The sequence below is a fragment of the Pogonomyrmex barbatus genome, unplaced genomic scaffold (genome assembly GCF_055798465.1).
Source record: "Pogonomyrmex barbatus isolate J1 unplaced genomic scaffold, ASM5579846v1 scaffold1, whole genome shotgun sequence".
Lineage (NCBI taxonomy): Eukaryota > Metazoa > Arthropoda > Insecta > Hymenoptera > Formicidae > Pogonomyrmex > Pogonomyrmex barbatus.
In genome coordinates, this window is record NW_028297098.1 from 10,161,939 (window position 1) to 10,234,027 (window position 72,089).

At 38.7% G+C, this 72,089-nt stretch overlaps 1 protein-coding gene and 5 pseudogenes across 1 annotated transcript; 4 read left to right on the forward strand and 2 right to left on the reverse strand.

Moving 5' to 3' along the window:
* The first annotated feature begins 4,264 nt into the window (after positions 1-4,264).
* LOC148938087 (uncharacterized) lies at positions 4,265-8,263 on the forward strand (annotated as a pseudogene).
* A 575-nt stretch (positions 8,264-8,838) lies between these two features.
* LOC148938088 (uncharacterized) lies at positions 8,839-9,680 on the reverse strand (annotated as a pseudogene).
* A 9,511-nt stretch (positions 9,681-19,191) lies between these two features.
* LOC148938089 (uncharacterized) lies at positions 19,192-20,240 on the forward strand (annotated as a pseudogene).
* An 11,446-nt stretch (positions 20,241-31,686) lies between these two features.
* LOC148938090 (uncharacterized) lies at positions 31,687-32,779 on the reverse strand. Its single transcript, XM_089085226.1, has 2 exons — positions 32,102-32,779; positions 31,687-31,995 (listed from the first exon to the last, which is right to left on the reverse strand). Exons 1-2 carry the CDS (start codon positions 32,515-32,517, stop codon positions 31,728-31,730), a joined length of 684 nt encoding a protein of 227 aa, XP_088941352.1. The 5' UTR covers positions 32,518-32,779; the 3' UTR covers positions 31,687-31,727.
* Positions 32,780-35,648: 2,869 nt separating this feature from the next.
* Positions 35,649-41,377, forward strand: LOC105431883 (uncharacterized; annotated as a pseudogene).
* Positions 41,378-47,725: 6,348 nt separating this feature from the next.
* LOC148938091 (uncharacterized) lies at positions 47,726-49,427 on the forward strand (annotated as a pseudogene).
* Positions 49,428-72,089: the final 22,662 nt, after the last annotated feature.

The window sequence follows — 72,089 nt, forward strand, 5'->3', positions numbered from 1 at the left end:
TTGCATCAAGCATGGCCCGAACCCCCGAATAAGAAGGGAGGATGTGCGTCATGTAGAGCATTGTCACCGTAAATTTTACGCAACTTTTCACAAGCTTGACGCGCGTTAGTAGCTATAAGGCCGGTTCTAACTCGGGAGCTCCAAGGGGGATAGAGGGGCAGACGGGGGTTCCGCGACGGGGCACTCCATAAGATGGATGCGTGGTCCGCGGAGCAAGGGAGGGGGGAAGTGTGTCACTAGGCGCGGGGTCCGCGGGATGAGGAGGTGGAAGTCCGCGGGGCGAGGAGGTGGAATATGACGCGGGGTCCGCGAAGCGAGGGGTAACGTTGCAGGGTCCGCCGCCGTCGCTGCCGCCGCCGCTGTTATCATGTTCTCTCTCTTACCATTTTTTCTTCTCTCTTCCTTCCTCTTCTCTCTTCCTTCCTCTTTTCTTAAGTTCTCTCTCTTTCCACCAAGGTATCTCGTTTTGTCTTGATATTTTTTTGTAATTTTAATTTTTTAAATTAATTATTTTATTTAAAATTAATTTATTAATTAATTATTTATTTATTTAATTATATTTATTTATTTATTAATTAATTAATTATTTATTTAAAATTAATTATTTTTTTAAAGGAGATTTTTTAAATATTACTAATTTAAATATTACTAATATTAATAATTTAAATTTATTATTATGAGTGATATTATTATTCGCGACAAGATGCGTCGACACGCGATTCGTTATCGCAGCGCAACCTGAAACCGCTGAATTGAAAGGAAGAATGGAGAATAAACCGAGTAATATTTATCATAATATACAAGTAGATATACTACACCGACTCTAACTCAGAAGCGTTGAGGGAGGTGCGGGTGTGCGGGGGGAACGGCGCGCAACCGATGAGCTCCGGGTAAGGGGGAGGGGGGGACGGCGCGTGTTGGGCGACCCAGTGCCATTGAACGTAAACAGCGTGCGATTGAATCGACGATTGATGCCTTCAACACCGTGATAAATAATTACGAAAAGATAAATAACGAAGATGATATAAAAAATTGGACAGGGCGCGTGGACATGATGTCGGGGGAAGGGGTCACCGCCGCCATCGCCACCGCGCCCGCCGCCGCCGCCACCGCCACCGAGTAAAAAATAAATATCTCTCTCTCGTATATCTATTATCTCTTCCGTTGCTTTCTCTCTCTTATGGCGAATGTTATTTTTCTAATTATTTTATGCTGGGGAAGAAAGAAATAAAAGAAATACATGTTTTTTGCATATTATATATGTTTATATTTTTAAACAAATTGAATACATTTTTAAGTGTGAAATTTTTTTATTCACATGTTTTTTTCTTATACACTAAAAACTAAAGCTAACAGCTCGCAACCGACGAGTTAACGTCTATCGAAGATATCGTAATCGCGTATCGCATTCGGCATTTCCTCGGGATCTGTTACAACAGACGCGATGTTGGAGAATCGCGTATACTTGATCTATCGATCGTATCGACGAATCTGACGAGTCGATCGAATGTCACATCGATACATTCGTTCAGAGCAAACATTCGACGTAACGTCGATTCGATCATCGTTACGCGTATGTTCAAAGATTCAAGATGTACGAGTGTAAAAGTCGTTCATCAGACAAATTCTGACAGTTAACAGTCCGACGCTTATAAAATTGTCTTTGTAATCATTTAGCAGCAATTTATAGATATTCCATCGCTGCTCGTAGAGTCACTTCCACGTTTCGAAAGACAATATCAATTCCCCGATGATCTCCCAGAGCGATCTCCACGTAACTCGGTGGACCAACGTTGATTCCAATTTCCAAATATTTGTAACCCGTGGCCGTCAGAGTGTAACGTCTGCTCAGTAAGCGCACCGCGCGACGCTCCACCGAAATACTGTGGAAATTAAATATATAATATTGCACAATATTGGAAAAAAGAGAAAAAAATAAAAAAATGCAGTTGAAACTTACGCGTTACATTCCTTCTTTTATTTTTCGCCATTGTACGGTGCGCTGCTTCCTTTGGCGGAATACATTGCGTGTTGTTCGAATGATAGAGGAGCGGAGTACCTTTTTTGTCGTGCAGATCGTTCGATGGAGGACTGATCGCGTAAATTTTTGACATGGCAAACCGTTACCCCCCTTCCTCCCCCCTTTTTCTAGGAATTTCATTGTTGCAATCAAACATGTAACAACATGTTCGCAAAGGAGCGCGATGACGTTCAAATTTTTTTCTAGGAAGAGCCCGCGAAAAGATAACTCTTCATAGAAATCGACGTACGTGTCGCGGCGTGTTAAGAGAAGCGCCGATACTCCGGTTACTATAAACAAATCAGGGAGACTTATGATGGCTTTTTTCGCGGAAATCGGCGTACGTGTCGCGGCGTGTCAAGAGAAGCGCCGATACTCCGGCTGCTATAAACAAATTGGGGAGACCTATGATGATGCTCCGACAAAGGGACAAAGAGGTTGTCGATGATATATAATGGGTCATGGGGTGTGCAGGATCACAGTAGATGGAAATCTAATGTGTGTGAAAAAAATAGTTGACGGTGAAAATGGATAATGTGTTAAATATAGAATATGTGTTTAATATGGATGAGAAAGACTTTGTAAATATAGTGGACGAAGTGTTTGAAAATGAAGAAGAAATGGAGATTGACAATATTGACAATATTGACATTGATATTGAAGACGAAGAGCACGCATTGTCTGACGATAGCAATTACGTAAGTGATCAAAGTGATGACCTTACGGATTACGCAGAAAAAATTGTTACCCGTTCGGAACTCCTTGCATTGAATAATAATAAAAAGTATTGTTCAATACAATTTTATTATTCAACGAGTGATGCACTAACTCTGTGTGCCGAATGTATGGTTCGTCTGGCGGACACTGACATTGGAGTATTGTATGCCATTAGGAAGCACGAGATGGATACTCTCAATGCGCTAAACAGCCGATTTTGTTCCAATTGCCAACAGTCCGTCTGTGTGATAATGCCATGCAACATGTGGCCAATTTGCACAAATTGAAAAAAGACAACTGTGAACAAGTCATATGCTCCATGGAAGAGTGTGATGTGATATAAAAACAATATGGAAAGGTCATTGAAAGAATTAACAAGTTCTCCGTTATGGGATTCAATCTCTCATCTATCAGTGAACGTGGCGGTGTATTTTATAAAGAGACTATACCCCAATTCCCCATTTCCCGATTCCTCGTCCAAAAGTTAAGGGACGCTACAATTCGACTCTCTGCTTCTCCGCTCCTTCTGAGAGAGCGGAAATAATTCTGGAAGCGTGCACATATTATCATTATAGAAGACACGCATACAATATATTATTACCTCTCTCGCCGCAAAAAGTAGCAGAGATAATTCCAAGAAGCGAGGATAATCATATATGGTTGTTCTATTCGCATCAATCTCTGGACATGTCGAAAATACAACGCTTTATATACTGGCTTCGAGTTAAAGCAACTATAGAGAAAAGAAAAAAAGAAAGTAAAAAAATGTAAAATTGTTTTGATAAGACAGTACAACAATTTAAAAGAATCAAGATTTTGCAATATGGAACACCTAGAGCAAGCTGCTGGAATAATGCAGCCAAGTCGCTATCTTGGTGTGGAGTGTTTCGCGTGGTTGCAACGATGTGAGGAGTGCATCGAACAACTCGAGGAACTTAGCCGTGTTAAGCGTCCTCGACTCACCGTTGCAAATAGACAATCTGCGGTGGCGAGGATCGCGCGACTCGCGAATGCAAAAATACAACTAGAAAGACGTTTCGTGCACATTGGTGGTGAGTACGCGAGTAGAGACACTGGATCTCTCGTTTGGCGAGAGATTGATACAGCATTTGAAAACCATATATTGACTGGTGTGGTGATCAATGTGGATTAAAGTCGAGCCGCGACAATTTTTAGAAGACGCTGGTGTAGTGCTCGAGCGAGTGCGAGATATTCTACAAAGACATGATAGTGTGAAAGTGAACACTGCATTTAACGGCGAGTTTGTGACGGGCGATAAACGCGCGAACAAAAGTATAAACACTAAAAATAGTGAACTCTTTCGAGTGTCAAATTTGGACGAGTGGTACGAGCAGTACGTTATCGAACCCACGTTGGTGTCGCTGGAAGAATTCCAAGAACGCGACAGTGGATGGTCGTTGTCGCGAATTCTAAATTTGACTGTAAACGTGAACAAATATAATCCAATGCACGCGGGATGTTACATCGAATTACCGCGGGAAATTATATTAAAGCGAGCGGTGATCAATGTCCAAGGACAATGCATGGTCGGTGATCGCGGCTCTGCATCCGGCTGAAAGGAATACAAATCGAGAATTGTCGTACCGCATTATACGACAGCGTTAAATTTGCAAGACATTGCGTTTCCGATGACGTTGAATCAAATTAACAAGTTCGAACATCTCAACGACATCTCAATCAACGTCTACGGTATCAAGGAAAAGGAGATTCTCCCGATATGGCTGACATCAAGGAAGATGGAGAAGCACGCAAATCTATTGTACATGCAGGATCCGCGCGACGACAACGCGGGGCACTTCGCGTACATCAAAGATCTGTCCCGTCTTGTGAGCTCGCAACTGAATAAATACGGACATAAGAAATACTTTTGCGACCGGTATGTATTTTAATAAATTTTATTATTTCTCTTATAAAATTGTTTATTAAAAAATCATATTTTCCGTTTGCAGATACCTACATTACTTCAATTCGTCTGAAAGATTGTAATCACATACAACGGACTGCGAAAAAATGAACGATTGCGCCATCCGACTGCCGAGCGAGGACGACAAGTGGCTCGAATTCAAGAACCACACGAATAAGGAACCACTTCCATTCATCGTTTACGCGGACTTTGAGTGCGTACTACGGCGAATGGAACCGGCAGAGAGGGAAGACGCATCGTACACTTACCAGCAGCACGAGGTATTTAACATCGGATACTACGCGCGATGTTCGTACGACGACGCGTTATCGATGTATCGATTTCGTCGCGGCGAAGACTGCGTTGCATGGTTCGTTTGACAAACTCCAACTCGAAGACTTGGCGCATCAAGTAAAAATTCTGTTATCCGCGAATGTCCCCATGGAAACGTTGTCGAGAGAGCAGTGGGAGGCATATCGTAGCGCGACGCGTTGTCACATTTGCGAGAAACCATTTGCGTCGGATGACACGCGGGTACGCGATCATTGCCATTTTACCGGTCGTTACCGTGGTCCCGCGCACTCAAATTGTAATCTAAATTATAAAGGTTCATATTGCATTTCCATAATATTTCATAACTTATCCGGTTATGACGCGCACTTTATCATCACAGAAATAGCTACGGCGTTCGAAGGCAGGATCGACATGCTGCCAATAACAAAAGAAAAATATATTTCGTTTACAAAATGTTCAAGATACCACCGAGAGATCAGATTTGCGAAATTGTGTACGCCTGCGATTCATAGATTCGTTTAACAAATTTTTAAATATCAGCCTTGATAAATTAGCATCTTTTCTAACGAAAGAAAAATTAAAAATTTTACATTCCGAATTTTCCACGGTATCAAACGAACATTTTGACTTGTTAACGCGCAAAGGTGTCTTTCCGTACGAATACGTGGATCGCGCGGACAAGCTGCAGGACACGCACTTATCACAGCGCGAATCGTTCTATAGCTCGTTGACCGGTGACACGGTGTCGGAGAACGATTACGCGCACGCCGCGAATGTCTGGCAGCCGTTCTCCATCCGAACGCTCGGCGAATACAGCAATCTATATCTCAAGACCAATGTCTTGTTATTGGCTGACGTTTTCGAAAATTTCCGCGAAAGTTGCGTCGCGAGTTATGGACTCGATCCCGGGCATTACTACACATTGCCAGATTTCACGTGGGACGCCATGTTGAAACATACGCGCGTAAAAAAAAATTTGAGTTGCTCACCGTCATCGATATGGTTATGTTTATCGAACGCGGTATACGCGGCGGTCTCAATCAATGTTCCGGCAGATACGCGCAGGCCAATAACAAGTACATGCGTTCGTACGACCCGTCGAAACCGTCATCATACCTTATGTACTTTGACGTAAATAATCTGTACGGATGGGCGATGTGTCAACCGCTGCCCTATGCCGAATTTCGATGGATGGAAGACATTGAGAACTTTGACGCGAGCGCGATCGCTCCGGATTCGTCTACGGGTTATATTCTCGAGGTCGATCTCGAGTATCCGCATCATTTGCATGATCGACACACTGACCTACCTTTCTGTCCGACGCGCGATAAACCACCCGGCACGCGGCAGGATAAACTTCTCGCGACGTTATACGATAGATAAGAAACGGTACGTCATCCATTATCGCAACCTGCAGCAATGTACGCGCCATGGTCTTCGTATCGCAAAGATACATCGCATACTACAATTTGCTCAATCCGCCTGGCTCCGCGATTACATCGAACTCAATACACACTTTAGAACGTGTACGAAAAACGATTTCGAAAAAAATTTGTACAAATTAATGAACAACGCGGTATTCGATAAAACAATGGAAAATGTGCGCAATCACGTCGATGTTTTGACCAAATGGGACGGACGGTATGGCGCGGAGGCAATGATCGCGAAACCAAATTTCCATAGCCGCAACGTTTTTGCGGAAAACTTAATCGCCGTCAAACTGCGTAAACTCGAGGTGAAATTCAACAAGCCGATTTACGTGGATATGTGTATATTCGACATATCAAAAATCTACTTGTACGAATTTCACCACGAATACATGTCACCGCTGTATCGCGAGAAATGTAAAGTAATGTACACCGATACGGACAGTATATCACATCGTATGTGACGATGTGTACGAGACGATGAAATGCGATATCGCTAGATTTGATACGAATGATTATCCACCGGACAACGCGTATGGGATACCTCTCGTGAATAAAAAAGTACCCGGTCTAATGAAGGATGAGAATAACGGTGCGATAATGACGGAATTCGTCGGACTCAGAGCGAAGATATACGCGGTGAGAGTGGACGGCAGAAAAGATATTAAAAAGGCGAAAGGTGTAAAGAATAACGTCGTAACGCGAACAATAACGTTCGACGATTATACGCGGTGCTTGAATGAAGAGATCGAAATGACTCGTCGCCAGTCATGTATAAGATCCAAGCTACACTAAGTATATACGGTGTCCGAGTCGAAAATCGCTTTGAGTCCGTACGACGACAAACGATACATCGTACCGGATTCGACGAAGACGTTACCGTGGGGACATTTGGCGGATTCCATTGTAATATATACATATATATATATATATATATATATACATACATGTTTATACAATGTACATATATTTTTATATTTTTTATATAGTTTATATGTATGCATATATGCACGTATGTATGTACCTATGTATCATATCTATGTATCTATGTATGTATGTATGAACATATGTATTCTTGTAGTTTTATACGATATTTTTATACTGTTATATATGTAGTATAGATGTATTTTTTGTAGTTTTTATATGTAGTTTTATAATAAAATTTAGCTGTTCAAATTTATTTTATATATAAAATTTATAATAGCAACCAAGATCCTGCTTGCTGAGGAATTAGCTTTAATTCTCTCTTCGATTTATTTAATGTATACTCGGCTTAATACTAATATATATTGTTTACAATACATGTAGTTTTACATGTGTTCTCGTAAATTGCATACACGTATAGTTTAAAAAATGTAATGGAAGAAAAAAATAATAAAAACTCTTTGCATACATGTATACAGTGTATATTTATTTTTTTTAATACATTATAAAAATAAAAAAAATGAATTAAATCACACTGCTTTTGTTTATCCATGAGTTATGCAATCTATCCCAGCCACTTGACGTAAATCTTGTCTCCCTTCCTGCGTAGTACTTTCTCCAGAGATACACGTCCGGATGAGTCGCGCGATGCAATTCGTGCTCGTAGAACGCGCCCGCGACCGATTTTCCGCGATAGTCCTCGAGCAGAGTTACGAGGACTAGTACGCTACATAAGTTACGGGATTAGTACGCTGCACTTTAACGATCTTAAACATCTCGGTGGTCCAATTTGGCGTGTAACCTTTTTCGAAAATTGTCTTGTACTTGCTCACGCGTACCGATTCGTCTACTTTGAATGTTGCTGGACCTGCGATCTTTATCGCACTGTATACTGTATCCAAGAGTCTTTCAGCGATCGCGGGAGTTACGTCAACGGGTGGCATGCCGATAGTGTGATGCTTGCGCGCGTTGTAATCTAACACGTGACAGCGCGTCGACTTGTAAGTGCCGTTGAGCGTAAACATCTTCCACATGTTGTTCTTAAGCGTGCGATTGAATCGCTCAACGATCGATGCCTTCAACACCGTATATGTGGAATAATGATTAACGTTGTGTTTTTTCAAGAGTTTTTGCACATAGGCATTGTAAAATTCCTTTCCTATATCCGTTTGCAAATTTCTCGGGCATCTTCCGCTCTCTCGAATTATCTTAGCGATAGCGTTAGCCGTTTCGCTTCCGATCTTACTCTTGAGCGGTACGGCCCAGGCTTGCAGTACTTGCTCAACGCATCGATGACGGTAGGTATGTAGTGATGATCTCTGTTGAAACTCGAGTACGGACGCATCTCGACGAGGTCAGCCTGCCACAGATCGTCGTATCCCCGAATTATGACACGTCTTCGCGGAAAATTTCTCCTCGCCGGATGTAATTCCTCAACGAGTCGTCGCCTCTCGGAGCTAACATTTTTTTCACGTCTATCGGATCGCATGTTTCGACGATGTTTAATAGTAAATAAGATATACAATTTAAAATTGTTTTTTTCCTCACTAACGTTAATCAACTGGCTTGTTTCGTTGATACGCGATTAATTTATAATAATGCCGGCTTTGCGAAGTTCCTCGATGATCGACAGCATCTCGTTGTCGTGAGCGTTGTTACCAGCTCGGTGCGAAGCGTCGAGCAATTGGAGTCGATTCAGTTCGTTGGGATTGTCCCAATGTACGTAATCGATCTTATTGTCGTTTAACTGTATGACAGTTGGTATATTGCTCACGCCTGCACCCTTTTTACGCCCGCTACTTTCATATATAGATACGAGCGGAGCGATGATGTTAATATACTTGGATCCCCTATTGCCCTTGATGGGATTATGGGCGCTGTGACCATCTCTATGGGCATTTGTCATTAACAATATACTTTTATACGTTTGTTTGTCATCCTCGGTAAAAACCGCGTCATCGGGAAGTCCCTTGAAGATCAATTCGTACAATCCTGGTGTACCATTGTATCTCACATTGTCTATGATTATGGAATCATTTTTGTTAACGTCAAATTTCTTGTCACCAAGCATCGCACCACTGTTTTTATCGAAATAAACACCGTATACGCGATCAAATGTATCGTTTTTTCCATTATCATCGAGGAGAGGGTTTACTTACTTTTGCCCTAATGGTCCCAGCTGATTATGAAACGCCTCTCGACCTTGTTGCGTTTGCAGACTCTGTTTGATGGTTGTTTCGAATGACGGTTCACTAACGTCTTTTATTTCGAAAACATCTTCCTTTTGCAGGAACAGCGGTGGTTCTTTCGATGAGTCTTTCGATGGTTGTAGACTCGAAACGAGTGAATCTGACGCAGCTTTCAATTCTTTCATTGTACGTCGTTTTTTAGACTGCATTGTTAATTTCAACCATTCAACATCCGTCCAATATGAATCCTTGTCAATAGTAGTAATATCGTTATCGTTGTCGTCATCGCTGTCTTCACGTTTTTGTTTTTTCTTAATATCGAGATCCTTTGCTTCTTTTTCAATCGATTGAGATTCCTCGGTTTTTTCAACAATCTGTTTTAGAGGTTCGACGATGGGCTTAAAGCGTTTCTCCAACGCTGTATCTTCAGCTATTTTACCAATTTTTAAAGCGCGATATTTTTTGCGAATCGAATCGCTCGTTTTCGCAATCTGTTTCGTTATTTTCTCGCGATCTTTGGTGTTATCCATGTTGCCTGCTTGACGTATTGACATCGATTAATCACGTTACAGTGCGAACGTATTAAATTCCTTTCTGTATCGCCCATGATAAGCGGACTGTCCTTATCTATCACTAGAAATCCATACTCGCGCTGCCAACAATCGCGGCATAACGTACAGAATTCATCGTATGACATGTCGGTATTCACATGATCGTTGTAAACATGTTTCAAGTTGGTATCATCCTGTTTGAACAGAATCAGCAGGTTCGCATTGTCACGTATCAGATGTTTAGGTATCCTCGCGTACGTCTGACAGAGATAGAAGCAATCGACGTTCGAGTGGCGGCCCATCGAAAAGTATTCTCTTGCTTATCGCACGCAACGTCGTCGAAGACGAAGATCGAATTGGGACGTACCTCGCTCAGTGGAATGACGTCACTGTTGTTGGAGAACGTAAAGTAGCCGATTTCTTCTATCGATGTTAGTAAATTTTCCAAGTATCGATATTTCGGTTGTTGCAGTGATTTTGAGTATACGTACACGTTCTCGAAACGTACATCGTGCGGACTCTCGAGCAAGCTTATGAGAATGTTGGTTTTATCACAATTCGATGGCTCGCAAATGATGGCGCGTATAGTACTCGGTAACATTTCACCGTGCTTGCGCTCCGTCACGATGTCTCCCATCATTCGCGCTCTCTCGTCACAGTTCGCGACGCGTATCGTCAGCGGCTGCCGTTACAAATTTCAAGTTCACACTGCGTTATCTAGGCTTTGCTCGAACGCCTATTTATAGGCGCGCGAAACCACGAATCACTCAGTAGCAAAAATGTATCTCGCGCTGTCCCATCCCTCCGATATTCGGGATTTGAGCACTGAACAGTTGCAATATATACGAAGGTCGTACTGTTACGCGTGTGCGGTAATTATATCGATCACGTGTGGGACAAGCTTCCGGAGTATATAAAGGCGGATTTGGAGGTTCAAACCTATCGTCGCTGTGTCGAGCATTATAATCAATCGTGAGATCGAGATCATATAGACGGTCCTGCACCGAAGATAAAGGATTGTGGCCTATGCCAGCAGCGTCAAACGAAGGCTACATTGGAGGTCTGCTCAATCGAGCGATAAACGCGCTTCCTTTCGAACTACATATCCCCGGCTATCAGTTTTGCGGTCCGGGTACTCGGCTGAAAAAGCGATTAGCCAGAGATGAAACGGGCATAAATCCACTGGACGCGGCGTGCCGTGAACACGACATTGCGTATTCTCAGAGCAACGATCTCACCGACAGACACGCGGCGGACAAGATATTCGCCGATAAAGCCTTAGGACGCGTCATCGCGAGAGATTCGACTCTGAGCGAGAAAGCTGCAGCTGCAGCCATTTGGGCAGCGATGAAAGCCAAGACTAAGCTCGGCATGGGGTATGAAGGCGAAGAAAAAAGCCGACAAAAAAAAGAAACGAATACTTCCAACGGAAGTATTCACGAAACGAGGTGGTGTGTTATCGATTTTGCCAATTTTGGGCGCTCTCGGGTTCTTAATCGGCGGAGCGGCCAGCGTGGCGAAAGCGGTAAACGACAGGAAAGTCGCGCAACTCGAGAAATAGCAACGTCGCGCGGACAGGGTCTGTATCTCGCTCCGTACAAATACGGACGAGGACTGTATCTCGCCCCGTACAAAGGCGGACGAGGCGTAACAGCGAAAAAAAGAAAAAAAAGAAAAAAAAAACGCCAAAGAGACAATAAAAATACCTACGGGTGTAATCACCAACGTACAATTGGACCAGGTGGCGAAGCGTATGCGCGTACTTTAGAGGTGTTTTCATGCGTGACGCATTACCGATTAGCGGCACGCGTCGAAATGAAAATAGTATCGTAAATCTGGACGACACGACGAGTCCCGGTACTCATTGGGTAGCGTACGCAAAGAGAAACAATCGCATTGTGTACTTTGACAGTTTTGATAATCTTCGACCGCCCAAGGAACTGATACGATATTTCGGAGACGATGCTACGATAGAGTACAATCGAACGTCCTATCAGACGTACGATCAGAGCGTCTGCGGACAGCTGTGCTTGTGGTTTCTTCTCCAAAACGGTCGACGCGCGTGAATTTATAAAGACCGACAAAATGTCGCGACGTCTCAGTATTCATCGAACGCTTTTTTCAACATGTCGCTGACGCTTACGCTGAGCGGGAAGAGCAGCGTTCTTGCGACAAATTACTTTCCAGCCATAGATTTGAGCGACGATGACAAGCTTGGTCTAACAATTTTGGAGACTTATTACACGATACCGAATGTAAACGCTTCGAACAATACATTTTATTTTGGCAAAGACGATGCAGAAATTACGATTCCCGAGGGGTCGTATGAACTGCATGCCATAAATGAATTTTTGAAACGTGTGATTTTACGGAAACGTCCGCGACGCGACGCGCCCGAGGGTAACGCTGGTGACACCGCGCGCGGCGATGACGAGATTGGAGAATACCCAATAGTGCTCCGTGCAAATTACAACACGATGAGATTAAATGTGCCTACAAAATAAACTTTAACAAGTCTCATAACATTGGATCGCTGCTGGGTTTCTCGAGGCGTATACTGCAACCGCGAAGATGGCATGATCGGACGTGTCGATCAACATAATGAACGTAAACATTATCCGTGTAGAGTGCAACGTGACCACGGGCGCATACAGCAAAGACAAAAGTGTGCACACAATATACGAATTTTCGCCGAGCGTGCCGCTAGAATATAAGATATCGGAAAGGCCGATGCAGATCATTTACCTGCCAGTCATCGTACGGAGTATTACGGAGCTAACGATACGCATTGTTGACCAAAACGGATGATTGCTCGATTTCAGAGAAGAAAAACTCACCGTCAGATTATACGTATGACGGTGACAGCGATAACGCGAGCGTGACATTTGAGATGCTCGTGTTGAACGAAGCGAAGCATACACAGAGAGATAACACATCTTTTACAAAGAAAACACCGATCGACTATTCGCTCATCCGGCTGCGTCAAGAAGAGGAAGAAACTTAACGCGTCGAACGTTAAATTTTTACAAACTTTAGGATTCGCGGTGCGCAACTTGTGAAATGATTGATATCCTAAACATCGAAGACGAGCCAATTTTCGACGATCGCATCGTTAAAATTGAGATTTATGCGTACAATCCGTTCGCCAATACGACGTTCGGGTACAGCGATGAGATAAGAATACTTATACAGCAACAGGATCTGTACACATTGCCGTACGAAAGCTTTCTATATATCGAGGGAAAACTAACGAAGAACAGAGTTGTCGAGGGATCTGATGTGGTGTTAGGAAATAATTTTGTCGCGTTCCTGTTCGATGAGATTCGATACGAGCGTGATGGTGTGGAGATTGATCGTGGGCGTAACTAGCACGCTCAAACATTACGTAACATCATCCAACAGAAGCGTGATTCTGAGGAATGCCGATTGGGATGCGCATACTAGCGCGGATGGATATTGTAACTTTTGCGTACTTCTCTACGCACTGTTGGGATTTTGCGAGGATTACAGACGCGTGATAATCAACGCTCGTCACGAGTTGATCTTGATACAATCGCGTAACGACAACAATTGCCTGATGGGAAATTCGGCGTTGGATCCCGTGGTCGACTTATTCAAGATACAATGGCGAATGCCGCACGTGTTATTCAGCGAGATAAAAAAACTATCGATGCCGCGCACTTTGGAGAGCGGACGATACTTGAGCATGGCTTTTCGCTCGTGGGATCTGTACGAGTTTCCGCTGTTACAGCGTACAACCAAGCATTCGTGAGCCATTAAGACCGCTACTCAGCTCGAGAAGCCGCGATACGTCATCTTCGCTCTGCAAGCAGGTCACAAAAATGTCATGGCTGAGGACACGAGCCGATTCGACGACTGCAACTTAACCAACGTGAAACTCTATCTGAATTCGGAATGTTATCCGTACGACGATATGAATCTTGATTTCGACAAAAACAGATGGTCCGTGTTGTATGAAACGTACGCGCGTTTCTGCTAGGGTTACTATGGATACGAATATCTCGAGCCGAGTCTCACCGTCACGTCTTTTCTACATAACGGTCCATTCGTAATCATCGATTGTTCTCGACAAAACGAATCGGTTAAGAGCGCAACCGTGGACGTGAGATTGGAATTTGAGACTAAGAAGAACGTACCGATGAATACAACCGCGTACTGTCTCATTATACACGATCGCGTAGTTCACTAGAATCCGTTGACTAATGTTGTACGCAAGATCACCTAAGAGCATCGCTGGCACATGAGAGAGAAAGACAATAAAATCTACGATACATCGAAATCAATCGCAGTCTCGAAAATTGCTCGTCATGGTCGTGCCAACGTTCGTAGATCTGCAAGGTTTTCTCGTTGGAGGACAGTTTGTTGTAAAGGAGTTTGCCGCTCTCAGAAAACGGACCGTTCTCTCTCACTACATTTTCGCAAGCCCTATACCATGGCATTTCCTCGCAAGTGCCGATAAGTCTCGCGCACGCTGATACGTCATCACCATAGACTGCGATGGGACGACGGAACGATTTCATACAGCAAAGCTAAGAGTTTGATTACAAAGGCTGTGCATGGAACGGAAGACGACGACGATGACAGCGATGCTGTCGTATATGTCAAGGGACATGAAAAACGACAATGGCTGTGGAATTTGCTTCTGGATGATGAGCGCGTGTACATCGAGACTCTGGATGCTGATTACGAAGACGTAGATTCTCTAAACAATCTGGACGCTGATAATACTATGCGATGCGGATATCACTATACTAATTGCGCATTACAAAATGTATTCAAATTATTTAATTGGTGGTCATGGTATTCATGGTAGATAACCATGAATAAAATAAATATGATATACGAATTATGTTTTTTATTTCTTTCCCATGCGTTGATAATTCTAACGATCGACGTACCGCTTCTTATCATATAATATAATTATCATATATAACGCCGAGAAGTTTATCTTGCCGGGGTGACTCGCGCGCGTCGAGCAGGAATGTAGGTCAGTGTATCGGTCATCGTTCTTTACAATCAAATTCTATTCGTACATCTACAGTAGCGCTCTTGATGGACTCGTTTTGTCGCGAGCAGTCAAGGACCACAATAGGTCCTTTTGTCAAAAATGTTCCTACGGTGAAAAGCGTTTCGTAACAATCGTATCCGTAATATAATTTACGAAAACGTGCATATATGTCAAATAGGATGGCGTATCTATTTTTGTTAAAATCTAGATTTAAGTACGGATAAAATTCGGAATTTAAATAAAGTTTCACATTGGTCAATTTACAGTCATCGAATATCGTAACATCTTCAGACATGTTATTCTTTTGGCCCGTCTGCAGAGCAAAAATAACATACCGCGGTTTCTCTAGCTGAGTCGACGTTTTTACAGTTCACGAATGTTTGGTTGTATTTTGTAATAAAGGATACTCATATAAATCCCACGAGCGAAAACTCATGCTCATATATCGCCTACTTTCCAAAGCTCGCAACAAAGATAGTTTATTGATTTCATTCAACATTACATGAGGCATTCGCCACTGTGAATAATTCTATTTCCGGTTCCATCGTCGAAACTCCCACCATACAGTTGTTGTCGCTGCGCGCTCGTATCAGTATCAATTCGTGACGAGCATTAACAACCACACGTTTGTAATTTTCGCAAAAGCCAAACAACAGATTGAGTGGTACGCAAAAATTAAAGTATCCTTCCGATATGGTCGATGAAATGTCCCATCCTCCGTTTCGCAAAATTAGCGCCTTGTCGTACGTCAGCGATACATAATTCTTGATTGTACTGATTATTCCAACGTTTTTGTTGCGATCAATCTCCACACCATTGAGTTCGTATCGAATTTCATCAAACATAAATGCTACACAATTGTTTCTAAGAGTTGTCACTGATTCATTATTTTTCTTCTTTATCGTCAATTTTCCTTCGACATAGAAAAAGTTTTCGCATGGCAAGATATATAAATCTTGCTGTTGTATAGGTATTCTTGTTTCATCGTTATGTCCAAACGTCGTGTTTGCGGATTGTACGTGTGAGTCTCAATCTTGATGATCGTCAAAGACCGGCTCACTTCTAATATTTAAGATATCAATCATTTCGAACGATGAATCCTAATGATCTTAAAAATTTAACGTTGGATATGTTGAGTTTCTTTTTACCGTATGATTTAGTACTCTTAGTTGTCGCCTGAAAAATTGTGTCCTTTATTTGTTTCAACACTAGCATTTCATTCAACACTCTTGTTATCGCTGTCATCTGCGTATATGCAATCTAACGGTGATTTCCTCTCCGTGAAAATCGAGCAATCGGCTGTCTTGATCCACAATGTGTATCGTTAAATCTGTAATGCTCCGTGCGATGATAGAAAGGTAAATGATTTGCGTCGGCGTTTCAGATATTTTATATCCGGCGGCACGCTCGGTGAAAACTCATGTATCGTATGTACGCACTTGTCGTTGCTGTACGCACCAGCGGTCATATTGCATTCTATGCGAATAATATTTACGTTGACGATATTTATCAGTACGTCTGATTTGTGCCATTGTTGCGGCTCTAGCATACAATTCGACGAAAATTCAAGCAGCGGTCCAATGTTGTCAGGTTTGACGAAATTTATTTGATAAGCGCACTTGATCTCGCTCTTCATAGTATTGTTATTAGCTCGAATAATCAGTGAATACTCGTTCCCTTCATCTTCTCTTTCGAGCATCTTCTTTTTCACAACATCATTGAGAGGATATTGTTGTAATATTGCACGTTTTAAATATCTGCTTATGTCATGCAGTTCGTACGATCCTTCGGGAATGATAATTTTTTTGTCGTCTTGGTCAAAATAAAATTTGTTATTAGACAATGTTACATTCGGTATCGCGTGGTACGTTTCAAAATCTGCCAGACCGAGTTCGTAATCACCATCGCTCAAATCTATGGCTGGAAAGTAGCTTACCGAGAGCAGACTACTCTTACCGGTCAACGTAAACGTTAGTGACATGTTTGATCGAATACTGACTTTATACAACGCAATGTCGGTTTTTAAATTGATTGTCAACTCCTTTCAGAAACTGCAGGCATAATTGTCCACAATTGCTTTGATCATACCGTTGATATGCTGTGCGATTATATTCGATGTATGTCTTTTCTAGATATCGTACCAATTCCTTCGGTGGTCGAAGATTGCAAAACTACCAAAACTATCAAAATAAATAACTCGATCCCCCCTCTTTGCACCCAACCTACGCTACCCAATGAGTACCTGGTCCCTCAGCATTATCTAAATTCAAGATACTTTTTCGTTTCGATGTATTCCTGTAGGTAAAGTAGTACGCATAAAAACACCTCTAAAATACGGAATGCGCATACGCATACGCGTTGCCAATTGTTGTAGTTGTACGTTGGTAGTTATACCTTTAGGAATTTTTAACGTCTTTTTGACGTTTTTTTTTTTGAAGAGGACCTCGTCCATGCTTGTACGGAGCGAGATAAAGTCCATGACCTTCCATAGCACGATTATGACGTTTCAATTCTTCTAGTTGACGTTGCACAGCTTTGTTATCGTTCATTGCCTTGGCGACTCCCGCCGTTCCACCAACCAATGGAACCGAGAACTCCCAACAATAGCAGGATAGGTAGGATACCACCGCGTTTCGCTACTGGAAGTATTCTTTTATTCATTGCTTTCTTCATCGGCTTCTTCTTCATTTTCAAACCCATGCCGATTTTTGTTTTGACTTTCATGGCCGCCCAGACAGCTGCGGCGGCAACTCTTTCACCCAGAGTCGAATCTCTCGCGGTGATGCGTTTTCGCACTTTTGCGGCGAGTATATTGTCGGCTACGTGTCGTTTAGCGAGATCGTTGTTTTGTGAGTAAGCTATATCGTGTTCGCGACACGTAGCCTCCAATATATTAATTCCTCGATCGCCTCTAGCCAACCGCCTAGCCAAACGCTTTTCTAAATGCGTTCCAGGACCGCAAAATTGATATCCGGGGATATGCAATTCGAAAGGAAGCGCATTTATCGCTCGATTTAACAGACTTCTGCCTCTCGCTGACATTCGTCACAATTCTTTATCAACGGTGTCAGACTGTCGATGTATGTGCGTTGCCACGGTTGGTTATAATGTTCAACGCAGCGACGATAGGTTCGAACCTCCAAATTCGTCTTTATATGCTCGGGCAGCTTGTCCCACAAAAGATCTATGCAGTTTTGAAATTCTCATAGTAAAACAACTTTCGGTATATATTGTAACTGTTCGGATATATTCGTTATATTGTAAATATCGCAGCTATCTGACACAATAAGAAACATTTTGATTACTGAGCGGTTTCGCTCCGTACTCCTCTATAAATAGATCCGCTTTTTCTACACCATTTTCAGTTATTGTCGTTGTAAGGAGACAAAATGCAATTCGTGCGACAATCACAGATGATCAGATTAATTTAGACGACAAAGTACAACTTGAAAGGAAAACATGCAAACATGGAAACATGCTTCCTATTTCTATAGTATCATATGTGGACCGTCAAATTGTGGCAAAACAAACATGTTGATAAATTTGCTGGAGAGTCCACACGGTGTGCGCTTTGAAAACGTGTACATATATTCTAAATCGCTCCAGCAACCGAAATATCGATACTTGGAAAATTTATTAACATCGATAGAAGAAATTGGTTATTTTACATTCTCCAATAATAGCGACGTCATTCCACCGAGCGAAGCGCTTCCGAATTCCATCTTTATCTTTGATGACGTGGCATGTGACAAGCAAGATACAGTAAGAGAGTACTTTGCAATGGGTCGTCACGCTGACGTCGATTGCTTCTATCTTTGTCAGATGTATGCAAAGATACCCAAGCATCTTATACGCGACAACGCAAATCTGTTGATTCTATTTAAACAAGACGATATCAATCTAAAACATGTATATAACGATCACGTAAACACTGATATGTCCTACGAGGATTTCTATAAATTGTGTCGCAATTGTTGGCAACAAAAATATGGTTTCGTAGTGATAGAGAAAGATAGCACGCTTGTTAATACGACGACGATATAGAAAAGAATTTAACGATTTTACTATAATGTTGTTGGTTGTTATTGATACGTCGACTAGACAACGTTTACGAACATGGATAATAACGAAGAGATTAGAGATCGCGAGAAGATAGTAAAGCAGATTGCGAAAACGAGCAATTCGATTCGCAAGAAGTATCGCGCCTTAAAAACGGGTAAGATGGAAGAGGATATTGCTTTGGAAAGACAGTTCAAACCGATTGTCGAACCTTTGATTCAAATTGTTGAAAATACCGGCGGTGAAGAACTTAACTATAAGCTGGAGTCTAACGTGACAAGGGAGACAAAACGAAAACGGAAAATTTAGATCGCAAAATTTAGATAATTCACTGATAACTTCTACTCCACGAAAACGATCAAACGCTTTATCGGATGTATCAGTGATGACCTCTCTATTCCGATTAATGTCACATATCATGCAACACCGTATGAACAATATTTTACCCTTCGAACAATATTTTACCTGTCGAAGATGTTTTCGAAACTACCAACGAGTCACTGGTGATGTCTGTTCGACGTCAGTTACAAACCTCGGAAGGTCTAGAAACGTTGCAAAATCATTTCGGTCCACTAGGACAAAAGTACATGGGAACTATTTTAACCGGAAACAAGGATATATATAACGTTTATGGTGTTTATTTCACCAACGATGGATTGATGCTTGGTGATAAGTGTTTTGATGTATGCAAAGATGACAATATATAAACGGGATAAGATACTTGGGAACGGAAGGTCTTTACGAGTTAATTTTTAAAAAAGTACCTGACGATGAATTGTACACTGAAGAAGATAAACAGAAATACAAAGATATTTTGCTACTGACAAACGCGCATAGACATAATCATAATATGCTTAATCCAATTATGGGTAATAAAGGATACAAATACAAGTATGTAATCGCACCCCTTCTATACCAAAGTCGGAAGAGGTATACCACGTGTCATGACACTAAACGATAATCGATTACGTGCATTGGGATGACCCAAACTTGTAGATCGTCTCCGATTACTCGAGGCTTCGCGCCAAGCTGGACACAACGCTCACGACAACGAGATACAGTCAATTATCGAGGAACTTGTTGAAGCTAATCTCATTATAAATTGAATCGCGTATCAAGGAAATGAGTCATTTAACAAGTGTCGAAATGCCAATCAACAAGTTTGGGACATCACTTGGAAGAAGCGGAGCAGAACCATACTACCAATGGAGTAGATTAGTCAGAAATTACGTGCGTGATAACGCTCTTTGCGTGGTCGCAGCCGACTTTGATGCAAAGTCACGCAAAATTCGACGTGTAGCGTTATCGGTAGATGATGGCGACGTTGTAAACAAACGGTATGTAGAACATAGTGTACAAATTTTAAAGGATCGACAGAAAGAAATCGAGAAGAAATTGATTGCGTTCCAAAAGGACGTGCAGATTATTTTAAACGAGCTTCGACAAATGATGATTACTCATCGCACCGAGAGTATGTAGATAAGAATATATACCAAATTTTGTGTTATTTGCGTGTCGTGATGTCCGAAAAGAAGAAAAATTCTGAGAAGCAGTGGTTAGTGGAGGAACTGCACGCTCCGGCGAGAAGAAATTTTCTACGAAGACGTGTCATAGTACGCGGGTACGATGACCTATGGCAGGCAGATGTAGTCGAAAAAAACCTTATACGCGATTCAACAAAGGTTACCACTATATTCTCACTATTATCGATGTGCTGAGCAAGCACGCATGGGCCGTACCGCTCAAGACCAAGAGTGGAGAAGTTGCAAGAGCGATCGAAAAGATAATTCGAGACGATAGAAGATGTCCGAAAAATTTGCAGATCGACAGAGGAAAGGAATTTTATAATGCAAATGTACAAAAAGTGATAAAGAGATATGATATTAATCACTATTCGACATATTCTGTAATGAAAGCATCAATCATCGAACGGTTCAATCGCACGTTGAAAAATGACATGTGGAAAATGTTTACTCATAATGGTAATTATAGATGGCTCGACTTGTTACCACGTCTCGTCTCGGCGTATAATACGCGAAAGCATCGAACTATCAGTATGCGACCCATCGATGTTACTCCCGCAATCGCAGACAAACTCTTGACCACAGTGTATAATCACATAAAAATTGCTGCACCCGCACGATTCAAAGTAGGCGATTCGGTACGTGTGAGTAAATTCAAGACAATATTTGAAAAAGGTTATACACCAAATTGGATCACGGAGGTGTTTAAGATCATCAAAGTTCAGAAAACTAATCTCGTGACGTATCTATTGCAAGATTCATGTGGAAAATCAATCGCTGGAGGATTCTACGAATACGAATTGCATCGCGTTGTAAACCCCGACGTGTATCTTATTGAAAAAGTATTAGGCAACAGGGAGAACGAGGTTTATGTTAATGGTTGGGATTTGATAATTCGCACAATTCATGGATACACAAAAGTAACGTGTTGTAAAATAAATTTAATATAAGTTTCTTTATATATGTATTACAATTTATTATAGAAATAAAATGAATTTTTATTTACAATATATAAATATATATTATACAAAATAAATGAGTTTTTTATTTATAAGATATGTATTATAACGATATTTTATAATGTCCCCATGGCAGTGTGTCGGTAGAGTCGGGTACAATGTATCGCTTATCATCGTACGGACTTAGAGCAATTTTTGTTTCGGATATCGTATATACTTTATGCAATTTTGATCTTATACAAGACTGCTGTCGTGTTATTTCAGTCTCGTCTCGCAAACACTGTGTGTAATCATCAAATGTTATCGATTTTGTTACTACGTTACTCTTGATGCCTTTCACTTTTTTCGTATCATTTTTTCTATCAACACGCAAGGCGTACATTTTTGCTCTAAGCTCTACGAATTCAGTCATAATTGCACCATTGTTTTCGTCCTTCAAACCTGGTATCTTTTTATTAGTAAGTGGAATACCGTATACATTATCAACCGCATAATCACTCGTGTCGAATCTTACAATATCACGTTTCATGATATCGTAGACGTAGTCGCACTCGATGTGATAAATTAAACTATCGGTATCCGTGTACATTACTTTACATTTCTCGCCGTACAATGATGACATATAATCGTAATGAAATTCATACAAACATGTCTTTGATATGTCGAGGATGCATATACCTACATAGATTGGTTTGTCGAACTTCACCTCGAGTTTACGCAATTCGATCGCGATCAAGTTCTTTGAAAAAACGCTTCGACTGTGGAAATTTAGTTTCGCGATCATTGCCTCCGCGCCGCATCTTCCCTCCCATTTTGTTAAAAGTGTAACGTCGACTGCGCACATTCTCCATGATTTTGCCAAAGACCGCTGTCGCGAGCGCCGAGAATGCAATCGCGCCCACCGCTGACAAAGCGGATTGCGGCAAGCGATATTTTATCCGATGAATTATTATTTTACTAAGCGGTGGCGATTACCAACGCTACCGTGCTAATCGCGCAAATATTGTGAAATCGTTCGACGTGAAGCAACTGTTAACCGAGTTGCGCGGCCCTTACGTGGAAAACCGCCGCGCGACCCAGAAATATACCGCGAACGCTGACAACCATGTTGATGACACGGCAAGGACCGGCCGCCCAGAACAGGATAAAAACGGGAGACCGAGATGAGGAAAGGACTCGTCGAGATCCGTGTGCCGTCACGTCTGTCGCGGTCCGAACTAGTAAAGACAAACTGTATTAAGTTTTAATAAAATTTATTCAAATAAAGAAGAAGTAGTGAATGTGTCTTCTCCGCCGACTCCTGGACCGATCCTTCGAAACGACCCGCACAACATATCTGGTGGCAGCGGTGGGATCGTTTCGCAGCTATACCCAGTCATCTGGAAGGAACAAACGATCGGAATTCAAGGAAAAGGCCGGAAAAGAAGTCGACATCCCCGCAGTAAGAGAGAGTCACGGTAGAGCCACAACGCAGAGCATATCAGTGACACCGGAGAAGCCACGACCTACCGTAACAGCCAGCGCCGCGTCACAAACATGCGAATTGCGAGCGTAATGTAAGTCATAGAAAAATAAGCCAAGCGCATTAGATAGCGAGAAAAGCGTGTAGGTAGATGTCGAACGAGGGAGTTAACCAAACTCCTACCCAAAGAAACACGTCGTGGCTACATAGTGCCTCAGCCAGCCGAGCGCTCAGTCCGAGCCCTCCGAGCCTTGAGCAGACGGAAAATTCACGCGATCCGCGCGATAACGTACGCCGCGATTTAAGTAATTATTATTCTGACGATAGTCTGACGAGTCAACCGGAATTACATCCGAACATTGTAATCGAACGCGTGTTTTCGCTTAGTGACATAGATAATAGCCTACTACCGAGTAGTGAGAGACGCGACGACGCTCTATTGCAACCAACAGACGCAAGATCTGACCACAGCGACTGCACAAACGCAAGTAATCCTAGCCGCGGAGAATTCTCATTGACATCTTACGATAGTAGCGTGTTCGATCCAACCGAATTTTACACCGCTTCACGAAACATAAATCCAGCGGAAATGGCAAATCAACCCTCGGGCACACCGTTAAAATCGATCGCGGAAGAACAAGTAGTAAACAAAGAATTGGACGACGAAGTAAAAAGGATGAGAGCCACTTTAAGCCAGGCGCACTGGAAACCTGACCCGGCGGAATCTTCGCACGACGCGCGAGATGCAATGTTGGTCGAATTGATAGAAGGCATGCGAGCACTACAGGGCCGCATAAGCCAACTAGAAGTCGTTAATTACGATCGGAGTGCAGAAAATGACGAACCGATAGAAATGACATACGGGCGTACACGAGACGATGTCCGAAATTCGCGAGATCCCGCACATACGTTTATGAAATTGAAAGAAGCCCGCGATATGATTCCGGAAATGGACGGATCGTCGCGGAACCAAGTTCAAAAATTTTTAAATGCAAGCACGTACGCGATGAGCGAAATAAATCCTGCCGACGAAAAATCATTATTAAAAGCGATCCTGTGCACGAAACTAACAGGGAAAGCCATGCACGATTTCCAAACGAGGGATATACGCACGTTCATGCAACTGAAGCGCGAGATCGAAATGTGCTATTTGGCAAAGCGTAGCACTACGCACATTCAGCGAGAGTTTAATATAACCCGTCAAAAACCCGGGGAAAGCGCGCGAGAATACGGACTCCGCGTTGACAAACTAGCCATGGAACTCTATCAATCTATGGTAGAAGGACGCGAGCACACCGCGGAACAACGAAAGGCAATCCTAGATACGATACAAGAATTAGCCCTAGAAAATTTCCAACTAGGATTACGCGACGAGATACAAACAATAGTACGATCCAGGAACTATACGAATTTAACAGCCGCGATGCTAGGTGCGACAGCCGAAGAAAAATTAAAAGGTAGCCAACCTATAAAAATGTATAATAACGAGAAAGCTAGAAGCAACCAAGAACCGTATAGAAACCGCAATCAAAAACTGGAGTGCCACAAATGCGGTAGGCTAGGACATTTGGCGCGCGACTGTCGTTCAAGCCGATACATAAATAAATATCCGCTACCGCGAGCCGAACGACCGACGAACGTAAATAATATTGAGAAATACTGCTCGTACTGCAAAAAGGCAGGTCATAAGCGCGACGAATGCTGGTCACTGAACGGCCGCCCGAGAAAGGGGCAACCGAGACGCACGAGGCAAGATAATGAAAAGGAGCGACAAATAAATACCGCTGTAATAATGAAAAAGAAAAAGCAGCAAAGGGAGAGTGATGACCTATCGTTCACAAGCAGTGGCGACGACGAAGAAGAAGAGAAACCGAGAACAAAGATAACGCGAACCGTACGCGAGCATCAAGTGACACAGGTGAATACGCCTCACACAAACGCCACGTTAGACTTGATTACCCTGCCGATGCGAGAGACAAGAAAGGGAAAAACAAGTTTCCTCCTCGATACAGGCGCTACCTTGACATTAATAAAAGTGGGAAATTTAAAGGGAAACACACTAATGCGCGAAGAACGTTTAGCCCTAACCGGAGTTACGGGCCACAAGATACACACACTCGGAAAGATAAGAGCAACGATAACGCTAGGAGACCGAGAGATACGACACACTATGTACGTGGTAAGAGATGACTTCCCAATAAATTATGAAGGGATACTGGGACTAGACTTTTTGAATAAACAACAAGCGAAATGCGATCATGGGAAAAAACAAGTCCGTATTGGCAACACAACTTTCAAACTCTATCCGTACAAGAAAACCATGCTAACGCCTCGCAGTGAAACTATAATTCAGGCAATAACCGATAGGAATAGCATTGGAATAGTAAATGCAGTCGAAACCAAACCCGGAATCTTCATAGGAAATTGTTTGGTCATACCGGAAGAAAACGTATGTCCAATAAGTGTGATAAACACCACAGGAGAATCCGTGGAGATAACAACGCCGCTAGTCACGGTGGACGAGATAAGGACAAAAGACGCCGCACACATGTACACCATGGAGGTGTCAAGTAACGAAACAAGCGACGAGCCCATTCAAGCTCGTAAAGAAAAACTGCACAGACAAATGCGAACCGAGCATTTAAATAAAGAAGAAAAGAAAACCTTGCACCAGATTTGCGAAGATTTCTGTGATATCTTCCACCTAGAAAACGATCGCCTATCGTACACTAATGCAGTAGCACATGAAATAAATACGCGAGCAGATAGCGCGCCGGTGAATGTCCGACCATATAGATTACCAGAGAAGCACAAGGCAGAAGTAAATAAACAGATAGCGAAAATGCTGGACGACGAGATAATCCGTCCCAGCACGAGTCAGTGGAACGCACCCTTACTAGTAGTACCAAAGAAAATAGACGCATCTGGAGAGCGAAAATTACGAATAGTTGTGGACTTTCGGAAATTAAATGACTTAACAATCGGCGATTCTTTCCCGCTCCCGAATATCACTGACATACTAGATCAACTAGGAAAGGCGAAATATTTTACAACATTGGATTTAGCATCGGGATACCATCAAATCCCCATGCATGAGGAACACAAACAAAAAACAGCATTCTCCACACCTTACGGGCACTACGAATTTAATAGAATGCCTTTTGGACTAAAAAATGCGCCTGCAACATTCCAGAGACTTATGAATTCCGTATTAACCGGATTACAAGGCCTCAAATGCCTAGTCTATCTAGATGATATCGTAATATATGGACCAAATTTGAAAGAGCATAACAAAAGATTAATTGAAGTGTTCAAAAAACTGAGAAACTACAATCTGAAACTACAACCGAATAAATGTGAATTCTTAAGAAAGGAAGTGACATACTTAGGACACATTATCTCCGAAAACGGTATAATACCAGATCCTGCGAAAATAACGGCCGTAGCGAACTTTCCAATACCAAAACGGGTAAAAGATGTGCAATCCTTCATAGGATTAGCCGGATATTATAGAAGATTCATTGAGAATTTTTCGAAGATAGCAAAACCCCTGACAAAACTAACAAAAAAGAATGAGAAGTTCGTTTGGACAGCGGAACAACAGAACGCATTCGAAACATTAAAAGAAAAATTAACGACCACACCAGTTCTAGCTTACCCTGACTTCACTAAACAATTTATAGTAACGACAGACGCATCCGGATACGCCATCGGAGCAGTATTGTCGCAAGGGCCAGTAGGCCAAGATCGACCAATTGCATACGCAAGCAGAATTCTAAATAAAGCGGAACAAAACTACAATACAACGGAGAAAGAATTGCTAGCCATAGTATGGGCCGTCAAACATTTTCGACCATACCTCTATGGAACAAAATTTCAAATAATTACAGATCACAAGCCATTGATCTGGCTATTTAGTATAACAGATCCTGGTTCACGATTAATCAGATGGAGGCTCAAATTAGAAGAGTACGACTATGAGGTGATACACAAGGCAGGTAAAGGCAATACAAATGCTGACGCGCAGAAACTCAGCAGAAACCCGATCGCGCCTGACACACAGATAAACAGCATCGAGCGCGACAAGGAAGAACGCGAATATAACAAAGAAGACAAGGAGCAAATAATGTACGAATATCATAATGCCCCCCTCGGCGGACATCAAGGTGTAACACGTACCGTAAATCGAATACGACTAATGCACAATTGGCACGGACTAATACGAGATGTGGAAGAATACATCGCCAAATGTGAATACTGCCAGAAAAACAAACTAAGCAAGAAAACCAAAATGCCTCTAGTACTGACCGACACGGCAGAAAGACCGTTTCAAAAATGCGCCCTGGACATCGTAGGACCACTCACGGTCACCAGGAAAGGAAATAAATACCTACTAACATTTCAAGACGACTTAACAAAATTTAGTAAGGCAATACCGATATCAGATCAGGAAGCAAACACGATTGCCAAAGAGTTCACCACAAAAATAATATGCGAATTCGGAATACCGGAGACAGTACTGACAGATCAAGGAACGAATTTCGTCAGTGAAATGTTCAAGGATGTATGCACCCTCTTAAAAATAACGAAAATTCAAACAACCGCGTACCATCCTGAAAGCAACGGAGCCCTGGAGAGATCGCACAGGACTCTGATTGAATACTTAAGGCATTATATAAATGAGGATCAAACCAACTGGGATGAATGGATCCCATACGCGATGTTCACGTACAACACAACACCGCATACAGCAACGGGCTATACACCTTTCGAATTGATGTACGGGCACCAAGCAACATTACCTACAGCCCTGGCAGCGCCGCCGAAACCATATTACACATACGATAACTACGCGCAAGAATTAAGAGAACGACTCAGAGCCACACAGAAAGTAGCAAAAGAACATATTCGCGAAGCAAAACAAAAGGCAAAAAACTATACAGATAAAAATACGAATACTAAAATTTTCAAAGTAGGAGATAAGGTCCTCCTGCATGACGAAGCAGTGCGCAGAGGACGATCGAAGAAATTGGAAGCACCATGGATAGGTCCATATCAGATAATCGAGAAAACCTCTGATGTCAATTACAGGATTAAACAGAAACGAAAAATTACAACGGTGCACGCGAACCGACTCAAATTATTCATCGAGAATTAGACGAACAACTGCAAACGTTACGAACAAACGGCAAGGTACTGCAGCACGCAGTAGCAAACCAAATAAAAGTAATCAACGCCACAATAGCGCACTTGGACGAATTAGAAAATACTCTAAATTATAATGAAAATCTGATAATGAGTGCGACAAAACGATTAGAACAACGATTGACCGAGTCAACACTACAGGCAGACGTAGACGAACACTTATTAATCCTGACAACGATAATGAACGATTTAACGAAGGACACGGAAAATGTAATAGACTACCTGACATACGGGAAAAACGGAATGATACCGACACGACTACTACCCATCAAACATATAATAACAGCCCTTAAAGAAGCGGCTACACAATTACAAATGGGATTACACTTTCCTTTTAAAATCCAGATTGAGCACTGGCAGACCATACACACATACATCACTTTTAGCGCATATTCAGATGGTCCATACATATACACAATCTTGCGATTTCCGGTAGTAGCATACCCTACATTTAAATTAGTTAAAGCAATACCGCTACCAGTACACGATCATGCGAATGTATTCGCCTACATAAAAATAAACCATCCTTTGCTAGCTATAGATAAAGAGAATCACCACTACAAATTACTAGAGGAAGTAGAGTTAGAACGCTGCATACGAGAAACAAACACATACACATGCGAACAGAACTTCGCGATATATTATGCGGAAACAACAGCACCATGCGAGGTGCAAATATATACACATACACCGGGACAGCTCAATTACTGCGAAAAGAATCATATGATATCTAACACACCGTTGTGGATAGCATTGACGGAGGAGCAAGCGTGGCTCTATTCCACGGCACACAAGCAAGAAATTAGCATTAAGTGCGAAAAGCAAATAGAAGAGAAAATTATATTAGAAGAAACCGGAAAAATAAAGCTAAAAGATAATTGCAAGCTAATCACACCAAATGTAATATTAAAAACACGAAAAATTGAGGGAATAAAATATATTCAAAACTACCTCCCCGAATACAATATAACATTAGAAATAAAAAATAAGGACACCGATAAGAACAAGCTAGCGAAAACCGACACGTTACGACAAATAATTAAGAACCCCGTAGATTTAACCAAGTTAAGCATAAGTCTAGAAGAAATAAGAGAAACTCTAGAAGATAGCGATTATAATTTACTCAAAAATAAATACACTGTATACTCTATGGGAACAGGCACCTGCGTAGTAATAATAACTATAATAGGATTAATAACATGGCGCATAAACAAAAACAAAAATAAAAAGCAGAAGAAAAGCGAGACCGCACAGAGGCGCCGCGACGATGCTATGTTATATTAGTCATAAGCACACGATTATATTACAGTCACGCGACAACATATGTAAACTAACAAGTAAGATCACCTTCCATCGAAGGGGGGGAGGGATGCCGCGAGCGCCAAGTAAGGGACACATGAAAGCCGAACCCCCATGGTTCCCTTCCATCACAGGGGGAGGGATGTCGCGAGCGCCGAGAATGCAATCGCGCCCACCGCTGACAAAGCGGATTGCGGCAAGCGATATTTTATCCGATGAATTATTATTTTACTAAGCGGTGGCGATTACCAACGCTACCGTGCTAATCGCGCAAATATTGTGAAATCGTTCGACGTGAAGCAACTGTTAACCGAGTTGCGCGGCCCTTACGTGGAAAACCGCCGCGCGACCCAGAAATATACCGCGAACGCTGACAACCATGTTGATGACACGGCAAGGACCGGCCGCCCAGAACAGGATAAAAACGGGAGACCGAGATGAGGAAAGGACTCGTCGAGATCCGTGTGCCGTCACGTCTGTCGCGGTCCGAACTAGTAAAGACAAACTGTATTAAGTTTTAATAAAATTTATTCAAATAAAGAAGAAGTAGTGAATGTGTCTTCTCCGCCGACTCCTGGACCGATCCTTCGAAACGACCCGCACAACACCGCGTTGTTCATCAATTTATATAAATTTTTTTCGAAATCATTTTTAGCGAGTGTTCTAAATTTCGTATTGAGTTCGATATACTCCCGGAACCATGAAGATTGCGAAAATTGCAATACGCGATGTATTTTTGTAACGTGAAGACCGTGACGAATACATTGCTGTAGGTTGTGATAATGTATGACATAACGTTTCTTATCGTACAAGGTTGCGAGAAGTTTGTCTTGTCGCTTACCGGATGGTTTATCGCGCTTTGGACAAAATAGTAGGTTATTGTGCGCGTCGTGAAGATGTTCCGGGTACTCTAAATCTACCTCGAGAATGTAACCGATAAGCGAATCCAGTGATGTCGCGTTTACGTTAAAATTGGACACGTCGACGATCCATCGAAAATTTGCGTAAGGCAATGGTTGACACATTGCCCAACCGTACAAATTGTTAACGTCAAAGTACATAAGATACGACGATGGTTTCGATGGATCGTATGACTGCGTGTACTTGTTGTTGGCTCGCGCGTATCGGTTGGAACATTGGGTTCTAATTCAATGGTCTACCACCGCGTATACCGCGTTCGATGAACATGATCATGTCGATGTCGGTGAGCAGTTCGAAATTGACGCGAGTATGTTTCAACATTGCGTCCCACGTAAAACCCGGTAGGGTATAATAGTACGCAGGATCGAGTCCATAACTAGCGATGTAACTATCACGAAAATTTTCAAAGATATCAGCCAACAACAAGACGTCAGTCTTGAGATATAAATCATTGTATTTGCCGAGCGTCCGGATGGAGAACCGCTGCCGTTATACGTTGCCGGCGTGCGCGTAATCGTTCTCGGACACGGTGTCATCTGTCAATGAACTGTAAAATGATTCGCGTGATGATAAACATAATTCCTCCAACTTTTCGACGCAGTCAATGTACGGAAAGATATCTTTTCGCGTCAGTAAATTAAAATCTTGTGTCGATAAATTTTGAAACTCGCATTGCAATATTCGTAGCTTATCCTTAGTCAAGAAGGAAGCCAGTTTGTCGAGACTGGTATTGAGAAATTTGAATGAATCAATAAATCGTAATTTAACACAATTTTTCTGATCATTTTTGTCTTCCGTATCTTTGACATTTTTTGTAAACGAAATATATTTTTCTTTTGTTATCGGAAGTAATTCTATTCGTTCTTCATATGCCGTAACTATTTCCGTAATGATAAAATGCGCATCATAGCCGGATAAATTGTGAAAAACTATGGGAATGCAATGCTAGTCTTTGTAATTTAAATTACAATTTGAATGCGCGGGACCTCTAAATCGACCAGTTAGATGGCAATGATCGCGTACCCGCATGTCATCTGGAGCGGTTTTTCGCACACGTGACAGTACGTAGCGTTATTAAATTTTTCCCAATCTTCTCGCGTAAAATTTGTCATAAGGACATTAGCGCACAAAATAGTTTTTACGCGATGCGCTAAACTTCTGAGTTCCTCGGCAAACCATACGACGCAATCCTTATCGCGACGAAACCGATATGTGGATAGTGAGTTATCGTACGAGCAGCGTACATAATAGCCTATGCTGATGGTGTTGGTACGCATAGCTTGATGTTTTCGAATATTCATTTTCCGTCTTCTCCAGGGTGTATTCCAAGTCCGCGTACACGATAAACGGAACTCGTTCTTTCCTGTTATAATTGTTGAAACTGAGCCACTTGTTGTCCTCACTCGGTAATCTGATGGCACAGTCATTCATCTTTGTACAGTCTATAATGTGAGCCTCCAATTTTTCACTCATGCTAAAATAGTGTAAACATCTGCAAGAAACATAATTATTTTTTTATTATTTTTATTTATTATTTTTATTAGTTTTTTTAAACGAGTATAAAATATTTCTCAACTTATTAAAATATGTATACTTACCGGTCACAAAAAAATTTCCTGTGTTCTTTTTTGTTGAGTTGCGAGCCTATGAGGCGGGACAGATTCTTAATCCACACGAAATGTCCCGCGTTATCGTCCCGCGGATCCTGCACGTATAGCAGATTGACATACTTTTCCTTCTTCGTATTGGTAAGACGTGTCGGAAGGATCGAAAGTTCTTTCTTCTTTTCGATGCAGTATACATTTATGGATATGTTGTTGAGAAATTCAAACTTTTTAATTTGTTCCAACGTCATCGGAAACTCAATGTTTTGAAAATTGAGTACTGACCTATAATGTGGATACGAGGATTCTCGTTCAGTGTTTCTTTCAATTGGATGCAGAGCCGCGATCACTGACCATGCAAAACACGCATTGTCCGTAGACTGTACGTTGATCACCGCTCTCTTCATCATAATTTCCCGCGGTAACTGAATGTAACATCCTGCAGAAGATTGTGTTTGTTTATATTAACAGTCAAATCAGGAGACACGGTAGTGTCTCGGGTGTCAAGTCAACCGAGAACACTGCCGTGTGACTTTACGCGAGTCGTCGAGGTTCGAGCATCTGAAATTATCGAATCTCAATAATGGCTATACTGATCAAGTTCTAAGTAGGCTTGATCGATAGCTTGAGTCCGACTTGCATAATAAAAGTATTTTTATTTTTCTGCTACATGCCCTATAAGTAGAGATATTGCTACACAAAGTTCGATTTGGAAATTTTTACTTTAAGAAACGTCATTATCGTCGCCTTTGTACGGCTGCAATGTCTGTCACGAGATGTCATTATTAATCTTATCGATCCAGCGGATTATCAGACTGATAAGTTAGGGTTATTGTAAAATCTAGCAAATCAATGTTCGCTGGGTCCTGCAGTGACCCTGATTTATCGGCCTGATTTATCCGCTGGATCGATAAAATTGATTGATGTAAACACGGTAGTGTTTTTGGTTAGATCTCTCAGGTATCAATATAATAATAAATACGCGAATATTAAAATTAAAAAGGAAACATTAGCAGTATTAATAAATTGCATACTACTATTATTCTTTTTCTGCACGTCCGAGTGGTAGCCAACGATGTTGACGTTCGCGGCGAGTTTGACAATTTGTAATAATTTCGGAGTGTAACTCATGTTTGTGTCTATACTTTGCAGGTAAGTTCTATTTTTCATTTTATCAGAGAACAAAGATATTATTCTTTTATTCAATCTTATCTACATACTCTTATTATGTCACTCTGGAAAAATCAGTTCCAAATCGAATAAAAATGAAAATTTGTCAATTAAAAAAATAACATATCTAGAGAACTATACATATATTATAATTTTGAATCATATTTCTAATTAACTATTTATTATTAGACAATTACATACACACACACATATATATATATATATATATATATATATATATATAATTGCAAAATTTACAAAGAATTTAAAGATTGACATTTGATAATTTCCAACTTATATTGATCTTAAACTATTTAATAACAATATATATATATATATATATATATATATATGTTTGTATATATACACATTGTTTGATCGGATTGCATGGATGATTATTTAAATTTATTATTTCTTCCAATATATATATATATATATATATATATATATATATATAGAATATATGAAATAATAAGATTACATGTTTATTTATTAGGTATATATATATATATATATATATATATATATATATACATATATATATATACACTATAAAATTACCTTTTTTTTAAAAGAGGTAAAAAAAGGGTGTCAAATATAGTGGATATTGCCAACTCAAATGATTGTGTAAAATTTATATAAAAGATTTGATATCAATAATTGGCGCCAAGTTATAAAGTCTTACATTATATATAGTCTTACAAACATGAAACTACAAGTCCATTTTAGTCAAATTATATATTTCAATCGTATAAAAGATTTGATAAACCACTGTTTTAAAAAAATAAAACTCAAGTAGTAGTTTCTTTAATTTAAAAATAATAAAAACCAAATTATATGTATATCTTTCTATCCATTAAAAACTTCTTTTTCTAACCCAAGTGGTAGTTATTTAGCTTTAAAATATTTTTATATCACAAAATTGCTTTACTCAATTTACGTTTTTATTACAAAGAATTATAAAGTAACAGTATAAAATAAATGATAAAATTTTATTTAAATAAAAAAAATTTTTATGTAAAAACACTTGGCGCTGCTCATACCTCTAAAAAGAATATGAATAAGATGTGTGTGTGTGTGTGTGTGTGTGTGTGTGTATGTAATTATAATTTAATCATATTAAATAATAAATTTTGCCTTTATTTGTAACATTCAAATAATCTCATCATTACTTTTGCATTTTCGTGTGATCTAAGCAGCACCAAGTGATTTTACATAAAAATTTTTTTTATTTAAATAAAAAATAAAATTTTATCATTTATTAAGTTCGATGTGCTTCGTATTAATGACCGCACCAGTCAAAACACGGCTTTCAAACGCCGTATTAATCTCGCGCCATCTGAGATCTGCGCTGTATCCAGCACCTGCGGTCACGAATCGTTGGCGTACCGAATCTTTCAAACTTTCGAGTCGCGCTATCCGTGTGACCAATGATTGCCTAATACTAATTGATAATCGCGGGCGTTTAATTCGACCATGCTCTTCTAGCGACTCGATATACTTGTCGCATCGTTGCTCCCACGCGATGTACTCTTCTCTCGAATTCAATCGGAGATTGTTCCAAAAGAACACTCTCGGTTTGCTCTATTAATTATCTTCTTTGATGTACAACTCTCAACTTACAATTCGACTAATGACAGAACGTGTCACAGTCTTTTCATTATATCTTACCAATGATGGTTGTATCTTCTTTAGAATATTTTCGCATGTGGCATTTAATTTCAGAGTGTATCAAATGATATATAAAGATTTTATTCTTGACTTATGTGAAAATGCAACAATTGCGTTTTTAACACAATGATCTCATCGCAGGACACGTTGTGACGTGCCCATTGTTCTTAATATCATATTTCATACCATTAACCTACGTGAAATTGCAAGTTTGTAATTTTAACACGTGTCCGATCTCATCGCAAAAAACATCAATTGTTCTTAAAAAATATGTATATTTCGTATCATTGACCTATGTGGATTTGCAAATTTGCAATTTTAATACGTGAGGTGATCTCATTGTGACATGATAAAGATATTTACGCGAAATTCATCGTAGCAGCCATATATTGGCGCTAATATTATTGCAAATGTTGCAGTGTTTACAGTTACATCATATATCGAATAATGTACGAAAACGTGTATAAAGTAGATTTATTCTGTATAATCTCATCGCAGCTGCCATTCGTTGGCGCTTATGCAAAAATGCAAAATTGCAATTTTAATAAGAGTTATATTTCACATCTCACATAGTAAACTGTCGAAAAAAGAATAGAGGGGTATACAAATTAAAAAGAACTTCAACAATCATTATTGCATTAATCGTTCTGTGAAAGATGGACAGTCTATACCTCTATAAAAAGAAACAACTCTTGAAAAAATGTACAAAGGAAGCTCTGTGAATTATTACACTTCGATTCAACAGAATGAGGCGTACAAAAAACAGTAAGTTTCATTACCACAAATCTTTCTTATACATTTTAATATATTAATAGCTTACTTATATATATTCTTCTCCTTACAGTATATCTTCTCATAATTCATCATCTTTGGAACCTTGTACATCTCGTATCTTGGGAAGAAGATTTGCCTTAACATCCACAGCTTATAAATATTTGGATATTGGAATCAACGTGGGACCTGTATCCTATGTGAAATTACGTATTGGTGATAATCGAGGCAATCAAATATTATTGCCTTATGTAATGTGAAAACCTTCATCGAGAAACGTGTGAATATCGAGCAGCTTGTGCAATCAATTGCTCCTTCATCATTGTCGATTCATGATTCTAATTATGCCACGTCTCGTTCGGATGGATAACTATGTAGTTACGTCTCCGCGCCTGCGTTGTCAACAGAATTCACAGAATCGTAAAAGCAGAAAAGGGGGCGCTCCGGCATCCAGGCCCCAAGTCCGCCATCTTGTCTCTTCATTATGTTTTTCTGTTCCTGCACGGACGGCAGAGTTCACATACAGTTTTATAATTTTCATAGTTTTGTGAGTTTGCTTTTCAGGAAATATGCCCAGAAGAAGAAGAGATCGCTCATCGAGCTCTTCGGGACGAAGAAAAGTATCACGAGGTCATAAGCACCGTGATAGTTCGCGTGAGAGATCTCGACATAACCCCTCTAGAAGATCGAGGGAATCTTCGTTATGTAAGAAATTGATGCGTGCTCTATCCGAGTTTATGGCATTCATAAAGGACCGAGAGGCAGAATTGGTGAGGCCCGAGAGGCGCATCCGCGTTTAGATGACACCTCATCTTTTTCGGATGCACCCGTTGCTTTATCGGTAGATTCACATACAGATGGACAGACGGTCCGAGGAACGGACCGGGGCTGCGTACCAGGTATGTCCCCTTGTTGACCCGTTATTTTTGAAGAATCGGCAAAGAGGGGACGCAACCGACTGTTCCTATCTGTTATGCTAACCCCTTTTTTCAGAAATCTTGCCGAATGTCGACGAGATCTCGCACTCATTGGAGATATCTATTGAGGCAGACGAATCGCTCACTCAGGTAGGAGATCGGGACCGCACGCCTAATTTTTCGGAAAATGGCAACGTCACCTTTTCTAACCCGATGGTCACGAAGGTGGTCGAGGATTCAAGTACCAAGCATCGGATATTCTTCTCAAGGAATTATTTGGCGAGCGAACTGATTCTCCGCTTGCTACCACTTGGTCGCTTATTATTTTGGATACGATCAAATCTGATGTCCGATTGGGTCTTAGAGAGGAACTAAAAAATAGCCTCCTCGCCAAATACGAGCCCAAAGAGGAACTTGCTTTTCTCGCTCCTCCTAAGATGAATAAAGAAATTCTTCCAAATCTCGGAGCCACGGTTATCACACGCGATAAATATCAATCGCAATCTCAAGGGGAAGTAAGAGCGTCCTTAAATGCAATTGTTTCTGGCTTCTCGGAGCTCTCTAAGCTAGAATCCCTCCAGGCTTCTTTGGAGGGCAAATCCGCTATCTCCAAGATTGCTGAAGGCATCCGCCTGTTATCAGATCATCATTTTGGCCTATCTAAAACTAGACATGCATTCATCGTTCCTTCGCTAAATGTTCTCGGCAAGTGTGCATCCGATTCAGCCGCCATTGACGAATACCTTTTCGGAAATAACTTTGCCGAAGAAATAAATACTGCACAAGCAATCGAAAGAACAGCACACAAGACGGCTAGAAAGATCCAGCAGCCAGTTCAGAGAGTTCAACGTCCTGCAGTTCAACACTTTAAACAGCAGAGAAACCAGCCGTCTCGTATCAACCAATCGTTTCCAAAAAACTTCAAGGCCCTTCCTCACAAGGACTCGTCGACTCTTCAGCCGAGGAGGGGCTCTGTCCAGTCGAGTCGCGGCAGGAGGCCGAGGTCCAGATCCCGCCGTTAAATTCAGTAAGGCCAGCAGGTCGTTTGGCCTCTTTTATAGATCATTGGAGAGAAATTACCTCAGATCCTATCGTATTGGAAGCTGTGACGGGTTATAAGATCCTCTTTTGTACTCCGCCTCCACCTCGCCTTTTGGTCAAGGAACCATCGTTTTCCGCAACTCAGGCAGAATTGTGTAATTCTGAAATTAAACGTTTACTCCTAAAGGGCGCCTTGGAGAAAGTTCACCCGTCAATCGACCAATTTCTTTCTCCATTTTTTCTCATCAAGAAATCTTCGGGCGGTATGCGATTTATTTTAAATTTGCGGAGGCTGAATTCGTGCATCTCTCCTCCACATTTCAAGTTGGAAGACTGGCGCACAGTAATCCGCCTCATGCTTCCTAATTATAAGATGGCTACTATAGACCTCGAGGATGCCTACCTACTGATGCCTATCCATCCGTCACATAGGAAATTTCTTCGTTTTCAGTGGGGAGGTCAGGTGTATGAGTTCAGGGCCCTACCGTTTGGTCTTGCTACCGCCCCCTTCATCTTTACTAAGATTATGCGTCCTGTAGTCAAGTCATTGCGAGAAAGAGGTTTTCACTCAGTAGTTTACCTTGATGATTTTCTACTTTTAGGCGCTTCAGACGAAGAATGCCAGAATAACATTTACGCATCACAAAAGTTACTTTTATCCCTAGGTTTTCTCATCAACTATTCAAAATCTCAACTTACGTCTTCTTCAAAATGTAAATATTTAGGTTTTATTTTTGACTCGGTTCAGCAATCTGTGGCCATTCCACATGAGAAAAGACGAAGATTGTTTTCACTAATACGAAATTTTTCTCAGAGAACACACTGCTCTGTAAAGGACTTTGCGAGTATGATCGGCTCGCTTGTTTCAGTCTTCCCAGCAATACAATATAGCCCTTTATATACCAAGAGATTTGAAAGAGAGAAATTTTTGGCTCTTAAAACCTTCTCTATGGATTATTCCAGGCAAATGACAATTCCCTCTTATTTGAGAGAAGATTTTAATTAGTGGCTCAACGTGCTCTCGGATGTCGAGCAATCCAACGTTATTCGGTCTGCTCCCTTTGTTCGTGAGATTTTCTCAGATGCGTCACTAACAGGCTGGGGAGCCTCCTGCGACGGTCGACGGACTCATGGCTGGTGGTTACCTGAGGATAGACTTCTTCACATTAACGCTCTAGAATTGAAGGCTGTTCTGTACGCCTTAAAGTGTTTTGCAGCTGATCTTCATAGCTGTAATATTCTACTTCGAGTCGACAACACCACTGCCATTTCTTATGTAAATAAGTTTGGCTCAGTCCAATATCCCCTCCTATCAGATATTGCCAGAGATATTTGGAGGTGGTGAGGAACGAAATATCTACCTCATGGCATCTTACATTGCATCGATGGACAATGTTATTGCAGACAGCGAATCACGTATAGTGAATACCGACACAGAGTGGTCTCTTTCAGCTCAGGCATTTAATCTTATCGAGAGATCATTTGGTCCTTTCGACATCGATCTCTTTGCATCATTAATAAATACAAAAACTGTGACTTACGTTTCCTGGGCCCCGGACCCAGGTGCTTGGGCGATAGACGCTTTTACGCTATCTTGGCACTCTTTCTATTTTTACGCTTTTCCACCCTTTATTTTGATTCCCAGAGTCTTACGTAAGATAATTGATGATGAAGCTACGGGAATTTTGGTCATACCATGGTGACCATCTCAACCATGGTTCCCAATGTTTCATCATCTTCTAATCGCTGACCCTATCTTTTGTGCACCTTCTCATTCTCTTCTATCATCTCCTTTTAGATCTCAACATCCGGAGTGGAAGAACCTTTCCCTGGCAGCAGGGAAATTATCAGGAAGGCATTCAGATCTCAGGCAGTCCCATCATCAGCTTTAGACATCATTTTGGCCTCGCTCTCTACAGCCACATTTAAACAATACGCTCGCCCTCTAAGATCCTGGTGGAGTTTCTGTCAGAAATATCGGATTTCACTCTTTTCTCCGGAAGTTAACCAAGTACTCGAGTTTCTTACTCAGGAACTAAAGAAGGTCGGTTCTTATTCGTCGTTTAACACGATCCGTTCAGCAATCTCTCTGATTTCCGACAACGCAATCGGCAATCACCCCCTGATCAAACGTTTCGGCAGGGGAGTCAGTGTCATGAAACCACAGAAACCTCGGTACGATTTTATTTGGGACCCAGCTCCGGTAATTGCGAAGCTAGCAAAAATTTTTCCCTATGATTCTCTAATGCTAGATACTATCAGTAGGAAATTAGTTCTTCTCCTAGCCTTAGCCTCAGGACAGCGCGCACAAACTCTCGCGGCTATTAGAGTCCCATATATCTTTTCTACAAATAATAAACTTATTATTAGAATTCCTGACAGAATAAAGACCTCTGCCCCAGGTCGGATCCAACCTCTCCTCACTTTTCCACGGTTTTCCGACCGCCCAGAGCTTTGTATTGCTACCATTTTAGAACATTATCTACAGCGTACCAAAGAACTGCGTCCTCCGGATTGTGAGGCATTGTTTATTTCGTGTGTTAAACCCTATAAAGCGGTCGGAGTCCAGACGGTGAGTCGCTGGATTCGCAGAGGTCTGGAGAAGTGCGGAGTGCGGAGCGATCTTTTTTCAGCCCATAGCACTCGGCATGCTTCTACCTCCCTTGCTGCCGCTAGGGGAGTTTCTCTGGATCTTATTAAGAGAGCAGCGAGCTGGTCCGGAGAATCTCGAATTTTTGCGAATTTTTATAATCGCCCAATTATTAACGCAGACGACTTTTGCAATTCCATTCTTTCGTCCTAAGATATTATTATCAGTATTACTATCAGTAGCAGTATTAAGTTACATTAAGAATATTAAGTTTTTTAGTTAGTGATATTTTATTTGTTTATCTTTTCTTTTGTGATAAGGATCAAATTAATTTTTTGTTATAAGTTTGATGTATTACTACCCAGTCTTTTATTAAAGACACATTTATTTGCAAATCGTGCTATGAACAACTACATAGTTATCCATCCGGACGAGACGTGGCATAATTGTAAGATTAAACGAATTTACCAAGTGAAGTTCGATCTTAATTATGCCTTCCGTCTCGTCCGGATGGACTCTCCTCACCCTAAGCGCTTACGCGCTTCTCCCACCCTTTTGACGATTTGCTTCAAGACTTTAAAATAATGAAGAGACAAGATGGCGGACTTGGGGCCTGGATGCCGGAGCGCCCCCTTTTCTGCTTTTATGTGTGATTCTGTGAATTCTGTTGACAACGCAGGCGCGGAGACGTAACTACATAGTTATCCATCCGGACGAGATGGAAGGCATAATTAAGATCGAACTTCACTTGTAAGTTCGTTTAATCTTACAATTATAGAACTTGTTCAAATGCGAAATACAAATATTGTAAAGTTTACATTGCGCGATACATGCTTGTACATGAAGCCATCAACCATATTCTTTCTATTTGAACTTGAACATTGCGTCGAACATGTATATTACAGGCTCTATGAGAATATATATGGTGTCAGCGAAAAATTTAAACAATTTATAAACTTTTTACGGCGGAATTGTATCACAGATAAACATATTGCAATAAAAACTTTGCGTGAGAGCGACATTTTTGACAAAACTTCGATTATAGATTGTGAATTATTAGCGTACGCAATAGATAATATTGTACACTATGCATTACATGACCAATAAATGTATATTATGATATTATATTACTCGGTTTATTCTCCATTCTTCCTTTCAATTCAGCGGTTTCAGGTTGCGCTGCGATAACGAGTCGCGTGCCGACGCATCTTGTTGAATAATAATATCACTCATAAATAATATACTCATAAATAATATACTCATAATAATAAATTTAAATTACTAAGTAATATTTAAAAAAATCTCCTTTAAAAAAATAATTAATTTTAAATAAAATAATTAATTTAAAAAATTAAAATTACAAAAAAAAATATCAAGACAAAACGACGTACCTTGCTGGAAAGAGAGAGAACTTAAGAAAAGAGGAAGGAAGAGAAAAGAAGGAAGACAGAAGAAAAAATGGTAAGAGAGAGAACATGATGAACATGACGGCGGCGATAGCGGCGACGGCGGCGACGACAACGGACCCCGCATCGGTGACGTCACCCCTCGCTTCGCGGATCCCGCATCCATCTTATGGAGTGCCCCGCGTCGCGGAACTCCTTTGCTCCTCTACCCCCCTCGGAGCTCCTGAGTTAGAACCGGCCTTATATAGCTACTCGCGTTCTTCCCTTTACGGAAGTAAAACAATAGTATGTGGCGAAAATACACAGTTTGGTCTTCCATCTTCAACTTGTTATAAAATCTCCAAAACTTAACCAAATCGCTCAGTTTTTTTTAAAATGAAGCTAAAACTGTCAGCTGTCTCAAATGACATAGCAATAATATAGATGTGAATGACTCTAGTACTTTCAAAAATAAACTAGCGCAATCTGTTACAAAAATGCGTCATGACTTTTCCGACAATCCAACTTGAACTAAATTTCTGTTTCAATAAATTGTAAGTTTTGTAATACAATTAATTCAATTTTATAATTAATTTAATTCTAAATTATAGTTTAAGACTGACAAATATAGCAATACAAATACGGATTACTATTTTGTATAATTTTAAGTCTCTGAATATATCTGAATATATCTGTTATCTAAATTAGTTAACAGAAAATTAAAATGTTTTAAGAGAAAATTTAGTTCCTAAAAGATTAAATTTAAGTACGATTTCTTATTAATATCTTTTCTTCATGTTTAAATATCTTCAGTCGTTAATTACTAATTTCTCAAATTATTTGATCTATTTTTATTAAGCTACAATATCAGATATTTCTCCGAGAATTTTGAATAATGAAGAAATTGATAAATTAATTTTATTCGTTAATTGACTGAATTGGATTATTGAGCATCAAATATAAAGTGCCATATTAATTTATGTAAGTTTTTATTTTTAAAACGTGTTTATAATGATAATAGCGCGTTGTTTGTCATTCTATTTTTATTTTATATATAATGAATGATAATGTTAAAATGAGACGAAATAGCACGCTAACATTGTTATATATGCAGAAATGTACATTGTTAACTTAGAAGAGAGAGAAGATAAAATTAAATTATTTTTTATTATTTTTTTAAATTAATTTATTTTTCAAAATTAATTTATTAAATTAATTTATTTTTCAAAATAAATTAATTTATACACGTAATAATTATAGGATATTGCCAAATCGAGATTAAATTTTGATACCTAATATTAGATATTTGATATTAGATATTAGATATTAGATATTTGAGCATTAGAGTTTTCTAAAAAGAAATCAATAATGGACTTTGCTTCCTTAAAAAATTCAGAGGCAAAATTTTAATAAGGTAATCCTTGAGCAAAGAAGGTCCAAAATGGCACATTTAATAAACAAAAATCAGTGAGTATTGAGTAATTTTTCATTAGGATTGATACCTACTTAGATTCATAGAAAAACTGAAGGCAAGAACCAATCATAAAAAATCACTGATCTGCTTTGTTTGTATGTACCCATTGAGTTGTCAGACATTGTGTCTGTAATTTATGTTTGTATTTGTTTTCTTTAAGTATCTGAGACTTAAAAATAAAGAAATAAAGTATGAAAATTATCATTATACAAAATATTAAATGTAAAAAGTAAAAAGAATTAAAAATCATTATAAAATATATTACTTAATCTATTTGAATATTAAACTTTTTTTATTGCTATATTTTTATTATTTCATTATTTCGAAAGTAATATTAATATTTTGTGATCTGTAATCTGTAATATTTCGTAATCTGATATCTAATATTTACAAAATTACGCAATCTTATGTCTAATGTTCGAATAGTATATAATATTCAATTCTAATATTTGTATAAAAGATTTGATATCAAAGAAGTGGCGCCAAATTATAGTTACATTATCTCGGAAGTTTAATATACAATTGTTTTTAAAATATAAAACCATGATAAGTATCAATTAAAAGCTTTTTATCAATTTCTGGCGCCATTTATATCTTCTTAAAAAAATAAAATTTAATAAAAACGTAACTCAAGTACATATCTTTATTCAAGAGTATTTCTATTTCAATCCAAATATTACAAAATTACGTCATCTTACTGATGTTCAATAATAATATATATAATATATACTACTCGCTTCTAATAATATGTCATTTGTATAAAAGATTTGATATCAAAAAAGTGGCCCTAAGTTATAATTACATTAACTGAAAGTTTGATCTTTTTAAAAAAATAAGATAAATAATAAAATTCGACACATATCTTTGCATCCAAGACTTTTTCTATTTTAATTCAAGTATTATATTACAAAATTATGTAATTATTTCTATAAGAAACATGTCAAAAATAAAAAAAATCATATTAAAAAAATGGCCTAAACTTTTAATCCTATAAAGTAGAAAAGAAATTTTGCAAAGGAAAAAAGATGTTACCAATCCAAAATTAATGTCAATTTGTAGTTGCCAAAAAATTTTATTGAAATCTGATGTGTAAGAAAAAAAAATGACATACAAAAACTTGGCGTGCCCGGGGCACATTAAAACATGTACATATACACTTAATGTATTATATCGCATTCTTACTGTTTATCTTTTTACAATAATAATGTAAATATTACTTTCAAAAATATTCATAAATAATATTTATAAATAATATTTTTTATATAATTTATTCGTTACGTTCTACGTACTCCACAATTTCTTCCTTTCGAACAATTTCGAAGGGCTTCGAACAATCTCGAAAAATTCGTTTCTCGATGAAAGATATATTGCTCACTAAATGTTTTTTTTCTCTTCCTTAAACAAATAGTCTCGGCGCCGACAGAACGGAAAGTCTAATAAAGACAAAAATTTTCCTAACAGGCTCATAAAATAGAGTGTTACGTCCAAACCCCAGAATTATTACTTAAGGGTTGAAGGGATGGGGCAAGGAAAGACGCACCGAATATCCTCTCGCAGGTGGCTCCGGAGCGTGCCTGCGAGTCGAACGCACCGTACAAGCCGATACGGATCAACGTCTTGAAAAAGACGCTATGACTCCGACTGTGTGACGTACGTCCGTCGATCCGTTAATTTAGGCAAGAGAATTTAATCTCTTTTGCCTGGGATAAGACCATATGCGATCCCCGAGAGTGGACAGGAACGAGTGTGACGAGAGGATTAAATTACGAATGAATAAATTAATTTATTGTTAAAGTAAATATTTAATTAATGTGAAACAAAATATAAAATTAAAACACAAAATACTTAATATAAAGGAGAAATGGTACGCATAGTGATTACTCGGTAGATAATGGTAACGGTTAATATCCTTTCCAATGGGCGGATGAGAGTGGAAAAGAATAAAATTGCATGTAAGTGGGTGTTACAAAAGTAGCGGAGGTCGTCGGGCATGGCAGTTTGGAGTAAGACTCTACGTTAAAATATTTAGGATCATGCCCGGTTTTTACAATATAAATAAATAAATAAAAAGAAATAATAGAATAATTTAAACAAACAATTATGTAAGCATAAAAGTGTTAAAGCACGGTAGGCTCAGAAAGATAAGTAAGGGAGAGGGGAGCAAGGGGAAACAATCGATATTTAAATGGTGATAGGTAGATCATATTAATCCATGCGACTTATTACTGTGATGATTACAAAGAAATGTCGTAGAAATGTTGTTGGATCGACTAGACACAAGCGGGGAAGTCGGGACCAGCGGCCAGTGGTTCTCCACAGGATGCTCCTGGGGTCTCGTGGTGAGGTCGAAACCAACAGGAGGACACAAAAAAGGAAATACTCTCTTTTGAATATAATAAATGAAAATAAAGAGAAGTTATAAATTTACTTTAATTCATCCGTCCCAATATTAAAATATTAATAATTAAATTTGCGGTTATTTCGGCGAGAAACAACAAAGATTAAATCAGGAGTTAAGAAGTGAATGCGAACGCGAACAAACGCAAAGGCATACTAATGTCCGTAAAAAGATTTGCTAGTGAAAAAAACTGACGGATCAGAGCGCGTAAAGACTGCCGGTCAAAAAATAAGCGCAAAAGTGCTTTCCTCCGGAGAGGATCTTAATAAAAAGCTATCGCGGGAGTGGAGCTTCGGTTCGAACTTAAAAGTATCTCACGGGTCTTCAACGAATAGGAATTAGCGAATCGTTAGGGATGTGGGGGGAGTTAGCCTATCATAGTTCTGAATTTCGAAAAAAGAGTCTGATTACGAGATAGAATTACGAGGAGAATTTTTAGATAGGATAGTTAGATAGTGGATTTGAGTCTCTATTAACATATGGCATTATCTAAATATTTGTGGCTGAATCAGCGGATTAAATAACTAACGCCACGAAGGCTCTTCGAGTACGCAGCCTGCTATGAGGGAAGACAGATACCTATTTTGATAATTTTGATAATTTATGGTTTTCCGTCGTCGCCAGTGCAGGGTTTCTTTACGTTCGACATATGGCTATCAAGTATTATTTTAGCTTAGTTGCAATATAATCGGGTTTTATAGTTTATTTGTTAGTTCGAAAAGCGAGCCCTCAACAGTCTGAGGTTCACGTGTTCGGCAGACTGGCATCCACGGAGCTTGAGCTCGTAAAAATTATTTTAGTTTACTATTCAGCGTGATTTTTTATGCTATATCGGAGCTCGCCCATTCGTTCCAAAAAGAGAAAAGAATCGTGAAGTTCGGACGTAACACACTCCCCGCCTTAGATAAATGTTGGGGGTAGACAACATTTGCAAAAAGAAAAGAAGAAATATAACAATCCTTTTTTCTTTCTCTTCCTTTTTCTATATTAATAAATTATGTTATTTCTTTCTCGTAAGGTAAAGAATCTACTTTTAGGTTTTATCGCTTACATAAGCATCCTGAAAAAAAATTTCTCCTTTTCTTAGAAAAGAGGAAAGAAAAAGCTTTTATCATTATTATTGTTATTCTTTCGTCTTTCCTATGCCTTTATATATATATATATATATATATATATATATATATATATTTCCGCTGAGGACTGTTCCTAAAACTGAACCAATACATACATACATTAATAATTACATGGAAAGAGAAAGAAAAATGCAGTAAATACGCTACAATTAAAATTCACAGATATATAAATTGTGGCGGTACGCCTGGCGATACGCCACAAGTGCACACCCAATATAAGCATCGTAGTGCGCGGCGCCACCGCTATGCGGTGCAGGAAGATAAGCACTTTCTCATGACTAAAATTAGATCACGAGCAGTATATAAAGGGCACGAAAACAAGCCCTCAGCACGCTTCTCACTTCTCGGACTGTGCTCACTGGTCCTCCGAGAAGACAAAACTGTGCTCCCTGTGCCTCTTGGAGAAGTACAAACGGCTCTTTTCAGAGGCAACGTATTAGCCTTTTTGCGGTGTAGAGTGAGCTCTCCGGGCCTCTGTACACTACCACAAAGTGAGCTCTCTGAGCCTTTGTACACTACTACAGAGTGAGCTTTTTAGGCCTCTGTACACTACCACAGAGTGAGCTCCCCGGGCACAGTACATACAGTAGCGCAACTCTCCTGATTTCAGCGTGTACAAAATTGAACTGCACATGCGCGAGCTATGTAGGTAACCAATCACGTAACTGATTTTCACACTTCTTCTTGGGTTTTTCTATAGCGTTCTCTGTTATTTAAATACCCAACAATCAAAACTGGCGGGAGCAAGCATCTGACACACAGAAATAAAATAGTTTACTCTGTTAAAAGGCGTGTTAAAGAAAATAAATAGGAGTGTTCAGTGTTCAGTGAATATTGAATATTGATTAGTGAATAGTTCAGTGTTCAGTGAATAGTGATTAGTGAAAGAAGATAAAGTAAATTGAAAACGAAGAGTTTTTTCTTCTTTGGTAAATATAATAGTTAATCTGTATAAAAATTTATACAGATTTTCAATTCTCCAAGAAGAAACATTTTTCATCTTAGCTTTGTTGTAGATACTGCTTCTTGGAAGTATATACAAATTATATAAAAATACAAGGGGAAAAAATGTCGACTTATAAATCAAGTTTATGGTGTGTTGCAAAGAAATATAACAATAAAATTACAGAAAAAAGACACTTTTTTTCGTTTCCAAAGGAATACGACAGGTAATTTTGTTTTAATTTTTTTTTAAAGCATGTATAATTTAGTTATGTTTTATTTGTGTGTGTGTGTGTGTGTGAGTGTGTGTGTGTGTGTGTGTGTGTGTGTGTGTGTGTGTGTGAGTGTGAGTGAGTGAGTGAGTGAGTGTTTGTGTGTGTGTGTGTGTGTGTGTGTGTGTGTATCTTTAACTTTTTATTTCTCAAATATATTTATTTATTTATTATATATTTATTTATGTATACGTATTATATTTTTTGTATATTAACAACTTTTGGTAAAATATAGATAGATGCAATGGATACGTGCTTCTGATTGATTAGATTTAGAAGTAATGGGTTCAGAATATGCTCATCGGAACTATCGACTATGCCACTTGCATTTTGAAAAAATGTAGTATAAAATCGGCAAAAGTAGAGCAAGTCTTCATCCTGATGCTATACCGACAATATTTTTTGGAACAAAGTAAATAATGCATTTTTTATGAGACATTTTTTATTTTGAATAACGTTTCCTTTTTTTTTGAAGCAATTATGAACAATAATTGATAATGTATAAAATAATACTATAACATTTACAATGATACACTTGTGACAACAGTATCAGAAGAAATTGTCAATGATTTTCAAAGATCAACGATTGTCAAAGATTGTTAACAAGAAGAAACGAACAGGTTTTCTAACTTTTACATAAATATTCTTATAAATATTGTTTTTAATACTAATGTTAGTTTTTGCTGCTATATATTATTGCCAACTAAACAATTTTATTTTTTATCTAGAAAGTAAAATATTAAGAAGATATGTCATATGTTTCAGCAATATCCAATCATCAAAAACAATATTACCTATGGATACAGATGCTGAGATCGCTAAACCGTAAATTTTTATATTACAATTAATAACATAAATGCATTTTAATTATATTATTTGTAAAGATATAAAATTTATAATATTTAATTAGTTATTAAAGTATATTTAAAATATATTTTAAGTTATATTTCTCATTTTATATTTACGTTAGAGATATTTTGCTATTTTCTTTTATTTTTAACAAAACAAAAACATAAAGCAAAAATGTAAACAAAAACATAAAGCAAAATATTATACATTAAGTTAACCTTAATATATAATAGTATTTCATAATATATATACTTTAGTTGATATTTAATCTTTCTTATATATATTTATACATATGTACATATTTGTTTTACTTTTATAATTATATCTTTTTTCCAAGAAGAAGAAATTAAGAGAGCGGAATTCTAAATTACAAGCAGAAAATAAAATGCTGCGCGAAAGAATTAGACGGCTTCAAAGAAAAATAGAGAAGATGGAAAATACAAGAAAAAATAAAGAAGATCTCAAAGAACATGAAACTGTTCATCAACTAAGTTGTAAGTTATTACCCACAAATACATTGTACAATTTTTATGTACACAGGTTGATGCCCAAATTAAAAGCAAACATGGGAGAAGATATACTTCCGAATTTAAACAATTTGCACTACGATTATATTTTTTAAGTCCTCCAAATTATCGAGAGCTTAAAAAACAATTCGCATTACCATCTATCTATTCATAGTTTTCAATCATTCACGCAAACATGGCAAGTTAAACGGCATAAATAATAATATCTTTGAAGTTTTACTCGTAAAATTAAATTCATTAGAACGCCTTTAGAACGCCATTGTATATTATGCGTGGATGAAATGAGTTTAAAAGTTCATTTATTTTACAATATATCACAAGATGAAATTATAGGATTTGAAAATATGGGTAATGTGAAATCAGCAAAATCTGCGAAAAATGCTTTTATTGTTATGGCACGCAGCATTGCAGGAGATTGGAAATTTCCAGTTTGCTTTTGTTTTGTGGAAACAACTGTAAATCAAGTGTGTTAAAGTCTATTATATTTGACATTATTCGAAAATTACAAGGTTGTGGTGCAATTGTGCATGCTTTAATTTCGGATATGGGGTCTAATTTCATGCAATTGTCTCGTGAACTGGGCATTTCAACCGAAAATTCTGTTTTTTTTGTTGATGAATTAGAAATATTATATATATTTGATACGCCTCACTTGATGAAAAGAATACGCGATAATTTATACAAACATCGAATACAATTTGGAATGAAACAAAGTTGCGTCATGGGCTCATATTGTGGAATTTTATAATAGAGACAGTAAACAATGGATGAAAACCGCTCCTAAGCTAAAAATCATATCGAACCTACCAATTTTCAAAAAATGAAAATCAAATATACCGTCCAAATTTTTAGTAATCACGTAGCTGCGGGAATGTGTCACACAAATGTCTTTCGGTTTTCTTTCTAGTGAAGCAGTGGGAATAATTGATTTTGTTGATCATTTTGACAAATTATTTGATATTTTAAATTCTTCCACAATAAATAGTCCCAAAGAATATAGAAAAGTATTTACCGGAAGCCAAAAACAAATTCAATTTTTAGAACAAATGATTTCTTTTTTGAAAAGTATAAATGTAATTAATGAAAATAATGCACGTGTTAAAGTTAACTGTTTTGCTGGCAGATAACAATTAGAAGTGTAATGTTACTCTGAGAGAAATTAAAATGTCATGATTTTTCATTTACGCACATGAAGAATAAATCAAGACTGTATTGAAAATTTCTTTGGTTCCATTAGACAACAGGGCGGTAATTGTTTGAATCCTACACCAATACAGTTTAATTGCGCTTTTAAAAAATTGTTCAGCATGAAAGTTTTGCAACATACAGATACGCAAAATTGTGCTGAAGACACTGATACAATATTAAATTTAATTGGGACATCATGTTCAAGTTGTTCATCACCTTCTGTGTTCATTCCATCTTTAGTCACATCTGCGCATCCGATTTTAGATATCCCGAATCATGATTATTATAATATGAATTTACCGGAAAAAAATGCGTTTAGATATGCGGATACTTGATTAAAAAATGTTCAAAAATACATACATGTGAAACGTGTGAAACTATTTATCTTAATGAAAACAAGACTGTTATAGATGACACTAGTTTATATACTTCTTTTCGATCTTTTACTACCACAGAAGAAAATTCATTTGGAAATTTACAAGTAGCAAGTTACAATTTTTGTTCTTACATTCACAAATTAGAAAAGATGTTTGTTACTAATTTTGAAAGTAATTGTTTCCAAAAAAATATTCGTAATTATTTATTTCAACTTGCCCAGACTGTATCTTTTGAACTACCATGTTCAAATTTTCCACAAGTTTATTTAATAAAATTATTTATACGTATGCGTATAAATAATAAGACATGTGGAAAAAGTGTTAATATAAAAAGTAGAAAATTGTGTAATATTTTACATTTATAACTTTTGTTTTCTATTTTATGTTTCCTATTTTATATGCATGTATACTTGCAGTTTTGTTTTTACTATGCATGTTATACTTTAATTCTAATTTATAAGTGTGTTTTCGAAATAATGTATTTTCTATTAATTTTTCTTTGCTAATTTTCAAGTCAAATGTATGTGATGATTTGTGATTTTTTATTAATATTTACTGTTTGCTGTTTATGCTTGCGATTTATATTGTTTATAAAATTATATTGTATTAATTATTATAGGAGACTTCTTTTCCTTCTTTGATCCATACCAAGGTGGATCGAGTAGCTGAGGTGCAGACAAATGATTGAAAATTAGGAGAGAAGAAGTAACCCGTATATATATCCGTGTAATATTTACACATGTAACATTTACGCATGTAACATTTACGCATGTAACATTTACGCATGTAACATTTACGCATGTAACATGTATGCATGTAACATTTACGCATGTAACATTTCTTAAGCTTATTCTTATTTTAATATTTCAATTATTATTAACTTTTTACGATTAAAATATGTCTAGAAACCGATTTTTTGGATTATTTCTTGTGCACAACATATGGCCTTTATCTATTTTTTTTATTATATATATTTGTGCGTTACAATTGTGTTGAAATGTAAAAAAAGATATTTATATTTCTTTTTATTTTAAAATCTATTTTTTTTTATTAATAAGTACCCATGCTTCTCGCGCCAGGAATCATAGTTGCATTATTAATAAATAAAAAACTATAATGAAGATAGAGAATTTTAAAGTTGTATAAGCTATATGATCATGTATAATTATATATGTATCGCTGACGACAAGTTTGAAATTATATATAAAAATTAAGATAGAAATTTTTGTATTATTAGAATTTTTTATTATTACATTTTGTATTATAAATTTGGAATATTGAAAATAAAAAAAATGTTTTCCTTTGAAAATTATTCATTCTTATTCTAAAAGTAAATGGACATTATATTTAATCTAATTGTAATTGCATATATAAGTATATTTGTAATGTTTTTAAAATAAATTGTTCTTTCTCCATACAAAAATATTTTTACTATTATATACTTAGATTTCTATTTATTCATTAAATTTGATATTTTTTCTAAATTTTATAAATATAATTGTATTTTTTAAATCTTATAAATTTAAGAAATATATATTTACATTTATCTTTTTATTTTAAAGTAATATTATATAAATACTTACGTTTCTTTTATGTACTATTTCCTTATGTTGAATATTTTTTTCATATTTTATGCAATTTTTTACTAAAGATAATATAATATAGTTTTCCTTTTATTAATCAATATTTCTATATTTTTATATATATTTATGTATATTTTTTAAATTATTTTCTTACTTTTAGTTCATATTTGATATTTATATTGTATATTGTCTATACAGTATTTTTCATTATTAACTATGTATTTATATCATATATTTATATCATTTTTATTTAATTTATATCTTAAATGTAATGTTAGTATATAAGTACATTAGAAAAAGAGAGGAAATAATAAAAGGAAGAGAAAGAGAAATAAAAATTCAGTGATATGAAGTTTATTTTTTATAATTAAACTAGTGTATATCCATACATTCATTTTACTTAAAATGAAATAGATATATATTTAAAGTTTAGTGAAAGCGAGATAGAACATTTTAATGCAGCCTAGTGCAGCAACGAAGAATAGATCTATGATTGGTTATGTATTTAGTTCGCGCATGTGCAGTTCAATTTCGTACACGCCAACATCAAAAGTGCCGACAGCGAGTTGCGTTACTGTATGTACTGTGCCCCGGGCCTCTGTAAACTACCACAGAGTGAGCTCTGAACCAACGGTTCTTCTCAGAGCCACGCCAATAGCGGTAGTTGCTCTGCCGCGGAAACATCGAGACAAAAAGGATCTCCTCCAACAGTCGCGACTATCACCTCAGTGATCTGAAGAAGCTCTCAGGTCTCCTTCCTAACGTGGAGGCTCATTCCTATAGAGTTTCCACATACAACGGGGACGACGGCAACCACGCAGACGAGTCCGTGGCTATGCTCCTATTGGCATAAGCCCACAACGAATGACGCGGCCATCCAAACAAGTCCACAGCCTCTTTCGCCAAAACGGCCTGCAATTCCGTCACGGCCGATATCTACATCGGACGTTTCTGTGACGCCAACATCTTGTCCACGGACGCCGGGCAGGAAAAGTAGGAGGAAACGCAGAGGCCACGAAATCCGTGTTCGTTTGGAGGAACTTTTTGGGACAAACTCTTCCGAGTGATCTCCAACGACAGAGACCCCAGGCTCTTCGAAGCCACAATAGGATCTAACAAAGATTAATTTGCTGTAGAACACTGACATCAAAAATACCTGTATAAGCCGTAATAAACATAATTATAAGATATTGTAATTCAAAAAAGTGGAAACATTAATCTCCTAACCACATAAATGATTTTCAGTTACAGTAACAACAACAGGCCCATTTAACAAAATTAATTAATTACCTCAGCGCATATAAACGAACACACATAGTAATAATAATGCACGTGAATAAGAATAATATCATTAGATATGCTATCAGTCTCTAAAAAGAAAGAAAATAACTCCTTTTTTTTGTACTAATTTTTCAAATCTTGTTTTATTATATTGTTTAAAGAAAAGCAAATATGCTGCACGAATTTCGGACAACTTAGTATTATTAAAACTTAATCCCTATGTTAGTCTCACACAAGTAATGACAAATGTATATATATAAGATATATATAGATATATATAGATATATATAATAATAAGTATAAGAGTATATAATAATAAGTGTAAGAGTATATAATAATGTAAGTGTTTAATATGTAACTTATGTATTTTGATTATTCAGACTGATGGAAGTGTATTTCCGATCAGATATTGCTCGAAGCGAGCATGTCCGGCTTGGACCAGCGTTCGACGCAGGTTTACAAATCCGTTTTCTGCCTTATGTTTAACGGTCATTGATACGAGGGCTGTGCCGTCGGCGAGGGGGTGGACAATTTGAATCCATCCTTCCGCCAAGATTCGACATAAAGTCCTCGTGTCCTGCGGCACAGGTCACAAGAGACGAGGGGAGCTAGCCCGCAGATAAAAGCTTGCCACGGTAGGTCGCGAAATACATTCTCCAGGAAATACACATGAATATCTCCTGTAAATGACTCCCCAGTCACGAAGGGCGATCCTGGTTGTTTGTATTGGAGAGAACCGCGGTTACAAGGCCTCTCCATCATGCATTTCTTTAATGGTTACTATATCGTCCTGTTTCACGTCATTCAGGTAGCGCAGTTAATCCTGTTTTATAATCCTCTGATGTAACTTCTGGTGGAGCTTTTCCAATGCAGCTTCACCGTTTTTGAGCTGGACTCAAAAGAGTAGCGGCGATTCCACTCGCAGAATTTTCACGTCCAAACGTCCGTGTGTTAAGAAATTAGTGTCATGATTCGATTTCCATTTTTGTTGTTCTAAAAAAAAGATTTGGTTATAGCAATAATATATATATATATATATATATATATATATATATATATATATAAAGGAAATGTTGTTAGGTAGGGAAAAGATGGTTTTTTTTTTATATTAATATTATTTCTAGTCTGCAGTCAGTGTAAGTGGCAATGCAAGTGTGGAGGTTTCTTTAGTAAAGAAAGGAGGGTATACGGGTTGTAGATCTTGTTGATTTAGTTGTTCGATTGTGTGTAGTTTTTTGCTCATCTCGACTGGGACCGTGGGTTCGGCTTGTTCGGATTTTCAGGCTTGTTTCTCTTCTTTCCTAAGTAATAGAAGTAATAGAAGTTAAGTTAATGAGTCCCATATAGCTCCTAGGTATATTGACCATCCATACACAGTGTGCTTATCTGTGCACGAGAGTATCTAGTATTAATTTTATTATTCTCTCTAATAAGTATTCTCCCTACTATTCCAATGACTCCGGTGCTGATGTTTCTGAAGATCAAAAATTTACTCCAAAATTTCTGCCATGCAGATTCAGCTATTTTTGTTATAGATGCTTCATTAAATTTGAGAATGAGCCTCCGTTCAAAGACGCTGGTCGTCCCATCATTCCTCTGGCCATGATGTTGAGTACTATCGGCCTCTCAACAGAGAACATTATATGATCGCGAAGATCTTCAAAATCGCTATCGATGTATATTCCGCTCGCGAGCACTCCAGGATTAATATATTTCCATGTCAGTTTAGTCATAGGTTTCATTGGTCGGTGCTTATGCATCCACCGGTCTTGGCATTAATTTATACCATGCATCTCCTAAGAGATATATAGCAGGTGTAAACGAATTATATGTTACATGAATCCCTTGGCGCAAAAGAATATGAGTCTGCGGGGTTAAAAAATAAGTATCGTTTCCTCGAATCAGGTAGCTGATTGTAGCAATCATTGGTTCGTGCAATTTTCACTTCGATGGGTACGCACTTTACGATGTGAATTACTTCACCCGCCAATAAAGGCATATATTTCGGTCCTTTCATTAAATGATAGGTAAAAATATCTAGTGATTGCATGGCAATAGCTAAAGCATTTTATAACATCTTGTGTTCCAGTATACATTGCTGTAGTAAAATATTTTGGTATAATTGATTTATTTGTGTGCGGATATATTTTTTAACGAATTTCGAGTTCATATAAGTAAAGATGTCGAGGTTAGAGACTCGAGATTGTTTTTTAAAGACTTTAAAGACTACGCCAGGTGAGGTTTCAAAAATAACTCGGGATGTTCCGTGCATGTGAGCGTATATCCGCATGTTGCATACTTTTCTTTAGTTGCTAAAGCAAAAACAGTGTCTTGAGCGGTTAAAGAATAAACTGTTAGAAGTTCGCTAATGTTATGTCTAATATTGTTTGCATATCCGCTATATAATACTCCCAATTATTAAATTTACAAGAATCGGCAGGCACTAGGTCCCAAAAGCTATCGCCTCCTTCTATATCCGTGTAACGAGTAGCGTTAAGTTCACAAGCTACTCCCGATCTGAGTAGTACTCGATTAGTGTTTATTCGTACATCGGCTATGTAATCTTTAACGTAATCCTTATACTTGCGAGTATGACAACGTCTGTCCACGTGCCGTATGGATCTGAATATGTGCTCCCTTTGCATGCACTGTCGGCGTCTACGTTGCCTGCTAATGTTACCGGTCGTGCTGAAGTGTGATTCGATTTTAATCCGGTAATATACGTGTTGTGTAATTGATACATTCCATAGGCATATGCTGGCACACTTCACGCGATGTTTCTTCTATGTAAGAATATTTGCCGTTAAAAATGTCCATAGAGTGAGAAAACATGCCACATCTTTTGATCATTCTATCGATTTCAACATCTATTTCTATCGATTTTGCATTGAATTACTCTTACTGCCTCAAATTCATTTATCTGTAATAATTGTACGTAGACCTTGCTATATTCTACGTTTTGTGATGGAATGTCACATTCCTCGATATTTAATAAAGATGAAGTAGTGTAATTTGCAGATAGCGATCCGCAATCGTAACCTATGATTCCATAATTTTCGTCAATCCGCGTTATTAATATTATCAGGATTGTGGTGATTATTCTCGTGATCCATCTGAAATTTTGATGATCCATCTGAAATTTTGATTATTTCATTATTATTTATTTGAATGTTAGTTCTTTATTGAATTATAATAGCGGTTGATTTGTAATTCAGCTGTTTCTTTGTTTATTTATGGGTTTCAAATTTTTCACAGGTCGCATTCGTTAATTTTTGTAGTGTTAGTCATTCTTAAGTATTCTTATCGTTTAACACATTCTGGAAACCAGGGTTGGTGATAAAAAAAAATTTATCTGTGAGGATAAAATTTGAACTTTAGCAGGCAGGTAGGTTCGTTGACTTCTGCCATGATTATTGAAATATTGTTTCGTATTTTCTCGGATTTTTTCTCCTCCTTCTTTTTTTTTATTTCGTTTTTGGGGTTTTGCAACTTATTTCTGAAACATGTGTATACCGAGTGTTCATAGTGATGTGATGAAGCTAGCTTTCCATAAACGTCTAGATTTCGTGAGCCCACAGTTATTCCTGAGTCTTTGTGCTGTAAGGATGGCGTGATTTTTCGATGATTACGGTCGTGATAGTAAGCTACGAGCCTAAGTAGCGAGGCCGATTCGATAGGAGGTAATGTGGAGGAGGAGATGCAGGGATTATTTATCCTGTATCCTCACGAAGGATTCTCCATGATCTCTTTTAGGTTGTCTTCCGATTCAGCGGCGCTTCTCCTAAAAGTTTTCGAAAAGTTCGTCGTGAGAGCCGGTGCTGATGCGGGTTCGAGTCGCCATCCTCCGAGCCCGCTCCCACGAAAACGTCGCGGCATCGCCGTCGCCGCCACCGCAACCGGCTCGTGATGTTCGATCGTTCCTTTCTTCCGTCTCCGGATAGGATCGTGCCGGAGGTTGATACGGCACGATTATCGCCGCGATCGCGTCTCTAGTGGCTGCAATATAATCGGGTAGACGACGAGCGTCCGCTTCATCCATCCCGTTCGTGGATACGAGAAAATCATCTCGTAACCGAAGTGGACAGTAACATGGTGAAGTGATGTGGTGGCTTCGTGGGCCGGAAGCGAATGCCCAAGATATGCCAGAGCCTGGTGAATTTCCTGGCTCGGTATTGGGAAAGCGCGATGAGTCCCCCTCGTCGCGATTTAGACGCAGCGACGATCTGGAGAAGATGGAGGAGATAAGACGCCTCCTGTCACCGACGGGGTCGAGCGGTCAGACCCGAGGATGTCCCTATATAACATTCGGGACCATCCGAACTAGACTATCAACGAGGTAGTGGCCGAGGTCGAGGCGTGGGCAGAGCTTCTCGACGTTCACCGATGTTATGGATGTAATCTCCACCGGTGAGTTTAAATAATTTCCCCTTTTTTCCCTTTTTTTGTTCTTACTAGTAGGTTATCGAATAGTTAGGTAATTAAGTTATCGTGATCGTTTATCGTGATCGCATATTATTCCTTCTCTTTTCCGGCTATTTTCGGGTGAGATTAATTATTGGTTTTAATGATCGACTGTTTTAATATGCGATTTTCGTAATCTGTTAGGCACCACTCGACTGTTTTTCTTTATACAAATTCTTACATTATTTTTGTTCAATATTTCTAACACCTCGTGAGATCCAGTATATTGATCTCTGAATTTTCCTGGTTTAGGCCCTTTTAATAAAAATACATAATCTCCGGGTTTGAAAATCTTCGAGTTGATTTTCTTATCATAGTGCCTCTTTGATTTAAATGTTGCTTCGACATTTTCCCGAGCGTTTGTTTGTATCAAATGTGCGTAACTAAATTTATTAAATAATCATCGTAACTTGTTAAATGTTCTTTGGGAGCTAAGGGTTCATGTGATGGAATCCTTGCTATTTTCCCAAAAACTAATTCATATGGTAGCCTCGTGCTAGTATTGTAATTAAACATCGCGAGTCCCATCCATCGATCCCATTCTTTGCTCATTGGCGTATTGTTTTAAATATTCTCCCAGCGCGTGGTGTGGTTTCTTCAAAGATTAGATTGAGGATGGAAAGAGGTTGTTTGTAACTTATTTTAAATATGGATTTTAAATATTCTGGCGAGCTTCTTCATTAGCTCGCTAATAAAAGTTCTCCCTTGATCCGTTAATATCGTCTTAGGAGCTCCTAGTACGTAAATAAATCTGTCTACGAAAGCTTCCGCTATCGTTTCGGAAATTTGATCTGGCAATGGTATTCCCATACAAAATTTAGTTAGGTGGTCTTGCAATGTTAAAATATACTCGTTTTCCCTCAATTTTTTATAAAGGCCCGACAATATTCATTGCTACCTTATCGAAAGCAGTTCCCGGAGTGTCGGTAATTATCATGGGTTGTTTCGTTTTAACACGTACTAACTTCTTCAATTAACATTGTAGGCATTGCTGAATATACCGTTGGACATCAGATTTCATATTTTCCCAATAGTAATTGTGCTTAATTCTGTTGTACGTTTTAGTAATGCCTCTATGTCCACCTGTAGGTGAGCAATGTGTTTCGCCTACTATAGAAGGGCGAAGATCTTTCGGAAAGTATTTTACCAATCCATTACAAATAATTAGTTTAATTAGTGAGTTGAGAAAGGTCATTTGCATTTGTGCTTTGATATTAACATTTGATTGAACATTCCACGGAATGTTGCAAATAAAATCCGTTTTAGCAATAGTAATAGTTTCTAATTTTAATTCCTCTGTTATTTTTCGTAATTCAATCAGAGTTTGCGTTATATAATTTAAAATCATGTTGGCCCTTCTCTCAACCCTTCACCATGGGTAAGGCCACGTGGAAATAACTTTTGCATTTTACGACTTGCGATTTACACAGAGTAAACTCGTTGAGGATAGGCAATTCGTTGAGCTCGAATAACTTTTGTGCTACAGAATCTAATGGATTTCCGTCGACATCAACAAAATATGCTACGTTATCTTTCCGCAAAAATAATAATTCGCGGGAATCAACATTATTTTTTATTAGCTTGTTGTCAATGATAGTCGATTTAAGTTTATTTGTACTATTAAGCTCTTTATTTCTTTCATTTATTATTTCGCTTTCTTTTTCGTCGTCGGTTTCATTTTCCTCCTCCTTGTCGCTCTTATTGATTTGATTCTCAATTTCATTAATTTCATTTTCTCCTTGAGTTTGCGTTAATTTTAAATGTTTATTTCTTTCGTTTGTCATTTGGCTACGAGTGAGCATTCTGCTGGCTCTCGGTGGATCATGTATTAGTACTTTTTCTGTCTGCTGCATTGGTAATTCGTCTAATTCTTCTTGTAAAGAATATTGAATCCGTATTATCCCTAAACAAATCGTCAAATAGTAAATTTTCTATTTGCTCGTCATCTGAAAGATATAACTCGAAGTTTTCGTCCTCTTCTATTTCTTCCTCCTCGTCGGGTTCTTCTAACATTTTGGAAATTATTTCCGCATCCTTTGCTTCATTAGGATTTAAAGTTCTTCTATCAGTAATTGCCCTGCAATCCATTTCTTCCAAATTTACCGGGATAACGCATCAGCGTTTATGTTAGTTTTTCCTGCTTTGTATACAACATCGTAATCGTATTCGATTAATTTTAATCTCCATCGTAATATTCTCATGTTAGTATTTTGCGCGTTTTTAAATCATAATAGAGAGTTTATGATCTGTGACTAAAGTAAATTTTCGGCCATATAAATATGGGCGGAAATGTTTAACACAATATAGCGCTTCCTTTTCGTATTTATATATTTTAATTCATTATCAGAGTTCGCGACACATACGCGACTGGTCGGTCCTTATTTATTTCATTCTGCGACAGTATTCCTCCTACAATTACTCTAGAAGCGTCGATAGTTAAGATAAAAGGCTTTGAAAAATCAGGTATTGCAACACAGATTCTTCACGTAATCTTTGTTTTAATATTTCAAATGATTCTTCTTGCTCTTGTGTTCACTCGAAACGTACGTCATTTTTTAATAAATTTATCAAGGGTTTTGCTAGTTTAGAAAAATTAGAGCTAAATCGTCTGTAATATCCTGCTAGCCCTAGAAATTGCTTTGTTACGTCCAGAGAGCCACTATAAATTTTTTTCTCTTTATAACGCCTTAATCCCGAACGCCATGATGACCTCAGAACCGCGATCATTGGCCCTCCTGCCGTACAGCGTCAAACGCGACGCGTTCCACGATTACTTTTTTTTTAGTACTAGTACTAGTAGTACTAATAGTAGCATTATTACACACTTTTATTATATTATTAGCAATATTACATTAATTATAATTAATGTACTATATTATCAATTTCAAACGCTATTATTATTGTTATTATTATTATTATTATTATTATTATTATTATTATTATTATTATTATTATTATTATTAACTAATAACATTAACTACAACACCACTAAACGATAGCATTAACAATAACATTTACATTGCTTTTACTAATAGAACTATGCTTCTCAATCCGCGTTTTCCATTGGTTTAGCCGAATTCATTGCATACATAACATAAGCGCACACATCTAGTATGATCTACAATCCACGCCATTGCTAGCGCCACATGCGTTGGCGTACCCACACTATCCGCCATCTTGAGCCGCCGTGGCGAGGCACTACGCGCACGACCACGTGCCGACACTCTTGTGCGCGCCGTTGAATATTACGCATCTGCTCCGTACAAGTGTCACGCGATTACAAAGTTCCATTCCTAAATCTTAATTCTAATTCCAAATTCCATTTCTAAATTTTTCTCGATTTCTAGTTAAGTTAATTCTAAGTTAGTTTATCTTGTTAGTGACAGAATCATTTGTTACGTGAGTGTAATTTCATTTAAAACGGTCTCGCTTTTCCGCGCGGAGAGCGGTCAGTCGGTTACCAGGAGGAGGAAGCGAGGACGTTGGAGACAGAAATTTGGTTATCAAGTCGTTAGGCGATAATTATAAGAAATAACAATGATTTATTCAAATAAAAGAATAACAGTGGGGGATGCGATGGAATGCACCGATTTTCGCGAATGGTCGTGGCCGTGGACGGGCGAGACGGCGATCGGCGCGCGTATATTGTTTTGATACAAATGAGGTATCGCTCTGGCAGTCGGCGCGATACTGATCGCTGTGCGAAGTTCGGTGGCGCGGGGCGTGCGCGGCGGCGGCGGTGTCGCACGTGTTTGCCGCGGATCTTTAAATCAGCGATGATTTAAAACATGCACGCGTGTTGCGGGCGTTGTCGCGAGGGTGAGATATTCGCGAGGTCGTTGGATCGTTTAGATCGGAGAACGGATGGGCCCGTTCCTTGCCGAGAGGGCTCGGCTGACGGGGGGTGTACCCCTCGTCTGTCTTAGTGAATGCCGAGTGAACTCGGCCAGCCGGGGAGGGCCCCAGCTGTGTGCGGAGAAAGAGGCGTCAGTGCCGAGTGTACTCAGCCGACCAGGACGTACCCTGGTGCTCGGAGAGGAACGATGGTATCGGAAAGCCTCTGTCAATGCCGAAAGCTAGAATCGCGCGAGCCATACCAGTGTTGTAGCCAAATCTACAACCAATAATAAAATAACAATCAATAATAAAAGTAGTCCGCATGGCAACAAAATTAGGTTGCATGAATCTCGAAAAATCTTTCGAAAGACGACACAAATGTGTGACCGCCGAAATTGCGACCAGTCTTTCGAAAGACCGCAGAAATGCATCACGCGAGAACACGAAAAAGCAACCTATCAGCAAATTTCTAAATTTGATGATCAAATCGAGCGTAATATTGATTAATCAATATCACGCAACCGATCGACGCAATCGATCAGAATGCTGATCGGACATCGATCAAACTATATAACCGGTTACACAAGGCGGAGTCGCCGGAGAGTCAAGAGTCAAGAATAACGTGTCGTTCGGAATCATTATTATAAACATCGCGCAAGATATTACAAGAGCGCGGCGAAGTTCACGCGAGCCGTACTATCAGTATCTCAGGTGACATACTCGGTCGTCGGCCGCCAGAGTAACGCGATACGCGCCGAGCCGCCGACGTTTAACCATGTATAAAGTAATAAAATAAGAAATACTAAACTCAAGAATTTGTGTTTATTAAATAAATCAATTAAAATAAAGAAAGTGTGTTAGTGATTTCAAGAAGATTTCCTTCCATTCTTTTGATCCTGCTTGGAGTCCCAACTCCTTAGGCTTAACGAACCCGACTATCTCTAATATTATTGTTGTAGCCCATCCGGGGTACAACATTTTGGTGGCAGCGGTGGGATAGTCAAAACCATCTCCAAGAACAACAACTTGAGAGGATCATCATTAATCAAACCAGCAGAATCAAACGAGTAAGCCTCGACGCATTGCATTATGGGCAGAAGAAAAAATTTTTTTTCTTGAAGAAACAAGATAAGACCTGTAGTAATAAATTACAAGCAGGCAGAAGAATTAAATTCCCAATAAGCAGAAAATACAAGACCTGTAGAAAATAGGCGGACGAAAAAGGTCCCGTCAAAAAATAAGCCGCCCACGAAATTGTGTCAAGTGTATAGTGCAACATTAGTAGAGTGCCGACCTACGACAACGAGTATCCAGTGGCAGCGGAGCAACGACGAGAGTCCAGCACCGAGAGCCAGCCAGCGCTGACCGTGTACAACGATACCAGGCAGTAAGGACGCTTCACCGACACGCACTACTACACGCAGCCAACTGACACGCCAGCACAAGCAGCGATCATGCGAGCGTATGCGATCTATCTTCTATTGTAAGTCCGAAAAATTATATTTTAAAAAGGCGAATGTCTGCAGCGAAGGACAGCTTAGCGAATGCGACTTGGCCAAAATCGCGGTCAATAAATAACCCCGTAAAATTTCCGCATACTATCTCCGCGTTAAATACCGCGAGAAACGCGTTAAAAGAAATACGCGATAACGTGCGCCGCGTACTACGATACGATAGTGATGAAGACGTCCACGTAATAACCGAACGCGAATTTCCGTACGACGAAAAAGATTACAGCTTGCTCGAACCGAACGACACCGACTCTCACATTAACACACACGTACAAACGCGCAAACACCTACACACGAATTTACGAGACAGAAGCATATTTAATTCTTTCAACATATACCAATCGTTAATAAACGAAATGGTTCACTCACCTGTCGAACAACAGAATGAAATCGACAACGAAATTTTGCAACTACGACATTCGGTCGAGAGACATGGACCACAAGAAAGTCGAACGAACCGCCGTGTCACAAGTCGACGCACCGCCCGATAACAGTCTCCTTCGAGAATTAATGGATGAAATACGCGATCTCCGTGTGCAAGTTAACGGATTAAGCCGGCAAACACAATTGCCTATAAGCGAACGAACGAGAATATCTCAGGATTTTCTGCCGCACCCGTTAGATCTGTTGTACCCCGGATGGGCTACAACGTTAATTTTTAGAGATAGTCGGGTCCGTTAAGCCTAAGGAGTTGGGACTCCGAGCAGGATCGAACGAATGGAAGGAAATCTTGAAATCACTAACACACTTTCTTTAGGATACTTGATTTATTTAACAACTGCACAATTTCTTGGATTGCTTATATTATTTCTTTTACACACGGTTAAACGTCGGCGGGCGCGTATCGCGTTACTCTGGCGGCCGTCGACCGAGTATGTCACCTGAGACGTTGATAGTACGGCTCGCGTGAACTTCGCTGTGCTCGTGTAATATCTTGCGCGATAATTATAATAACGATTCCGAACGACACGTAATGTTTGATTGATTCCCGACTCTGACTATTCCGCCTTGTATAGCCGGTTATATAGTCTGATCGATGCCCGGTCAGCATTCTGATCGATTGCGTCGATCGGTTGCGTGATATTGATCAATCAATATCACGCTCGATTTGATCATCAAATTTAGGAATTTGTTGATCAGCTTTTTCGCAATGTTCTCGCGATGCATTTCTTCGGTCTTTCGAAAGACTGGTCGCGATTTCGGCGATCACACATTTGTGTAATCTTTCGAAGGACTTTTCGAGGTTCGTGCAACCTAATTTTGTTGCCATGCGGACTACTTTTATTATTGGTTGTAGGCTTGGCTACAACATCCCCCCCCTGTTATTAAAAGAAAACGGAGGTACGAGGTTTTCGCTTCTTACATAATTTTTGTTTTTTCCCGGTACATTTTTTGGTATAATCGTTTGCTTAGAATCGAATACTTTTGCTTATTCTAACGGCGCGATTTACATTGCGTGCGTTATTGTTTCGTTTTGTTTTTTCTTCCTTAATACAATTATTATTGTTGCGATAACAATGACTATTATTAATGAGCTGCTAATTGATACAGGATATACAAAGTGTTTTTGTTGAAAAAAGGGTGTCTCGTTATTGTTTATTTCGTTTTTCATGTCATTTAATTTCTTTGTTAATTCTGTCAGGTCTGTTGCGTCTTGTATAACTTTTAATTTTAGTTTCTCTGTCTTATTTGTCTTGAACGTTTCGCTTAGTAGCGTAATATTATATTTCGGTAGATATGTTTTTATTTCTTTTCCTTTATTGGTGCTTGTAGATTTTATTGTCGCGTCTGCTGTGACTATTTTGCAATTGTCTGACAACGTTATTTTTCCTGTATTTGTAATGGTTGTACGCGTTTCTTTACTATTTTTGCATGAAATTGTAATAGTTTGTTTCGCTGGTGTGGAATATAGCCAAGAATATGAATTGCTTAAGGCTATCCATATGCTATTTTTTATTGTTACATACTTAGTTTTACAATTATTATAACAGTTGTCATTTTCTGTATATATATCTATTTCGCATAGTGGGTCGGTTTTTACATTTCTTATTGGAAAGATTTGTTCGCACAAGTAATTTGTATTTATTTGCTTACATTGTTTTAATTTTTTGTGAGTTAGTTTTGCGTACGTGTGTCTGTTAGTATCCAAAGCGATTAATGGGTTGTTCGTCTCAATTAATGCGGATATATTTTGTTTGTATGGTACCGGTAGTGGTATTACATTTAATATTTCATATAGCGGAAGTGTAATTAATGGGAAATGTAGGATTGTGTATACGTTTGTTTTGTCGCAGTGCGCGCTCATTGTCGTTACTTTTTCTATTGTCTGCCAATCCTCTTCCCTTATTTTAAATGGGAAATATGATCCTTGTGGTATTTGCGTGATTGCTTCTTTAAGACTTTTTATTATTTCTTCTAACGGTATTAGTCGTGGGTGTAATATTCCATTTTTTATCGCCGTTAGGTATTCTAGCGTGTCTTCCGCGTTTTGTGTCACTGCTGCAAGTATTGCGTTGGTGATTATAAAGTGTTCTTTTATGTTTTCGTTACTTATTTCTGTTGTTAACGTCATTTCTAATTTTTTGATTGCATTGGCTAAAATGTTTTCGTTATTCTGAATTATTTCCTCGTGGTTATTTATGTGCGCTATTGTCGCGTTTATAATCTTGATTTGATTCCTTATTATGTGCTCTGTCGTTTTTTGTTTGTTGTCTAGGATACTTAGTTGCTCGTTGATTAGTTTTCTATCTTCATTGTCCATTGTTCCAAATAATGTTTTGGCAATAGTTCCTATTCCATCTATTAGTCCTCGTTTCGTTTTTGTCTCTCGTGTTTTATACAGAACGTTTATTCTTTTTATTAAGTGTTTTAAACGTTGATAATTGTTTTCAATTATGACATTATAGTTTTGACATGACCCCTTGTTTGTGAGGTGTAACATTGTGCATATATTTTGCGTTTTTTGAATGTATTCTTCTATTTGTTCTGTTCGCTTTTCAATTGGCGAAATATCTGTTTTTATAATTATCTTCCAGAACGACTCGATTATGTTTAGTTTTCCTATTTCCTCGAAGTATATTCCGGGGTGATGCTTGAAGTTTTCTACCTCAAATGGTAGTTTTTTCTCTTCTTCTCCATTGATTATCCATATCCTTATTCTGCAATGTTAAAAAAAATTCTTATTTCTCATGAAAAATTTTTTGATGCTCGAATTCGGCGTTTTTTCTTTTTTATCCTGTTCCCAGGTGTAATATTACTTTATTCTGAATTTGTTATCTTAGTTAAACGATTCTCCTGTGAATCTGTTTAGCTTGCTTTTTTACGACGTATATCGTTTCTCTTGGTGTCTTATTTATTATATCGGTGTGATCCTTCTAATATTTCATTTTTGCGATGAGCTCTCTGGCTGCATTTCGTCAGTTGTCGAAGTGCTTTCCTTGTGACATCATGGGTCACAACGCGAATTTTAATCGTGCTCCGCCAGTTTTCGATGACGATGCCGCGGTGGAAGCCTCGTCTGATGACGAGGGCTTCGATGTTGAGATTGACGATGATGACGTTGACGAATTTATGGGCCAGCCTGACGCTCAGGCCCATTTCCGACGTGTGCGTGAGTGGCTGATGATCGTCAACCGCTTTTATTGTAATGGTGTGTTGCATGTTTGTGACGAATGTATATGGTTCGTCACCAATGAGGCTCCCGGCAGGATTTTCGAACTGCCCTGGTCCGTGGAGCTATATGAGCTTCTTATTTCGATGCCCGACGCCGTACTTGCCGATGTGGTGGTGGAGGGCGAGGAGGTGGAGGATCCGGACGATCCTGTCGAAATAGCTGCTCAGGACGAGGAGGTGGAGGGCGAGGAGGTGGAGGACCCGGACGATCCCGTGCAGGCGAGGGACCGCTGTCCTGGGGCCTGATGTGGTGCACGCCTCGTACTATCATACTTTAGTTTGTAGTGTAGTTATTTAGTGTAGTGTAGTACTGTAGTGTAGTGTTTTCGTACTCTTGGATTATTATTTTTCGGACCTGTGGATGTTGGCTTATTTTCCTGCTGAGATTCTTCTTCAGTAAGTCTCAATGTTTTTATTTTTATTTTCTTGTTTCTCTTATATTATTTTATATTTTATTGTGTGCTTTTTCTTTTTATTTCCTTTTTAATTTTCCACGAACGGTTTGATTCGGTTCGCGTGTACGTTTATCGTTCGGCGGCCCATTTTTACTTTATAGTTTAATTCGCTTAGTTTTTCTAGAATTGTGTAGGGTCCGATCCATAACGCGTCTAGCTTTTTTGATCTCCCTCGCCGAACTGTTTCGTCGTGTAGTAGGACTTTATCTCCTATTTCGAACGTGCGTATTTTTGTTTTCCTGTCGTATGTTTCCTTGGCTTTTTGTTTTTCTTCTTTTATATTTTCCTTTGCTATTTGATTCGCGGCTCGTATTCTTTCACGGAGTTCTTGCGCATAATCATCGTATGTATACGATGATTTCGGTGAGCTAGTTAGGGCCGTAGGTAGTGGTGCCTGGTGCCCGTATACCAGTTCGAACGGCGTGAATCCCGTAGCGGTGTGCGGTGTCGTATTATATGCGAACATCGCATACGGTATCCATTCGTCCCAGTCTGTCTGATCATTATTAATATAATGTCTTAAATATTCGGTTAATGTCCGATGTGATCTTTCGAGTGCTCCGTTTGTTTCTGGATGATAGGCCGTCGTTTGTAATTTGTGTATTTTTAGTAATTTGCACGTATTCTTAAATAATTCGCTTGTAAAATTTGTTCCTTGGTCGGTCAATATTTTATCTGGAATTCCATATTCTAATATAATTTTTGTGACAAATTCTTTCGCTACTGTTGTCGCCTCTTGATTTTGTATTGGTATTCCTTTGCTAAATTTTGTTAAACTGTCCTGGAATGTCAATACATATTTGTTTTCCATCGTTGTTATAGGCAAAGGTCCTACAATATCTAACGCGCATTTCTCAAATGGTTTTGTTGGCGTATCTGTTATCATTAATGGTGCTTTAGCGCGTCGTTGCAATTTATTTTTCTGGCAATATTCGCATTTTGAGATGTATTGCTCAACGTCTCTTTTTAATCCTGGCCAGTTGTGGTGTAATCGTATTCTATTTATTGTTCGTTCAACGCCCTGGTGCCCTCCTATAGGTGCGTTGTGATATTCATATAATATTTGTTTCTTTTCTTCTTCTTTATATTGTTTTTCTGACGCGACGTCGTCAGTTTGCTGCCCTTCTGTTATTGTTGCTACGTTACGGCTCAATGCGTCGGCGTTAGCATTTGCTTTTCCAGCTTTATGTATTATTTCGTAATCGAATTCTTCCAATTTTAATCTCCATCTGACTAAACGTGATCCGGGATCTGTTACGTTAAATAACCATATTAACGGTTTATGATCGGTAATTATTTTAAATTTTGTCCCGTATAAATAAGGTCTAAAATGTTTTACTGCCCATACTATTGCGAGTAATTCCTTTTCAGTCGTATTATAATTCTGTTCTGCTCGCGATAGTACACGGCTGGCGTACGCGACGGGTTGGTCTTGACCTACCTCGCCTTGCGATAAGACGGCTCCTATTGCATAGTCCGATGCATCCGTTGTTAGGAGAAATTCTCTCGTAAAGTCTGGATATTTTAATATCGGTGCCGTCGTTAATTTATTTTTTAATGTATCAAATGCGTTTTGCTGTTTTTCGGTCCATTCGAATTTCTCTCCCTTTTTTGTGAGTTTTGTTAGAGGTTTTGCTATTCGTGAGAAATCTTCGATAAATTTTCGGTAATATCCGGCTAATCCGATAAATGATTGCACATCTTTTACTTTTTTGGGCATAGGAAAATTTTTTACGGCGTGCAGTTTTGATGGATCTGGCGAAATTCCATTTTCCGTAATTATGTGTCCTAAATAAATCACTTCTTTTCTTAAAAATTCGCACTTGTCCGGTTGGAGCTTTAGATTGTTCTCTCTTAGTCTTTGGAGAACTAATTTTAATCTTTTGTTATGCTCTATTAAGCTAGGACCGTATATTACAATATCGTCCAGATACACTAGACATTTAATTCCTTGCAACCCTGTTAAAATTGAATTCATTAATCGTTGGAAGGTTGCAGGTGCGTTTTTCAGACCAAATGGCATTCTATTAAATTCATAATGACCGTGTGGTGTAGAGAATGCTGTTTTATTTTTATCTCGCTCCGTCATTGATATCTGGTGGTAACCTGATGCGAGATCCAGTGTCGTGAAGTACTTTGCGTTGCCCAGCTGATCAAGTATATCCGTTATATTGGGCAACGGAAATGAATCTCCGATTGTGAGATCGTTTAATTTTCTGAAATCTATTACAATTCGTAATTTTGTTTTTCCTGACGCATCTGTTTTTTTGGGCACGACTAATAGTGGTGCGTTCCATTGGCTGACGCTCGGTCTGATAATTTCTTGTTTCAACATTTCTTGAATCTGTTTATTTACCTCGTCTTTGTGTTTTTCCGGTAAACGGTAAGGTCGTACGTTTACTGGTGATGAATCTGTTCGTACAGATATTTCATGCTTAATCTTTGTTGTGCATGATAATGTATCCCCTTCTAGGTGGAACACGTCATTGTATTCGTGACATAATTTTAATATAGATTTTCGTTCTTCTTCATTTAAATGTTCTGTGCGCAAGGAATTGTTTATTTGCTCTTCTCGAGCTATTGATTTTGTCTCTTTATTTTTTGTCTGTATTGCGTTTACAGATTCTTGTATTATTTTTTCTTGTGTATTTATTTCTTCTATTATTACTTGTGGTACTTGCACAATTTTTTCTTCTTCTGTAATATTTATTATGCTTATTGGGCACGTATAATTTCGTGGTTCGACTAGGCAACATCCAATAAAAATTCCAGGTATCATTTCCTCTGGTTTTGTCAATCCCATTATATTTTGGTTAGTCGTGACTTGTACGATTGTTTCGCTGCGCGGCCCTAAGGTTACGCGCCTGTATGGGTACAGTCTGAATTTCGTATTTTGAAATTGTACTAAATTTATTCTTGGATTGAACGCAGTCATGTATTTCCAAATAAAATCTGCTCCTAGGATTGCATCATATTCCATTGGCGCATTATCTCGCACTATGTATACGGGGTGTCGTATCTTTTCTCGCGACAGTTGCACCGTAATATGTGTTTTGCCCAATGTTATTATTTCATGTCCTGTTATGCCTGTTAGCTTAGTTTTTTCTTCATAGATTAGGACGTGGTCTAAAACATGTTTCAGTTTTATTATTGTTGCTGATGCTCCTGTATCAAACAAGAAATTTATTTTTCTACCTTTGGCTTCTGCAATCGGTAATGTGATTGCATTTAATCCAGTGTTAACGAGCGGTGTCCCCTTGACGTGTGCCACGCGATACTCTGACGCGGGACGCGGGACGGTCGATTTATCTTCGCCGGTTTCGCTCTTTTTATTTTTAAAATTCTTCGCGGAATTTTCTCTTCGCGAATTCGAAAAAATTTTTCCGGAAATTTTGCTGTTTTCCGGTTTTCCATTTAATGTCCAACATTCGTGCCGTAAATGTCCTATCTTTTTGCAATAGCTACACTGTTTCTCTACTGTATTTATTCGTGGTTGCCTTTCTGGCTTAGGCAGAGTATATCTATTTGAAAAACGGCTAGTCCTACAATCGTATCCGTAATGACCGATTTTTCCGCATTTTTCACAACGCGGACTAGGTGTATGCGTTTTAAATACTGGCCGGTTTCGATAGGTTAGCGTTCGCATGCTAGGTCCTCGCGTTTTTTCTTCCGCGGTTGCTCCTGCGATTGCTTCCTGTATTGTTTGATATCGCTGCGATCGTACAAGTAATTTAATTTCTTCGTGTAAACCATTCTGGTAATTGTGGAGCGCCTGCTCTTTTATATTTTCTAAGATCGCGCGTTGCTGTTCGACCGTATGATTTTTTCCTTCTTCCATGGATTCGTATAATTCCATGGCTATATTTTCGGTTCGTCTGCCGAATTCTTGTGCATTCTCGTTTGCTTTTTGTTTGAGCGAGTTGAATTCGAGTTGCAAATGTGCGGTGCTTCGTTTGCTCAAATATTCTTTTTCTAATTCTCGTTTCAATTGTTCAAAGTTTATTATATCTCGCGTACGGAAATCCATCATGGCCTTGCCTTTGAATTTAGTGCAAAGAATTGCTTCTAATAGAGAATGTTCATCCGCGGGATGTATATTTTTTATCGCGTACGTACTTGCGTTTAGAAATTCGTATACGCGTCCTCGTGACGTGCCGTCGATCTCTGGGATCATGTTACGCGCGTCTTTCAGTGTGAGGAATGCCAGTGCGTTTCCCGGCTGGTTTCGTATATCTTGATACGAACGTCCGTAAGTTAGATCTAACGGGTGTGGTAGAAAATCCTGAGATATTCTCGTTCGTTCGCCCATAGGCAATTGTGTTTGTTGTCTTAATCCGTTGACTTGCACACGGAGATCACGTATTTCGTCCATTAATTCTCGAATGAGACTGTTATCGGGCGGTGCGTCGATTGTGACGCGGCGGTTCGTTCGACTTTCTTGCGGTCCATGTCTCTCGACCGAGTGTCGTAATTGTAA

Coding starts and splice junctions, on each gene's coding strand:
- LOC148938090 (XM_089085226.1), bottom strand. CDS start 32,517: ATGATGAAGAGAGCGGTGATCAACGTACAGTCTACGGACAATGCGTGT. Junction 31,996..32,101: donor AGGAAATTTTTTTGTGACCG/GTAAGTATACAT, acceptor TGTTTCTTGCAG/ATGTTTACACTATTTTAGCA.